The sequence below is a fragment of the Amblyomma maculatum genome, chromosome 1 (genome assembly GCF_055883805.1).
Source record: "Amblyomma maculatum isolate TAMU_Amacu chromosome 1, ASM5588380v1, whole genome shotgun sequence".
NCBI lineage: Eukaryota > Metazoa > Arthropoda > Arachnida > Ixodida > Ixodidae > Amblyomma > Amblyomma maculatum.
Genome location: NC_139344.1, coordinates 413,013,046 through 413,085,134, shown reverse-complemented (window position 1 = coordinate 413,085,134; position 72,089 = coordinate 413,013,046). Strand labels below are relative to the sequence as shown.

The 72,089-nt window shown below is 44.5% G+C and overlaps 1 protein-coding gene across 1 annotated transcript; it reads right to left on the bottom strand.

The window, feature by feature from the left end:
• Window positions 1-22,409: 22,409 nt before the first annotated feature.
• On the bottom strand, window positions 22,410-66,713 carry LOC146208960 (phosphate-regulating neutral endopeptidase PHEX-like). Its single transcript, XM_084579591.1, has 4 exons — window positions 66,599-66,713; window positions 31,052-31,427; window positions 28,066-28,240; window positions 22,410-23,663 (listed from the first exon to the last, which is right to left on the bottom strand). The coding sequence occupies exons 1-4, from the start codon at window positions 66,711-66,713 to the stop codon at window positions 22,410-22,412; spliced, it is 1,920 nt and encodes a 639-aa protein (XP_084435717.1).
• Between the last annotated feature and the right edge of the window lie 5,376 nt (window positions 66,714-72,089).

Genomic DNA, 72,089 nt, shown 5'->3' with positions numbered 1-72,089 from the left:
AGTTAAAGGTAGAATAACCGTCGCATGTTCCCGGTCCGCACTTTGGAAATACTGTGTGCATGGGATGGAAAATAGGTTTCGGGAGAAGGTTCAGAGATTGAAATCAGCTGCTTTTCCGGAAGAGGTAATCGTGCTTGCATGTAAAAAAATCTTGAAGAAACAAGTATTTTAAGAATTGCCTTCTCTCAATGCAGTCCGGTACGAAGAGGCATGCGGTTATCCATACGTTCATCAGTTGTGCCATAGATAATAGAAGGTGGGTACCAGATATGATATTCAAGTTTTCTGAGCACTCAAAAAATTCGGAAAAGTATGTGCCATAGTCGATGGAATAGCAGAGGCCAAAAAGCAAATACAACTGACAGGAGAGCCTGTAAGATAAATCACCACATTAGTTTTGCACCACGTGCTGAAAGCGTAGTGTATGGTGTTGAATTTCCTTTTGGGAAAAGATATTACGGGCAGACCGGTGATTGTGTAAATACCCGTTCACACAAGCATAACACATCCTTAAAAGGTGCAAAGTCTAGCCTTGTTTTGCATTATGAAGATTGTCCCTTAATAATAATCCTGATTCCTCTGATAATAAATTATGCATACCTGATTTCAAAGAAGTCAAAGTTAGTTGTAGGCATAAGGAAAAATAACTCGAGAACTTCGTGAGGCCTATATATATCCATGTGAAAAGCGTAAGCCTACCTGCAGTGCACCTTCATGATTGCACCTTCATATCTTCCATTAGAATTCAATAAGAATTGGTTGAGGGCGCACACGTTCTGGATATTGAAGAGTGTATTATTACCTGTGTTTTTCAATGAACATTCAGTTGTTAGTAAGCGGCTGTCCCTCTTCTCTCGTTCAGCAGTAACCACAGCGCAGTTTTTTTTTTAGGTAATCCACCCATTCAATTTCATCCTATGTAGTACGAAGTACTAAACACTAAGTACTATGTAGCCACGTAAATCATTGCCAAAATGGTATACCGTCAATCAGGTTCCAAGAGATAACCGCCCATTCAGTTGTGAGGAGCATTTTGGTTTTAACTGCGAGATGCTTCGTAGGTATTTTTCCCTACAGCAATAACCGAAGCCGATTATAGTTGTTGTCTTGGAAAAAAACAGCACCACAGTACCTATCGACAATCTTAAATGACAACAGACCTGCGCAGCGTGGTTTCTAATACCCTTTTACACAGGCAGAGTTAACCGCGGTTAGCGTAAGCGCGGTTGCGCGAAACCGTAGATAGCGCATGTTACACGGCGGACCAAACCGTTAACCGAGAAGATGGCGGCGTTCATGAATGGAGGCAGCGCGTCGGCAGCGTCCGCGCCCATGTTGCAAACTTTTCCAAGCAATAATTTTGCGACACAAAACATACTTTTCACAGAAATCTTGTTTTATAACAAATATCTTCTAAATAACGCACATATTTGCATACGGCATTTCGTTCCGCCGAAGTATTGCATCAGTTCGTCTTTTACGCCCAAGGAGGCGTTAGGTGCCATAACCGAGTAAGGCTTCCTGTAACAGGGCTGTGGAGTGCTGTGCAACAACGACGAACCGCGATTTGAGATAACCACAATTCAGTTCAAAAACCGCGGTTACGCTAACCGCGGTTAACTCTGTCCGTGTAACAAGGGTATAAGCAAACCACGTTTTAACCTATACTCAGCATCAGCCACGAAATTAGTGCTTTTTAGCAAAAAGGCAAACTAAAACGCTAACTGCCGCCGTGTTATATATTGGAGTGCATGATGTAACTTTTTCGAAGCTAACAAAGGTTGATATAACTGGACCTATACATATTACTATAAACGTCGTTGTGAGGTTTTTTTTTTTATTAACGTTGCCACAGGCATGCAAGAATATTTAAAAAAATAAACGGGGTATAAATGAAAGAAAAATAAGGTTCGAGAGAAAGATGATAAGACCCTTGCGTCCAGGCAATGTACAAAGATGAGTTGTTCGGTGAAAGGTCCACTGCCGCCAGGTGCCGAATTTTCCTTGGCTTCAGTTCCAGGCAAACCCTCAACTGGTGAATATCTGCCTCATTATATGGGGATTTGCAGACAGGACATCCTGGACGTTGATATAAATATCGGTATTGAGGACATTTTAGCGTTACCGCAGATGTGAGGGAAACTTCGACCCGAATCCTCCACAGCGCAATCTTCTCTGCACGGGTAAGACCGCTGGGGAGGGTTACGGCACACGGTGGGACAAGATCATGTGTGCGGCGCCGGACGTCCTGCTTTCTTTCGAGCAACAGGATGGCATCATCCATACTGAGGAAGCATGTCACTGATGAGGGTAGAGTCGCCTGGCAGGTTACAGAATTTCAGAGGTTTGCGAACTAGGCCACGAGGTACCGACTAAATTTTAACAGTTTGCGAGAAGCGAGCCGCCAGATGATGTATATTCTGGCAGATTTCTTGGCCGCGACTGGCTCATCGGAGCAGACATGTTGTTTGAAGCGCGCGTGTGTAGATGACAATTTTGGCTGAAAGTAGTAAAGTTATGACGGTTAGAGAGCGAAGCGGCGTCTTGGACGGCAACCAGCTCAGTTCAGAGAGAAGGTAGTTCTGCAAATTGATATTTGGACGTAATTTTAGACGGCGCATAAGAGGTAGATGTTTGATGAAGTTTAGTAGGTTTGTTTACAATTCTTGGAGGCACAACTAGCGATGGCGGCGCCAATGTGAGTGCAAAAGGGTCGCCCTATGGCTGCGAAAATCACGGCATTGCTGTAGCATTTTATCTAATGTGTTGAGCTGAACGTTCTCTTGTAGTGCTACGATCGGTGTGATGCGGGGGAGACAAATGATGGTCATGGTGGTTAGAAAATAGTGCAGGCACCTGGACAAGGACGTAGACACAACACGAGCGCTAACACCTGAATGTCTTCAAAGTCACCAATGATCAGGGACAAGCTTGCCCAGCAACACACTTTGATACAAATGATGGTTCTGGTAGCCTCTCTATTTTCTCCTTGCAGAAGATCCAATTGAAATCTTGTGCTGTGCCGGAACTCTGCTTGATATACGAGGCGTGGCGGCAAAACACCTGTCACCAAGACACCTGTCACCTGTCATTGGCGTGCGGCGTGGGAGCGCACGCCACCGGATTTCTTAGCAATACGTCTGATTTGTCCCAAAGTCTCATTGCCTGCTTTTTAGCGCGAGAAAGCCAGGCGATTCTCGTTCCCGACTGATGGATCGAAAATCCTAGAATTTTCAATGTCGGACTTTCGTCAGAAACGGATTGGCGTCGCAACGACTTTGCGGCCATCCCAGCAGTTGACGACCGACGTGAAAGCTCTCTGTGGAAAGCTCCTCGTGGAAAGCTCTAAGCCGACAGATTTAATATATTTCGCAATAATATCCAAGGCTGAGTGTAAGGCCGCCGCATGAGTCAACAGGTCATGGTGTGTACTCCACACGGTAATATCATCACAATTGAGCAAAACGTTTACTTCAGGGACAAGATGTAAGCGCCATGCAAAGCGAATGAAGGCAATGTTAAACAGCGTTGGCGACAGTACCGAGCCCTGGAGTGCACCGCGAACAGGGACACATGATCCGAAGGAATCGCCATTAATTAGGAAGGATTTCACGAAACTGCGTGCCCTTATAGGGAAATGCAGTGTCAATACAAGTGTCAATGCGCCTTTTCGACATCCATCGCGACAATGGTACGTATATTGCGGCTGTGGGTTGACGACAGAACTTGCGAGGCCGAAATAGCCAGCCCATCTTCAGCGTCTATAGGTGAACTGAAGCCAATTTGTGGAGAGTCGCAGGCACCGTGGTGCGGCAGCCATCATACAGTTGTGTGGCTAACATCTTTTTCTCTCAGCTTGCACAGTGTTGACGTTAGAAAAATAGGGCGAAAGTTGCCGAGGTCCATCGATGGCTTTCCTTGTTTCGGCATTGGACTCACAATGGCTGATTTCCAGGTCTCTGGTACAGAGCCGTTAGCCATGCTTGGTTAATCGTGTCCAGAAGTTAAGGGAGTACAGCGTTAGTCATGTTCTTGTACACTTTGTATGGAATTTCAACCGGACATGGTGATGACTTCTATTTAGCCTCATGTATAGCCGCAAACAGCTCAGGCATGGCGAAAGGACTGACATCCATACAACGTTAGAAATGGCAGTTGTGGAGGCAATACACCATGCTTTGAAAAAACATTCCGTGCCGCTTATCTGGCAAAATCGCACGGAGACAAGTTGGCTGCGAAGCATGCGGTAGTCGCTACGTCGGGGCAACGGCGACTGCCACACACGGCTTAGTAGGGTTGAAATCGCGGCACTCGGGAGTGCAACAGCGAAGTTCTACCGAATATATATATATATATATATATAATATTTTCCAATACACTATGAAATAACTGACAGTCATAGTGAACTTTATAACTTTCGCTCTCTAGTTTTGAGTGCAATTGAGAGTCCGAAGTTATGAGCGAGACATTGCCATCATATCAGTGTTTGAAACACATAAAAACACATTTTCTGGAGCTCTGCAGGGCAAAGAAATCGGGTGCTTTCTTGCGTACGGAACAGAGACATTGGGTAAGCGACGCGCATGAAACTCGGCACATACACGACGCCCTTAGATGAAGTGCACAATGGTCCTGGCACCAGATTCGACCTGCCTATCTGCTACAAGGTTTCATGCATTTTATTTCGCTGCGTCGCTGTCAAACATAACAACTACGCACTTGCAAATGACTCTTCCAGGAAGGTGCGAGGCCAAGCAATGTGCATTACGTGGTGCAACATAGGTTGCACTTCGTACTGAGGGCCGTAACAGCGGCAGATGTCATCACCAGACATTGCGCTAGTACCGCTTTTCCTGCGCGTCTGTTCTGTTCAGTCCCGGTTTCCTTCAGAAAAAGCGTCAGATTTAATCATGCTGCAGGAATTTGGAATATTAGTATTTCTTCGTTTCAATCAATTATATGACATCATTATTGTTCACCCCTAGGAAACCAGATTTTTATCTTTCACTGTTAACAGCGTGTACGAAGAGAGAGTGTAATTTTCTCTGGCGCTTTGCGTTTTTCTGAGGTGGGATGTTATTTCGCCTACCATTGCAGGTATCGTGTATCTTTGCTCTGGGGAGATTGGGTGCTTTAAAAGGAGCTGAGCGGTGCAGTAGCACCACGTAGCTCCTTCAGTGAGCAAAAGAACCGCTCACAGTTATTGACGGTATCTTTTTGTTTGAACGAGATAATGCACCTAAGTTAGAAACAGAAGGGAAGCGCGATAAGTGAGCTGAAAAGCCGGAAAGCTGCAGGTGATTGCAAACGCAGGCTTGAAGCTCATTTGCTTCTCACGCAAAAAATGCCTCATTAGTATTAATTAATAACTGGCACATAATCCACGGTTACCTGTGGAGCATCAGAGCAGAATAAATTGAAGGCAGTGAGCGCACAAGCTCATGTCCACTATTACGTTGAAGCTTCAAGATACAAATTTGAGACGATATTCACCGATCACATTGAGCTCTTCCTCCCACTTTTTATCATTTTAACATTGAAAGGCTTAAATGCCCAGAACGCCAGAAAAACCGAAGTTGTCGGAGAGTGAGTGGAAAACTGTGGGTGCATCTATGGCGGGTGGTACCTGGAAGGATAAATTGTCGTGTAGCAAGCGGTTGTTTGAGAAGCGGGGCGTTACAAGATCACATCGGTACATCATATTGGGTTGTCGAGAAGCGGGACGTTACGAGAATTAACCGAAGCTGTCAACGCGGCCTTCGCTAATGAGGTTGGAGGGTCGCACCCTAATCCCGCCCTCTAGTATCCTTTAATCCCATATTAGATACGCCGTCTCTAGGCTACGCAGGGAGGCAAATTAGTATGGCTGCGTTATACCGGTGCAATTTATCTAGGTCTAGTGGTCTTTCAAATAATCTTGTATCTTTCGAATGCATGTAAATTAGTATGCATGTGAGAATAGAGGACCAAATTAAAGATTGCTGATTCAAGATATAGCAATGTTCATTTTCTCGTCACATTAGTGTCAACACGAGCCAGTAAAAGCGAGCTTTCAAAGCTTTTTCTTCATACACTCTTAAGCCGCTGCTGATGTGATCCCCAAATAATTTTCCTAATGTCACATTTCTGGCCCAAGATGACTTCCATGGAAAAATATGTTTCAGACTTCTATTTCAGCCACGTGGAGACGAAGTCTGGTATGCATAACGTTTCGGCATTAAAGCGCAACACTATACGATTCAATGTGCAATATATAATCTTGAGTCGCAGAACGTAATAAATATTCCTATGATTAGCACTCTCCAGCAGACACGAAATGGTGTCAAAATGAGATCACTTTTTTAGTTTTATAGAGAGGAGTATTTGGAGGCGAGAAAATTGATTTTCTCTAGCTGTGTCACCCATACTGTTGTCTGCAGCAGCTGCGCGTTTGCATATTTTTACATATGCACTGCATTTCTAGTAGAAAGGTCAAAGGTATTTAAAAAAAATTGGGGCTCTTTTGCGGAGCTCAATAGAATCTGCATTTACAAATCGTAATGAAAAAGGTTAAGCGCAGCATTTCGTCTTTAAGGTCACTAATTTGACATTGTTCTTTGGATGTCAAAACGCTTGCCACACCGCTCGCCTGAGAGTCGGGGTGACATATATGACCTTCAGACTCTGACCGCTTTAGGCGGACAACGGCGACACCATAGCAGTACTGCTGTCTCTCAATGTAGTTTGAAACTTATTATAGATAAAAAACATTCATCGGCTTGCGCTTATAAATGAAGAGCCACACTAATACAGCAAGCATGTGACTCTACCGCTTCATGCAGGCGAGACACATGCAGAGGACAAAGAACGCTACAAGACTAGCACGTGTCTATTATAAGATGCGGGCATTGTGTTTCGTGGACGTGAAGTTCCTGATTTGTAGTGTGGTAAACCTTGAAACAAAGCCTTCCTAAATTTGGCTCTTGAGTGAAACGCCATGTGCATCGAGGATAAAATACTGGTTAGCTCAGGGAAAACAAAAACAAGTTGTAGATGCTGCACAGTCATTGTACCAAAAGATGTTGCAGGACTATGCGCGAAATCACTCATCAGTTCAGTTCAGTCGTTCAGTCGTGTCCGACTCTTCGTGACCCTATTGACCATGTCACGCCACGTTTTCCGGTCTCTCACTATCTTCCTAACATCACATAACTTCATCTGCAGTGCCTCGAGGATGCCATCTAACCATCGCGTTCGCTGCCTACCCCTTCTCCGGCAACCCTCAACCTTCCCCAACATCAAATCTTTCTCCAGCGACTCCTCTCTTCTCATCAGATGACCAAAGTAGCTGAGCTTTAACTTTAGAATTTGACCCTCCAATGAGCAGGAATCACTCATACCCGGCGGGTATAGGGGGCGCTTTCGGCCAGTACCTTGCGATGAGACGAAAGCCTTTGCTTGAAACGCTGCTGATGCCTTGTGTTCTGCGTCTGCTTCTGTTTGCTGAGGGGTGCGGCGTTGGAGGATGCGCCAAATTAAAAGCGCAAAACAGATGTCTGGGTCGGATGTGCGGTGGGGTCAGCTTCGCATGTGTGAATCGCCTGATGAGGTCATCGGTCATGACGATACATGACGTCATGACTAGATGTGGCGTTATGATGACGTCGCATCTAGTCATCGCCGATGACGTCACCAGATGAGGGCGTCACAACCTATTGGTATCCTCCGGAGTCTCGCGAAGTGGTGGGACACTTCTCGCGGGCGCACGCACGAATGGACACGCTTGCGAGTCATGAGTCATTAAAAGCTTCCGCCGTTAAAGAAACCTCCTGCCAAAAAACATATGTGCGGCACAAAACGTGCTACGGCAGACACAGACAATCAGGCCACTTCTACTTGGAAGAAGTAGAAGAAGAAGACAAAGAAGGAGAAGTAGAAAGATAAAAAGCAAAAACGCAGACGAAAAAGAAAAAGAATGCTTCGTAAGGCAACGTAGCAAGCACTGTGCATGCCCATATACTGATGCACGCAAAGACAGCTAGGAATGGGCGCCCACAAATGGTGGAGGAGCTCAATGAAGCCCACTTCTCTAATTAGAGAAGCCGGCTCAGTCGCACGGAACACGATCGAGTCTTCCTAGGCAAGTTAGGATGGCAGATTGAGCCAGTACACATAAAAGGGGGCCCTTGCGGAAGACTGGAAGACGACCATTCATACCGAACCCCTTCCTCGGGACGTGACGCCGGGAAAGGACGACGAGAGGTGAATTGCGCGGGCCAAAGCTATAGCCCGGAAGCTGGAAGAGAGCCTCATTGTCTTCTACGCGGATGCCTCGCTCCGAAAACACAGTTACCATGCACCAGTGGTGGTTACACCAAAAGAAAGACTGATCGTCAGCACGTCCATAAAGACTACAGACCGAAGAAGTGGCCGTGGCCTTCACACTCACACAGCCGAGCGTGGACAGCGTGGTAACCGACACATAGACAGCCTACAGACGCTCCCGCAGGGAGATAATCTGCTTCGCGACCCGAGCTATTCTATCCAAGTGCAAGCCTCCGGGAAGAGCCGTACAGCTCGTGTGGGTCCCGCCTCACTCGCAGGTAGCATGCAACACCATCGCTGACTACCATATCCGAGAAATGTCAATCCGGGGCGAGCACGAGCCGCAAGAGCTACCGCATCCGGTTACCAGCTTTCAGTACATCACCGGATGTACCGAAAGGAAAGATGCAGGCTGCCAGAAGGGCACCCCAGCTCACAAGGAAACAACAGACGATTCCGCGCCGAGTGTAGGCGGGTTCGCTTGCACATCCCGACCTGATGAACCGCATGTACCCTGCGGAACAAGATGTGCTCTCTCCTTTTTTGCAAAAAAAGAAAAGAGGTCACTGCCGCACCTTTTCGCAGAATGCACGAAGGTCAAGACCCCCTCCTCCCTTTCTCGCCAATATCCCCAATCCCCAACCCCGTGAGCGATGGGAGAGCTCGTTAGCCAGCGCCGCCCTATTTATTTAGTTCGCAATGACGGGTAGGGGCCAAGAGTTGCTGCGAACATATGGGTCCCACAACTAGGGAAGCACCCCGCCTCCTGGAGGATTGATGCTCGTTCATTCGCAGAGTGGATCGCTCTGGACGTAGAGCAGCATCGGTTCCGGACCGAGATGCGCATCCGATATGTAGGAGATGCGCATATGTCACCAAGTCGTTGATTGCGGAGAAATCGCGGCGGAGGCAGAAAGGCTGTGGATCCTTTCACAATAGAATGACCATTCTCTGCGCACCGAGAACCTTTTCACCACTGCGTCCACATCCGTTTTGACGGCTACCGCGCTGAATCATCCATTGCCAGAAAAATGCCGCGAGTTTCCTGCAGTTGGGCATTCCGGCCGGGACAATGACCTTTTCAGGGGGTGTGTAAAAGTGCCTCTCGACTGAGCTTCGTAGATAAAATCCTATAGCTGCACGCATTTAGATGACGCGATGAGGAAGCGACGCCCATTGCACCATGCTGGCGCCGCGGTGACCGCATTGTGCTCGGCAACTCAAGACACCCCGCGCATATGCGCTACTGAGAAGTCACAGGAGACGATTCCACATTGCTCTGCAGCATCAGCAAACCTCTGGCTGCTTTGCTCTTTGAGATTCCCCCCTCTCTCTCTCTGCGTCCGCGCTCTCCTGTCTGTCGTGAGCCTGCACGGTGAGCCTGCACGCGTCTCATTCTGTCAGGTCGAACACGGCCCGCGCTTCACGCTCTTACAATGCGAAGACAGTATATGCGTACGTTATGAGTGGATTGTGTAAACGCTGTAACATTCCCCCATACTGCTTGAACATGATATACTGCAATCACTGTCACTACTTTCTGCCCCGAAGTAAAAAAAGGGGGGAGCTTTCACTTTCTACCTGCGTTGGCGTGACCATTTCGTATGGTGTGCTTTCGCGTCGTCTGCTACACTGCCGTCCAATGTGTTTCTCGCCCGCTCCCGCATGATGGTGCCACATCCTCTGGCAAAAGGCGGATTTGAAAGAGCGTGTTCGGCGGTACTCAGAATATCAATTTACACACATGATGTCCCGCCAGATTTATGGAAAAAGGAAAATGCCGAAAGAAGCAGCCATTTATTGATACCAAATGTTTACTCAATGCCAAGACTAAAATATGCCCCACCGAGGGGTTGGCTACCAGTTAAAATTTTCAGGGTGGCTCGTGCAAGTTCGTTACTAACGAAAAGACTAGTGAAGGGTAAATCAAAGCACTTGTTACCTTTGTCTACTCTCAAACTGGTAATCTGAACAACCTTTGGTGGTGAGTGCTTTAAGCGGATATAAACGAGACCAGTAATATTTCTCATCAATTCTCTGAGTTCAATTCACGTGAAATCGGTGTTAATCCTGATAGTCGTTATAAACCCCTCGCAAGTTCGCCGAAGCAGCGACAAGGACAAAGGCAGTCTTAATGTTCTATGAGCACTGCGAGCAAAAGTTGAAATAGATTTCGTTTTCCTTTCAGATCGCGTGACACCTCTTTTTTCTTCCGCCTATAGTACTTGTGGGGCAGCTGTCTTGCCATCATCTCAACTGTGCCAACTGGCGTCTTTTTCAATGCTCTCACAGGTACTACAGTTATGTGAATGCAAAGGTTTTATGCCCTTTCTTGTTTAGCTTTCGCTTTAATTGCTCTCAATTCTATTTACTCGTATCAGTCACCACCCCACGTTGCTTTACAAAGTTACCCAGCTAAAAGAATCTTTTCGTACCCCCCCCCCCAACCCTAAAAAGCTTTTTCTCCTCACTGCCTGAACACCGCGAGGCCGCTCTGTACAGTATAAAGAACAAACCAAGTTGCATATTAAAATTTGTCACCGATGTTGCTTTCTGTATGTCTCCCGCATTCTCAATTATGAAAATAAATGCACCTTAAGAGGGCTCACCAGCTGCAAGGCAACTCAGATCCGAACGTTTTTTGTCGATAGATGGCAGCACTTAAGCACCATAAAATAGAGGAACGTTCTACACCCCGTTCAGTTTTATAAGTTGCACCCTAGTGCGTACAAAAAGTAGAGCCGAAAACTTTCAGGTTTCTGGCGCGAAAGTACGATGAGCTGTGGCAAGGGCAATCGAAAATACCTCCACCAAGGTGTTACGGGGCAGTTCAGCTTGGAGCAGAGGGCGAACACGGAAGACAAGGCTTTCAGATAGACGTTTTTTGCAGGCACCAGCCGACTCTGTTGAAGGTCGTCTTCTCTACACCTCACGAGAGTCTTCTTTTCTTATGCGTATGCACCGCCTAATGTGACAATATCAAACAAATTTTGCTTGCACATTTTCATGTTACTGAAGCGTCATATATTACAGTACAAAATTGTTCCATGGAAATGCCTATAAGCACAAAATATTTGTAACTGAATTGTTTTCTCTCGCATTTTACAGTTTCACTTTGAACTTTAGAGCGATGGATATGTAATCAAAGTTCCAAAACGTTCACGTGAGGGATAAAAAGTACTCGATAATTTATCGTTTCGATTCACTACGGCGCCAAAATAGCCCCCGACAAATAGCGCAAAATACGAGTGAAAATGAAGCACTATATAGCACCATTTTATCTATCCTGTCACTAATATGCAATTACTTCTTCATGCGCAAAACTGAAATATGTGAGAGAAGACATTGGATTATAAATTATTTAAAGCTGGTAAGCCAATTTTGCATGGAAATCCATGAATAGCAGTGTATTAAACGTAATTACAGAGAATAAAGCGTGCACCTGAAATTGAGTGTATGTACTCTTAAGGCAAAAATTTAATCTAGCATTGTCGGGCGGCGTACTAAAATTGAAAAAAAGCAGCTTCGAGACTTCGGTGCAGGCGACCGTAATTAAGAACCATATGCTGGTACTACTAACATACGGTGCCGAAAAAGAAAGCTAGAAAAAATTACGAACTTCATTGAAAAGACCGAGAATGTGTATGAATACAGAAAAGCTATTCAGTGTTCTCCCAATCGCACAGATGGCTGAGATAAAATCGCGTTCCGAGAATAACAAATTAATAATCGAGCCCCAGGAATAAGGGAGAAGGAAATGAATCGTTATGCGGTGAACGTATCACCAATGGCACACTAGGGTAATTGTGTGCATGCTGACAAAACCAGTATGATGTCAAGTGTGGTGATTTTTGAGGTGAAGACGTGTGACTGAATAACTTTCTAGGCCGCTCTGCCGACGGCTGGAACAACGGCACGAGATTAGCATGCGATGAGAAAAAAACTCAGCCACTTGAATTACGCTTGATCTAGCTATTTACGATGTTAATAGTTGTTTCAATACCAATCAAGTTCGAAAAAAGGACCTGCACCAAAAATTGCCGGTTTATGTGTCACTGTTTACGGTACCTCATGAGATTGGAAAAGTGTAGAAAGAAGCGTTTAGTAGGGAGCGAACAAAATGATGTGAAATTGATATACTCTCAGGAAAAAAATCGCCTAAAAGATCGACGTGTACAAATAATACGAGCAAAAGAAAAGACTCAAGACTACACAGCGAGGAGCTTACTCTTGGCTCCGCGGCCAGCGGCGAACAAGGTGTGCGATCCTTTTAAGTAAGAATAAAGCTATTAACATAGATGTACCTGTATCACTTACAAACACTTGCCTTGGTTTAGTTTCGTTTTAAAGGAGAATGTCTCAAAGCACCTTCATCTATGAGAGATGTCGTAGGGAGGTGTCCAGGAAAGTACACAGGCGTCTCGCTTAGAGTTAGTTGCCGTTATCTTAATGGAGCTTAACAAGTAGTAGAAATATAAGGTGACACAGACCTAAACGCTAACATCCATCCATCATTACCTGATAGTCAAAGGGTCATTTTGTGATAGCACAAAATCGGAAATGAGAATTAACAGAATACAGTGGCCTGATAGGCGTATTAAACGTCAAGGTAAGAAAAATGGTAGGCTGCAGACCAGGTAGGCGGTGGCCACTGCATAGATTCTAGGATAACGTTGCAGGGTGGCTTAATTAGCCCATCTGACAGGAAAACACATTTCAAGGATCATGAGATCTTCCATGACACTGAAATCAGAAATGGACGTGGAAACGCTACACCGGCGAGACTAAAAATTTGGAGCCCGTAGGCTTCAAAGTTAAGGATCACGCCTGTTTCTCACTTTGCAGATCATAGTTCGCGTACATGTCCTTTACTACGCAATCAGTAGTCGAATAATTTGTGCCTCTATTTTCTGAGGCAGCTTGGCATAATGTGTAAATTTCCGCATTACGGTAAAGGCCACTTGACAGGGATGAAAATATAGGTGGACACTAAAACTCCGCCGGTAATGGTGTGAGCCGATAGCATTTCGAACTCGGCTAATGTTTTTTTTTTCGTTTATAACTTCTGCTTTCATACCTAGCATTAGACAACATTGGTTTTTCATTTAAGGCAGCTGGACAGCTTTTGAAAGCATTTTACATTTTTTCCAATTATTTCAATAATTACTTGATCAAATCCGCAGTTTTCTTGGCATCATCAATCAGTGAATTCTCATCTGAGCAATCTGACAACTTTCGAAATCGTTTTCCAATGTATATTTCTTGAATTCTTCAAATAATCAATTTATTTGAATGAACTCAATAGCTCATTATCGTCTACCACACACTAATATATTTATCAATAACTAGAATCACAAAATACCATCAGACAACTTTCTTATGCAGCCCCCAATTGTTTCCGACACGCTGTACGAACTATTACACTGACGTCTTTTAAAACAAAAGAGCTGTATAAGCTACCACTTAAGTATAATTTAAAAGAGCAACACTTTTGTCGGCGTTGTCTAGACGTATAGTGACTGTATAGTGAATGTTATTCCCATTTCACCCTCCGAGCCGAAAGGAAATGCGCGAGTTAACAGTGCCTCCAGACTACGACATGTCATGTGATCTCGTGGCGGTATAAAACTTGCCGAACATTCAGCTCATTACCTGCCAGTTGCAACCTGGCAAAAGCGTGACCCTCATTTTTCACACTGCGCTAAGCGCGGCTTTTGTGCATGAAGAATCCTTTAAGGCTAACGGCTTAAAATGAAATACACACTATAGAGCGCGCTTTTCTAACGTCGTCCGGGACCTGGAGGCTGTTGATAGGTACCACTTATAAACGAAGAGGAACTAAAAGTAGAGAAACTAAGGTACTAGACAAAAAGGAGGCTATCAACTAGATAGCGGCAAGAATGAAAATAGAGGAACTCGTGATATCGCTTTGGAACACATATTCGGGATTGTCTTACGAGAATGACCTTAATGCGTAATCAATGAGCAGAAATCTCGAAGATTCTATTAAATCCCCAATGCTCTAAAACTGCGCAAGAAATCGATTCTCTCCGGCTCACATTTGTTAGAATGACGGAGTGCCGTGTCATGGCCACGTGCGAGGTGCGCCGAGGAAACGCAGGACAGCGGTCGCTTTTCACCCTCTTTACCAGCGGGCAACTTCGACGTTCGCTCGAGAGCGCTGCGCCACCCTTTACCCCAAACAAGTCGCAAGTGCGCACCGCCACGCGAAGATCGCGAGCCGAGGCAAGAGGCGGGCGTAGGTAAAACTTCACATTTCCTCTTTGTTGTCGCCATCATGACCTTGTCAGCTACGCGACCAATCCAAATGGCGAAATCGCGGCTCCTCCTGATCCTGCAGCCAGCCGCTTTGGGAAACTCCAATAAGCGTCTGGTAGCGGCTAATGCGTCCTACCATGTGTTGCGGGCCGTGAACGGTAGCACGCCGTGTGTGCTACCGGGAGGTCCGAGTCTATTTACACCTCAGGATAGGCTATCTAGTAAGAACCCCCATATGTTAAAAATATAAGAGCTCCGGCCTAAACCAAAGGAGCCCTTTTTACATGGTACTAAGTTAAATACGATTAAGATACGCTAGCTAGTTTTGTCTCTGCATGTTTACCTTTGCTTAGCTCATTTCAGCTATTGCGCCTCTTAGGGGTCCCCATTCGAATACTGGCAGTTTACAAGTCCCTCAATATGTGTCCCGGAATTAATATAGCCTTACCGTCCAGAAGCTATCAACGGTGGCAGTTACTTGGCCTTGCCATGGGATCTCGTGAAGTCATAGGACTACCAACCAAGCAGTGACCGGCCTTGTCTCCTGTGAGGAGCTCCAACACGACACAGTTTCTCTAGTGAGTCCCAATTAGCGCTACTGCGCTACATTGTAACGTGTTCGATCAAGATTGAGACAAGCGCGAGACAAATGCTATCTATTGCGTTCCCTCCTAATGACTGATGCGCTAGTTTCTTGGCCACCGCCAAGTCTACCCAGGTTGCCCTTGTGGCGCACAGCCTAGGGTAGCATTCAGATTATAATAACGAAGAAACAACAACAGCACTATCTCCTTTATTGGGGCATACGGCGCCCGATATTACCCTTTAGCGGCCAAAACAATAATTACTTGTGAAAAGGATAGACTTCAACTGAAACATTACGCCATATATACTTTTACCAGCAGAGCAGTAAATTCATACTGGAATAATCATGAAAGCAGGTATTGAAATGTAGCATTGCAAAATTCCACCAACTATGACATCCGCCATACTATTTCGGGCGTTTTGCATATACACATTCAAACATCATTGAAGTATGCGTAAAAATTCACGTCCATACAGCCAAGTGCGAAACAATAAAGGAAACAAGAAATTGTTCAGCACTCTAAGAGTTAAACCGCAGCAAACTGTTCGCTGTTGAGAAAAGAAGAGAATCAGTCCCAGCGTCCCGCCGCTAATACTGCAGGCCCTAAACTTAGTTCCTATAACCGCCAAGCACATTTAACTCATGCAGTGCTTTAAATATAGGTGCAAATAGTATCGGCTTTGTATGAGGGGCTCACTTAGGAGCAGAAGGCTTTACCTATATGTCTAGTAAAATGCTCATCTCAGTTTAAATATAAACATAAATAATTCACAGAACGTAAATAGTGTCTCCAGGGGGGTAGCAGAGAAAAGGCCGTGTACCTAATTCGCCCATAGGACGGTAACGCGAATGCCGCTAACGCAGGAGTAAAAACATTACGAAATGTTTTGGCATATTCACGGAAAAACATTTCACATAGAGAACTTTACAGGTGCTGTCGAAAATTATATCGACTGATAAAATAGGGTCAGTGCTGCGTGATGTGCGATTATTTAGCTTTCCAGGACACTGCTGTGGTGCTGGAGCTTTCTATGAATTCTTTCCATGTGAAGTTGGTGAAGAGTCGATGCTCTGGGCCACACTTGAAAGCACGCCGGAAGTGAAGCGATGAAGGTAGGGCTAGGTTGCACACGCTGGCCTGCAAAGAAACATTGCAGCAGACCGCTTTCGGCAAATCTGCGAAGCAAGCATCGCTGCAACAAAAAAAAAATATCGTCAAACTATTACGTCATCAAAAGCTAGGTAAGCTTCTTTCCGAGTCATGAAATCACAACAGATATAAGACTTTTTCTTCTTTCACGTGCCTACAGATTACCCGCAAGAGACCGATTTTGGTGCCATGCGGCAACGCCCGCCTTCCAGCCCCATTACGGCAGATGTGGAACATAAAGCAGTTTTGTGTGGGCAGGTAACGCAGAGCGGGTTATGAAGGCCGTGGGGGGGGGGGGGGAAGCGATGGGTCCTATGTAGGCGATGCAGGACAGCCCCAGGTGGGCTCAATATGGGTGCTGCAAAGGGAGTTGACGTAGGCCTGAAGAAGCTTTCGACAATCCCCGATGGGCCCCACTTGAGACCGATGCAGGCGGCCCTTGCTGGGCTACACGCATTTTTCCCTCATTGCCAAAAGTGCACATCAAGCCAACTCCCCCCGATTTTCCTACTTTGGGCAGATCAGGCAGCCGCTCTGGATAAACATTTGTTTTCTATTTTGGTCAGCCCCTCAGATAATGACATAGGACCAATCAGGGGTCTGTAGCGCAAGCTGAAATTGGGCTTACCTACATTATTTTCAGAGGGGCGGGTTGAGCAACGGAAGCCGGTCACCAGAGAAATGAGACGTGTGAAAGCGCAAGCCGGCACAAAAGAAAGACGTCTACTTTAAGGCTTCATCATTCGTGCTTGAAGCTAAGAGAAAAGGACGTTCATGCATGTTATCGATGGGACGCCTTGGAGCTCCGCGCAATAGCCTCTAAGAAAGGTTCACTACATAATAAGCCACCAACACCGCCCATCGTTTGATTGATATATATCTGATAAATGTACAGTTATTAAAAGGGTTACATGCAGGAGCAACGCGCCTACGATCGTTTACATCGAATAAATCAAACATTAGATATCGGTAGAATTCACTTCTATACCCGGAAGCATAGAGAAAAATATGGCCTTTTACAGCAGCAAAGCATGATAGGGCCGCAGATTGCCTGAAATACATGCTTCCCTGCGGATTAAGGAATATCAAATATTCCCAAGTAATACACAGTACGTGGCCCACCTGAGGCCTGTATGGGCAAGTTGTGTGCGGGCAACCACAATAACACCCATGAGCTGCCCTTTTAGGGATGAAGCGGGCAAGAGGCGGGGAAAGGGCTAACTGAGTACATGATTCCCCATCTGGCCCTCAAGAGTCCAGCTTGGGGAATTTCAGGGCCGATGCAAAGTAAAGTTTGGCTTTGTGTAGAAGAAGCCTGGGCTAATCTTTTTATTGGGGCTGCCCACTCAAAAGCCTAATAGGTCCCGCATGGGCCGCAGCGGGGCTAAATACGGGTATGCCCGCACATTGCCTATATGGGACAGTTTAGGGGTACTCGAGCGAAGGTAAGACGGAAAGGTGGGATTCATGGAAAAAATTCCTGTGCTGCCCCAATTGGGGCTGCCCATCAAAAACCTAGATAATATCCGCATGGCCTGTAACGGGCTGGAAAGTGCTCCTTCCCGCTTCTGCATGCGCCGGTCTCTTGCGTGGCACTTTAGGGCAGGTCCAATGCAAATGTGGGCCTAAAGTAAATTGAAGACGGGGTAGCCCGAATGGGGACGCACATTCAAAAGCCGAATAGGCCCCGCATGGTTTGCCGCCGGGCTGAAAGGTGGGCCTGGCCACATCCTGCCCACACGGGTATGTCAAGGGGTAAATGCAACATATATTCGTATTCCATTCGGTAAAAATGAGATCAGCGCAATTGGTGCTGCCCACGAAAGGCCGCAGCGGGCCCCAAATTGGCCGTAGGCCGGGCTTACAGCTCTGAAACGTCTCCACCCTATCTTTAAAGTACCATTTTCTTGATCTAATTCATATTATACGGGTCGCTAATTGCCTTTCCTGGAGGTTTCACAGTAGACCCTATGCATATCTATGCCATTAAGAAATACAATCTATTTTTACTCAAACAACTACGCTAATTATAGTATTGGAAGAAAATATACTGCAGTAACTGTTTTGCTTTAGGAGTGTGTACTAAACAACCTCCAAATTTTTTCTGCGCGATCATTATTCTACACACACCCCGAAATAAATATTCAGACAAATCTTTTGGGGGTGATATGGGTCAGTCCTGTTTATTATAGTGTTGGGAATAAACTTCTCTTATGTTGCTGGGTATCGAATACAAGGTAACAAAATAGTTCTCAATATTTCACACATGATAATTAATAGAACTTGGGAAGACCCGAAAATGCCAGATTCAACCAGTGAGGGCAGCACGCGGGCCAGCCCAAATCGGAATGGCCATCGCAAATCCCGCGCCGGTACAATTCGGGTATTGGAGGGATTATTCGAGATAAAAATTAAAACCTTGATCAATGAGGTAGCACTGCCTGTACAAACCTAGGCTGAATGAGGCTAGGGCTGAATGCGGGCAGCACTATTTGGGCTGCCCACACAAATACAGATTGAGACCGATCACGACAAAATTAAGCAGCCCAAGCGAGCCCCTCTGGGTAAATGTTCCATATCCCGCATGGGGCCCGTATGGGTTGCTTCTAAGGGCACAACACGGCACCCATGTCATGGCCCACTTTGTGCTTCTTGGGTCGGCAAGGATTTTACGAATTTTCATAGACCCTGCTTTTATTTCAGGCGCGTACGCTGTTAAGCCCGTAGCGGTAAGAATGACCAAGCATCGCGTTAACATTCTTCTTTCGTGCGAAAGATGGGTTTTCTTCAGTTAAAGCTGCGTTAAGTAAATAAAGATGCGGTACCGTTTTATTTATCATATAGGAAAGCATAGGCTGAATTTGTGTTAATGTTTTTAGAGCAGTGCAATTTTTATTAGCGTCTTCAATCATCTCATCATGGCGTGTCTCAGTTTTTGTTCCATCTGAAACCCGGTACACTCGCTGCGTTGTGTGCTGTTCTTAATGCGCAATTAGGGGGCACGATACAGACAAATACCTTCCATTGGAGGTATTGAAGTGAGGTCACGAGTTCTATGTTGTTGTGCAAAGCGCAGCTTTGGCAGTGCCAGCCCGATAAGTTAACGATGAGCCGATCAGATGGGCCCGCGACCTTTTACAGTGTCTAAAGTAAAATAACATGGCCGCCATTGCGAAGTAGGTGCACACTTCATGTAGTTTCACGACTCATTAGAAAAAAACGTCGTAATGCATAAACGCTAACCTGAACGTTTTTATAATCTAACAGCAGTCTTTAGCGTTGTATTCTGTGGACAGTAAGTTAAAATCAAAACATGCAAGCAACTGGTTTGTGCAACAACAGTTTCTCAACAGGAGTAATCTGGGGGCGCGGAATCTGGAAATGGAGGTGCGAGCACAGGCGCACATTACATAAAACAGACGCGCTAAATATACTCGTCATGAAGGGTGATGCAAGCATATACGCACTAATTACGCACCATCCTGAGACGCGTTCTTCCGGTTGTGCCACAGCGTGAGAAGCATGTCAGCAGGAAGAAAAGCTGCTCCGATGGGAAGCCTTGGAACGGATGGTACTCATTAGTACCTAGAGCCCCGTCAGATGAGGCTGGTCCGGAGTGCCAGTCCGTCATGTTCAGTAGGTAACTCGCGGTGTGAACCGAGATACCTACCGCGGACACTTGCAGCGCCTCCCTTAAGGTTGCATTAGGCAGAGCACCGCTATCCGAAACAACCTTAGAGAACTTCCTCACGTCTTTCAGCGCTGAGGCCGCGCCCTGATCGACGTCTCTGAGGTCGTGTACCTGGAGATGGCAGGTGCAGTCAACGTTAGAGAATATATATATTTCTTCAAAACAGCGACATCTGCGTGGATTCTCACTCCCCCCGAGGCCGAAGTAAAAGCAACTGTGGCTGCAGTGCGAGTATCTCGGGGATATCTTTACACGGTTAGGAGTTGAAACTTTCGGCAATCAAGTCCTCTCTGAATACAGACCACCTACTGCTGATGAGGGCGGTGCATATATTTTCCGACATACCAATCCCGAGAGGAGGCGGTAAATATATGACTGACACGCCACGCGATTTCACTATTAAATTAGCTAGTTGTGTAAACGTTATCTCCCAATGATCTCCCAACATTTATTTTTGTTAGCAAATGTAAGTCCCACAAGAATCTATGAAAGCTAGCACTTAACACCGTCATTTATTTCCACATACAAATGACAAAATATGGAAACCAGTTATACGCAACGTCAATCCGTTTTATTTATGCTTGCTAATGAAGGTTGTATGTAAAATGCCACTTCAACGACATGACGCTAGAGTAATACTGGCTGCCTTTACGCGCCCGTGTTCGCCTACAAGCACTTTGCTACACGCGTAATTGACGAAGAATTTATTTTGGTGCTTTTATTATCACGCCTATACCCATTAACACATCGCAATAAGCTCTCATATGATTTACATGACCACTGGCAAATGTAGGGAGTGTTTGATACAAATTAAGCCCCAGCATGATGGTGTAGTAGTTAGGGCGCTCCACTAAGGAAGACGCTTTTCGACGGAGGCAAGAAGCAAGGCGGCCGTGTGCTGTGCGACGTCAGTACGCGTTGAAAAGCCCCAGGTGGTCAAAATGTGCAGAGCTTTCCGCTAAGGCGTCCTTCATATTCTGAGTTTCTTTGGCTCGCTAACCCATTAGAACTCTCAAACATAACGAACAAAAAATTCAAACAAGGCAGCCCAATGAATCCTGGTGGAAACAGCAGGATATATTCCGCTCAATTATTTCCGCTACATTCCGCTCTTTAGCTAAATAACTCATCTAAATTCTTCAATATCTTTCTTATTCTATTTCAGGCTAAGCACGTTTCATGAAATCTGAATGGCGCTCGGAAACAACCGATCCAGTAGTTTCTAACAAAGTACCTACGACGTGGACTTTTTTTTCCGGTTTTTGAAGAAAGCCTGCGAAATATGAAAAAAAAAAATGTCACGAAAGATAATTATTTCATTGTTCTGTAGTAACCGCCTTGTTTCAGCGTCTGGCTGCGGTGCCGCAACACGAGCGAAACTGCAATGCGGAAGCCTCCATCTCCTGAAAGACTAATGTGGAATTACGCTGAAAAAAGAATAAAACGAACACAGGGAAAAACTAACCTGTTTCAGGCCTAATGAGCACGCCTATCTCTGACAAAACAATCTCAAGCTGGATGAGCACGCCTATCTCTGACGGCAACAGGCACTGCCTGACCTAGGCTGTTTAGGATGCGTTGCGCTTTTCACATTTCATTTGACACCACATCCACCTCCGTGAAAGAAGGTAGGCGTACGCTGGCAGCAAACCAAAAAATTGAAGCAGCAGCTGAAATGCGTACATTCTTAAAAACGAAACATTCGCTTTTTTTGTGTGTAAATTGATGTTGGGACCTATTACTATCGGCACTTATTTATGCAGTGAATGGTTATATCGTTCAATGTTGACAAAAAATGATTCCAAGAACGACGAAAATCTGATTCCGATGTAGAAGGTTTTTTGTGTCAGCCAGAAAAATTTATATTCACACGTTCAGTTTCAAGTTTAACTATTTCGTAACGTAGAGCTAATTGGAAATAATGGATGCACATTCACGTGTTCTGTTGTTTATCCTGAATAGAATTGCCCCATACAGAGCATCTACTCGTTCTGGTGTTGAGATAATGAAAAATGCCCGTCCTCCCCCCCCCCCCCCTCCCTGACATACAAGATGGAATAATTTCTGCGGCTAAGTTATTAAGACAGCAGTTTGCCTATGCGGCTGCCGTTGTGCAATATTTTATCTGCGCTGCTCCAGCTTTTAGCTATTTATCCTACCCGTTGCCATATTTACGGTCTTTAGCATTTCGCTTTAAACGCGCCTAAAGATTTATTTTCAAAAGCGAGAAAAGGTGTCGATTTTGCGTCATCAGAAGGCTTTCTGAGGGTTCCATTCTCTATGTGAGGTAATATGTGCTTTTGGTTAAAGAAAAGCTGCTACAGCACTAATGTTAAGTCTCGTGTCAAGTTCCCAAGACTTGCTATTAACGTATGTCTCCTCCATGCTTTATTGGAGGCCTAAGCAGTACTCACCTCGAAATGGCTGTCGTGATAAAAGCTGAACCAAAGCAGCTTGAACATTTGACCTACCAGCACAGTGCCAGCGATCGCTGCCGGGATGGCTTTTGGGTACCAGGGTTCGTAAAGCGGCCATGACGTCAGGTAGGGTTCGAGTATTATCTCCCGTGCCACGAGCAGCCGGTACAGTTTGATCATGCAGATTCCCGGCACATGATAAATGCTGTGATCTGGCCGATGCAAAGACTGCTTGAAGAAGAGCACAGTGGCTTTAGCGGCCTTCAAGTACGCGTTGAAAAATGAAGCCCCCGTTTTATTGGGCAGGTAACCAAACGCATTATTCAGCATCTCCCATGTGCTCGTCATGTTGAAGGCGCCAACACCTATTCCTGCTATATATGAATAGGCTTGCTTCTCAGTGGCTTCGCCGTAAGAGCGTGACCACGCACGCACCGCGCGTATTGCCATCCGCATCATGTCCCACACAACATCTTGATTGTCCTGTGCGTCAAGACTGAGCTGCCATTTCACCATCGGCATCACCGCCTCTAATGCCTCGCTGCACTTGGATAAACGGTAGTTTTCTTCGCTGCTTCCTCGGCCCATGTCTTCAAGCATGGCTCTGGTCAAGTACCGGGAGACAAGGGGAGACAACTTCCAAACTACATATGCGCCTAGGAACAGCTTGAACCCTTCCTGAAGGCCCTTTTGGCTCAGATGCGTTGCGTTCAACTGCGCGAAAAGTTCAGGCTGAAGGTTCACAATTTCGTCAGCGGGCCAGAGCTGCGACTCGTCAGGAAGGTATCCGTTCACTGCACGTCGGAGATCGGCATCGTTCAGGTTGACAAACTGAGGTATGTCGTTCTCACTCCACAGAGCGTGCACGAGGTCCGCAATGTCGAGGTGCGCGTCCAGGACATGACGGATCATCACTGAGTAGGACTGACCTTCTCCGCCTATAATCTCGGCGCAGCGCCTCAGGTAGTCTCCCACCCTGTTCCTTGCCATGAGAGTATCAATGTCGTGGATCCACTCAATAAAGCGTGGCTCCAGTGCCATGTAGATCGTGTTCTCTGATGGCTTCGAGGGGTGTCTGCCTACGTAAAACGCCCAGAACATAGGCGTGCCGAGCTTTAAAGACGCCCTCACCAAGATGTCCAGAAGTTGAGGTCGCGTCGCTTCTGACGCTGTTGGCCATGGAAGGTCCAACTCCTTGAGGAAGGATACCAGCTTTTCTTCACCATGACCGTCCGGCTGTGAGTGAACGCAACAAATATATTATGCGCACGCCACCGCTGAAGCGCTTGTGAAGCTCTCCCCAGATATTCATAGGCATTGCAAATTTTCCCAAGAGATCTGACAAGAATCCCTGAGCTCTCTTTTTCCAGATCCGATTTCACACAACTTGTTACAAAACCTTGCATTGGACAACAAGTGCAGGTGGTAGTTTCCGAAAGGCGGGTAACCCACAACCTGCTTTATTATTTTAATGCATGTGACGACTGCTGTGTGCGCCCAAGAATGCATGTACCATCTAAATAATTTCTATTTCTTGTCCACGCATCGGCTATAGCAAAGCCGTTTCTCAACATACACTCAAAGCTGCGGGCATCAGATGCACTTCTAACAGATGAAGGTTTGAATTAGGCTTTTGCTCAGTAGGGGAGCTCATTCGCAGGAGGGTCAAATTGCTCTGCGCAAACTCAGCTGCCATATTGCAAGTACTTCTTCCTAAATAAATTATTGCAGTACAGCCGACGCTCCAAACATGTGCAAGTGTTCGCTATGTTTTAATGCTCTACCATTAAGCATCACAAGCTAAGAAAAACAGCATCGGGCGTAGTTTTACACGCACATGTCATGGATTGTTGTAAAGACCGAGCAGGAGAATGTCTGAAGGCGGTCACATGAAACGAAGCTCGAAAGATTCTACAACAGAACAGACTTTGCGAAACAATAATTACAAATGATTCAGCCAAAGCAAAATGCCTATCAATAACTTCAAAACTAAACATCGCGCAGGAAATTTGCTCAGCAATTGTTTCAGCAGATCCGGAAAAGAGCCTTTAAAAGCAATTACTACAAACATCAGGCAATAATAGATGAGAGCAATAGGAAACGCAAATATGAGCAATGAGGTTTATTCTTAACGCATTCTCATCGCCTCACGGTGATTTGGCACCTCGCAACTTGTCGCTTGGCTTAAGCGTATACGTCTAGCGATGAAAAAGCCAGTGGAATTGCCGATTTGGTCTCCTTTTGAATTGCTGTCACTGTAAATGTGGTATAAACTTACGGAGACGCGCATGAGTACGCAAATGCGAAGGTATAGAAAGTTCCTACCAACTGCCGTAATGCGCTCGTTCTACGTATTCCGAGGCCCATAACTTTTTGTTAGACAAGCTTGTTCTTCGTACGTAGCTATAATGTCGTCAGCTTGTTGTCGACACTTTCTTGTCTGTTCGTATCACTTGACCAAAAAATGAAGTAAGGAATATAATTAGGTATCACTATCTTATTAGTAACTATCTATTAATCAGATGAAGTTGTATGATTTCCCTTAATGTGGAACCTAATTTCCCACTGAGTTACATTATTAGTCTTATCTACCTCAGCAGTCTTATAACACATTATAATAAGGGTCTATTACCTTAAAAACTGAGCGTCTGCTTTAGTATTTCATTTGGCCCCCAATATGAGTAATCGGGCTCGGATTTTAATAGACAACAACCTGCGCACTCGTAGTGTTGCATCTGTCGACTATACACGCAGCATGATTGCAGTACTATGACTAACATGTGGCCCCTAGGAGGGATTATCTGGCAGAGCAGAGACTTGCTGTACGTTGCGACACCACGAACCCCGAGCGTCCACGTTTTGCCGTGCGTAGCATCTACGTGATTATGATTGGTGATCAATTCCTAAATACCTAGCTGTCGTTAGCTATCGTCGTCATATTTGTCGTTATCTCTTGAACAGACCCGGAGATCACACATACTGTCTTCCCGAGGCGGTAGAGTGTTATGATGCCCAACTGCTGTGCCAGAGTTCCCGCATTCGATTCTGACCGTCCACAGCTGCCTTTCGATGGAGGCAAAACGGAGAGGCGTCCATGTACTGTGCGATTTCAGTGCACGTTAAAGATCCCCAGGTAGTCGAAATTACTATGTAACCTTCCACTACCGCCTCCTGTTTGTCGCTTTCTGCTTTTACTCCCACTTTCGAGCCTTCCTCTACTACACTGTCATGTGCCCACACAAAAATGTGTGGCAGAAACTGCACCTTTCACTTCCTGTGAACCAGTTTATTATTAATATATAGTCATCCAGCCCCAAGCCCAAAGAACCAATAACTCGACGCTAACGCTACATACAAAACGAATTAAAGCTGGCTATGAATAAATGAAAAGCACAGAATATAATTCGTTAATTTGTGCCTGTTACCTCGCAAAAACGTATTAGCATGCAGTAGTAAGCTGCCTCCTTAATTAGATACAAGTCGACATACATATAAATCCTCCCTTTAGTAAGCATTACGAACGGGCCTTAGAGTTTTTCGAACCAAAGGCAAACAAAAGTTCGATTACAATCCCAGAGGAGCCGTCCAGTTTGCCGCTATTGCCAACTCACTCATGTCGCATGGTGCCATGATGTCACACAACCCACTGTCCAATGGGTGCCTGCCCATGTCACCTGCCAAATATCACCCGCATCATCTTACCGCCTATGACGCAATTTTCTAATAGCGAGGGCATTGGCGGCCTCTGAGAATATTTCGACTACCTTGGTTCTCTCACCTCGCACACACAGATATTAAGCAGTCCACAAGAGCAGTTTTTTTTGTCGCCTCCGAGAAAAGCGCCCGTAAGACAGTAGTGAAGTCATATGCCATTGAACTCGGATGGTAAAGCCGCGTAGCCACTTCAGGCTAACGCTGGCAGGTCTTTAGGTGTATTAGTGATCATGAGTGTTGCATCTTTTTATTTTGCGCTTATTTTTGCGGCAATTACATTCACATGCGTAGCGGAGAGAACCGCGTAATATAGAACGTCCAACGTACGCAGCGAGTGAACAATCCATCGAATAGAGCGAGAACACCGTGATCTGCACGCATATATAATCGTCGAGGTTGCGGGATCATAGATTTATTTATGGGCCCGTCAATGGCGAGTACAGCTCCGCGGAAATGAATTTGGCACACTCAAAAGAAGAGGTCCAATTAGACTAAGCTCAAGTTAAAACTTCATAGCGGCTTGAGATATTATACAGCAGTACGCTTGGCTTGAATGAATAGAATGCTGGAATGTATTCATGTTAATCTGTGGGTACAGTTCTGAACAAGCTCGTAGAGTAGTTGATTTGTTGACGTGTTGGGGTTTCTGGCACATAAGCGAGTAAGGCTATCATGCACCAAAAAGAAAGTTGTTTGTCTTTACTTTTTAGATGTGACTAACCCATTTTTTGACTTTTTATAGCTTCTCATTACTTCTTTTAGGAACTCAAAAATGTAAGAAATTTCAACAATTGCATCTTCTTTCAAAAGCAGCCTGAATGAAGAGATGTGTTCGGTGTAAAACAGTGCAAAATATTTATGTCTTAATTTCTCCAGTTTAGTGCTTGAGAGTAGAATGTTATTGTCAGTTCACCTCCACACCCTTCACATAAGGTTTGCACATTTTTTTAAAGAATGAAGCCATGTGTTGCGTGCATGGGCCCGATGCGAAGCTGTCATAAAATGACTTCAGCAAAACGTTTTTGGTGGCTACACGAAGCCCATTCTTCGACTGGTTTAGCAAAGTGTAATTGATTGTTTACTTAATTATTCCATGAAACCTGTCATTTTGATCTCAGTTTTCTTTTTATGAGCTTCATAACATCTCTGTGTGGCATGCTGACTAGTTGTATTTCAACATTACAGGCTGCTGCGGCACATTTGTCAGCTCTCTCGTGGCCGCGGATTCCAACATGGCTTGGTAACTGGCAAAACTCAATTGATTGCCTCAGTGTTTTTTCAGCTTTTGCGTTATGTATTATGTCTCCGATTAAAGGTTCTTTAGCATTTATGTGATGCAGTGATGTGATTACACTCAAATAATCTGTACAAATGATGTCGTTTCCAATACTTTTCTGCAATATTTTTTCTACAGCCACAGAAATGGCATGACACTCATTTGTGAAAACCGATGAACACTCAGGCAAGTGCACTACTTTCTCCCATTTATCTTGCATTAGAGCGCTTAAAGTGTAATGCGCTGTCTTGGAACCATCTGTATAGAATTCTGTATAATATTTGTATTTTTGTTCAGTACCAAAAGCTTTTGTAATTTGTGTTCATGAGGTGCTTATTTCTTATGAAAGTGGGTTAATGTGCAGTTGCACACAGAGGGAAAATGGTACCAGGGGGTCAAGCTCATAAAATGTGAGCGTCAATTCTTTGAAAAGGTTGCGTTTGGAGCTCGGTAAACTTGCTCTAGCCCGTAATGCGGAGGTGGCCCTTCGATTGACCCTGCTCCTGTATGTAAACTGTTAGTCCCTTAGCTGTGCATAATAATTAACCACAAAGAGGTTGCTCTGTCATCAAAATGCCGTTTGTATTTACGAAACCCAAGGAGATTAGCTACCAGGTCGGTTGGAACATTATCAACCAAAAAGCTCACCCGGCTGAGGCAGCGAAATATGAACCCTGCTGCCTTATCCTTGGCTTTGCTGGAGTACCGTGGGATTTTTCCAAGCAGAATTCCCTTGATGCTTTTCCTGCTGAAGGCGATGCTGTACTTGTCCAAAGGGGCAAGGTAGCTGGATTTCTTGTTATCCCAGCCACTGCAGACATGCCTAGGGAAAGGAGGAGGCTTTAGAATGGCTGGCTGTTTGTGAGGGTAAACTTCCCAAAGCGACTTTAGCAAGGAGAGACACGGTAGTGGACGGCTGTGGAAGTTTCGAAGACCTGTGGTTCGCTAACGTGCGCTGATATAGAACAGCATACGGGCGCCTTGCTTTTAGCCTCCAACTAAAAGCCGGCGCCGTGGAAAGAATTCTATCCCACGTTCTTAGGTTCAGTAGTCAACAGCCGTAGCCGCTTCGCCACCCTGGCTGGGCGTTCTATTTCGTACTCTAAACACCAGTTGAGATGGTGAGATAATTTTTTCTTCTTGAGGTACATTTGTTCGTTACTTTGTCTGCGCACCATAGCAGTTGTTTAGAAGCCAGAGAGCTCGACTGCTAACAAAGGTGAATAGAAAAAGGCCATCTCTCGCGCGATTTCAATGTTTGTCAATGATACCAAGGTGGTCGAAATTTTCTAAGCCCTCCAAGGCGTTCCTGATAACCGATTTCGAAGCGTAAAAACTAAATTCAAACCAGTCTCCCACATGATGATTTCGGGCGCTTCGCGGGTCTTGTTTATTTCGTTCGTGATTCCGACGCACCTGTATTCACTTGACTTCACTGGTAAGAATGCACACTGAGTCTAATTTGCTTTTTGTTAGTGTGTGCTTCTGTGGGAGCCGTAGAGGATGGCAGGCTCTTGAAGTATTAGTATTCTAGAGCGCATGTATTAACTTTAGCGCCGGTCCTGTTCATGTGTTCTTCCTGTCCAATGCATCCGAATAAGCGCTATATGATTCACCTGACAAGACATAGAACGCATTGCACCATTTACAATACTGAAGAAAACAATTGTGAAGCACGCATATATCACCACTTAATTTTTGTTATGAATAAAGGTACATTTTTCACAAAGGACAGAATGCTTTTTTTTCGTGCCCTGATCTTATTTAACGCTTTCATAATTTATAGATTTTTTTCGTACGCATTGTCTCTGGTTTACTGCGCAAATGCAAATTCTCTCACAAGTTTCATAGTGCTGAGATATAAACCTACAAGAACCGATTGGCCAGGCTGATGAAAGCACATGATTCTTGAAAATCCAAAATGAAAAGCCGCACGTCTTGTGTGTCTATATTTTTCGGACCATCTCACGAACCTTTGCAGAAACCGATTTTACGGCTGTTAAGGCAACGTTATTAGATATGGTCGATAAGAGGGCCAGTCAACTTTTTTCTGTGCTACAAGAGCAGTATAGCACCCCAATATGGCGGCGCCCTTCACTCATTTGTAAAATTGTGTTGGATTTTACTGAGTTACTAAAATACCACTGGAGGAGAGGACCGCTTAAACGATCGCACAGAACTCAACAGTTGGGATGTTGCGCATTAATCGCGAGGTGCGGCAAATTAGGATTCTGAGTGTGCAAGAACGTTTAGGAGAACCCATTCCCAAGTATTGCGCAACATCCAGTACTGCTACGGATGCGTTTCACATTACTCTTGAAATTTTTGCAAAGATACAATCGATACGACCATTTCAAAGTTCTCAAGATGGCGAAGTTGATTGCACAAGCCAATTTTCGAAGTTAACTTTAACTGTGATGTCATTGCCGTTATTTCATGTAAAAATAAAAAATATAACGTCAAGTCGGCAAAGATTCTACGCCAGATAGCATATATTTACATAAAGAATATTTCAAGTATTGTCTCGTTTTCATGTCCGTTGTCTATCTGGAGATATTTAGCGCGACAGTATTATATGAGTAAATAGCAACGGAAAATGGAGGCGGCGCCGGTGTCCGCAAACTGTTCTAAAACATGATGGAACCATCCGGGCGGTCGTACAATACCTGTCGCCTGACACTTCCATATTCTAGCTTTCCATCCTAATTCAGCCCTTCATCTACCGATTAGCCCACATCAAAGTACCGGGAATTCATCCTAGGAATTCGCATTTACAGCACGCAAGATATCTCACGTACACTTCGTAAAACTTTTATCACTCCTCAACCGCGGCAGAGGCCAACGTCCTTTTCTACGATTAATATTTAGAAGGAGATTCTCCGCTCACTGCAGAACACCTTAGAATGTGATGAACGCATTCAGTTATCCAAAGAATACACTCCACCGAGAGCAATTACAGGATTTTCAGAACGTTGTCAGCCCGCCCACAAAGGTTATACTAAACAATATCTTTCTCTAAAAAAAATATTTTTTATCGCAAAACAAACTCAAGAAAACTTGAGTTAGAGACACAAACCACTAAATGTTTCAAGAGGACGACTTGTATTCTTTCGTGAACACCAATTAATTTTGCTGATATGTTACCTATTTTGCTTAAGCACTCCATTAAACCTTATTCATTTTGTTTTGTGTAATCGATACCCCATTTTTCTACCTCCTCTCGGATACATATTTGCCATGATGTGATGGCAACCCATATGTATAGCTTGATTTACTACGTAGACTCAATGTTCAAGGTATATGCAACAAAGAATGCAATACACAACGGCCGGCTATTTCTCGGGCCTTTAGCTGGGGAGCCCCACTTTCCCGGATTCTTCGAATACCATGCCAGGCTGAATAGCAGTGAAATGTTTCCCAGATTATTAAAAATGCCTCTCTCTCCCGCTCATGGCTTACTTTAAATTCGCTTTCGGGCACATGTATCTTGCGGTTGTGTAGATTAACCCCCTAATTGTGGCATCCCTGAATTTTTTTTAACACCAACACCGCATATTCTGGAAAAAGGGTCTTAAGCCTTATCGCTTCCAATTGAGCGAATGGGAGGGCTGAAAATGAATTACAGAAAGCCTACCCGTAAAAGTCGTCGCACGGGTGCACGCTCAAATTCATAGAGCGCCGCAGGTCTTCGTCTAGCGAAAAGCAGGCGCCCTGGCAGTAATTGCGCTGATGGAGCACAGCGACCGGAACGAAGAGCACCGCCGATGTGGCCAGGGCCAAGCCAACCACGAACGAGCCGTAGCGAAGACAGCTGCCCGCGTGCGATTCGTCCTCTGGGGGCGACAATTCCTGCGGCCAACCATCTGCTGGATCGGGCGATCGCATTGCCCGCTGCTTCGTCTGGTTCATTTCTCGTTGGCCCCGCTGCCATCTCGTCGCCGGTGACTGCCCACTCGAGACGATTGGAGAACTTGACAGCTCCACAGAATACATGAACAGTTCGGGGCTTCCTGCAAGAAGTCGAGGGGAAATCGTGAGAGTGAATTAGCGTTGCAGCTAACTGCCAAAGCGTCTTCTTCTTCTACGCGTTCCACGAGCTGGCGGCGGCACCTGCAACGCTTTCAGACGGTGTATGAAATATTTAAGCCGTACTTTTGTATTATCGAAAAAAATATGGAATGCAGTACGAACGTAATGCGATTAACATTATTCCAAAATCTTGGAAGCTGAAGCAGGTACAGGGGCTGGTAAACATCATTGCTTTCCTTTTGTAAAACAATAAATAACCACTACCACCACCACCACCACCACCACATTGCCTTGCTGTCTCGACTTTGCCGTCTCGGCCTGGCTTTCTTTCACAGTTTCTATTTTATACAATGCGTATGATTTCCTCTTGAAGTGTAGGCGTCAAAGATTAGATTTATTATATACTGAATTTAGTTATATTTTATCTGATAAAATATCCAAATCCTTCTCAATGCATTTAAAGTCATTTTTTTTTGTTGGACGAGTTTATGATAGCTTAAAACATAATAAATTCGCTACTTCTTGTAATTTAATGGCAGAATGAAAGTGGCGGTAGAACTTCTTCTCTATCCTGATTTGTTCCGCGGTGCAGTGGTATTCAATCCAATCCCCAATTTGTTGCTCCATTTCTCGGTTATGTTAAAAATTAACACTTCTAAATTTTTGCACACGATTTTTCTAAAGTGCATCTGAATACAATCTTCAGCAAAGCGTTATACAGCGTGATAGTTATGGCGGAATTTTATATTTTTATTGCAGTAGCACTAATCAGCCACGATTATGAGTATTCTTGTCGACAGAGCCATGTAGACCAGACAAAACGCAAGCCAACACGGTGCGAACGCACCTAACGACAAACTGCAGGGTACGTTTGGCAGGTTAGGTTGACGGCGGCTTTCCTCCGTTTTGGCTCGTGCCCTCCACTACGGCGGCACCTCCATTTCCCTGTTCTTCTTTCACTCCCACCTCTCTCCCTTCCTTTTGCCCCGCCGGGGTGGTGCAGTGGTAAGACGCCCGACTACTGTGCCGGAGTACCCGGGTTTGAACCCGACCTCGGCGGCTGCGTTTCGATGGAGGCGAAACGAAGAGGCGTCCGTGTGCTGTGCGATGTCAGCGCACGTTAAAGATCCCCAGGTGGTCGAAATTACTCCGTAGCCCTCCACTACGGCACCTCTTTCTCTCTTTCCACTTTCACTCCCATCTTCCTCCCTTCCCTTACGTTTTAGAATAACAGCGCGAAGGACGAGGACGAAGATAGAAGGACACAAACACAGCGCTGTTATTCCAAAATGTATTACCAACTAGCCGGCACGTCAACGCTTCCCTTACGGCGTGGTTGCGGTGTCCACAGAAAAACAAGTGAGACAGTTACCGCGCTTTTCCCTTCCTATAAATAAATCTCCCTTCCTTTACAACGTGGTACATGCAGTACCGTCGCAACAACATAATAATATAATTGTATAATTGGTTCATAGGAAAGAAATGGCGCAGAACTGTCAGACTAATTGTTTCTGTGGACACCTGAACCACGCCTTAAGGGAATTGTGGAAGGTAGGAGTGCAAGGGTATAGAGAGAAAGAGGAGCCGTAGTGGAGAGCTACGGAGAAATTTCGACCACCTGGGGATCTTTAACGTGCCCTGACATCGCACAGCACACGTACGCCTCTTCGTTTCACCTCCATCGAAATGCAGCCGCCGTGGTCGGTTTCGAACCAGGGTACTCCGACACAGTAGTCGGGCGTCTTACCACTGCACCACTCCGGCGGGAAACCTACCTGTCCCAGCCTCAACAGGGAAGTCTACACAAGTAGACTCCCCTGTTGAGGGTGGGAGGGGTAGGTCTCCGTCGCTTGCGGCGAGGGCTTGCCTGCCACCGAATTTTGTTCTGTGGTAGGCCATAATTGCACCCGCCACCGCTTCGGTGGAGGACGATGGCTGTTGTTGCGGCGCGCGTCTTTGTCTCCCTCTTCCTTTTCTTTCTTCTCTATTTTCTCGTAATTTCGACCACCTGGGGGTCTTTAAATGTTCGATGTCAGCGCAGGTTAAAGATCCCCAGGCACTCTGTAACCGTCCACTACGGTTCCTCTTTTTCTCTTTCCACTTTCACTCCCACCTTCCTCCCTTCCCTTACGGTGTGGTTGAGGTGTCCACAGGAAACAAGTTAGACAGTTACCGCGCCTTTCCCTTTTTATAAATCATTCAATCTTCTGTCTGCACGAGACTGCGAAGGTGGCTCAGCTACAGAGCTAGCAGCAGGCCCGTGCATTTTCTTTTCCTTCTTCCTACAGCCACACAAACAACAACAAGCTCAACAAAACTACAAAACAACTGATTTATTTATAGGAAGGGAAAGGCGCGGTAACTGTCTCACTTGTTTTCTGTGGACACCGCAACCGCGCCGTAAGGGAAGGGAGGAAGGTGGGAGTGAAAGTGGAAAGAGAGAAAGGAGCCGTTGTGGAGGGCTACGGAGTAATTTCGACCACCTGGAGATCTTTAACGTGCGCTGACATCGCACAGCACACGGACGCCTCTTCGTTTCAGCTTGTGTCGGCGGAGAATTGTTATAGAGAAGGAGAGGTGCGCCTGCTCCTAGGTCTAAGGGGCTGGGACTGGTAGGAAGGCTTGTTCCCAGGCAGTATGCTGAGAAGATTCTTCATGCTTTTCGGAATATTATCAAAACATATTGGGGCCAGACCGAGGATATTTCAATCTAGAAATTCCGTTCGTTAGCTCTAACAGATAAAAAACACGTACGTTCATTCTTGCAGTGTTAGACGGGCGGCTATTTGCGACGCAGCGGCGCCAGCATCCGCCGTGGCAGCGTACGCCTTCTTCGTTGCCACGCCTCAGCAGCGTGCAATGAACATCGCTGGAGTTCGAACTTGCGGTGCCATGAGAAACCATACAGACAGCGCTGCCGCGCTCGCACGACTGGCGCCGGCACGCTCCCTCTTCGCTCTTCCATCTAGCAGCGCAGATGCGCGCCTCGCGGCTTGTCTGCTGCAGCTCCGCTCGCACTCGGAGAATGAACTCTAGAACCACGACATGCATTGTCCTGTCTCGCGTATCTTAGAACAGTCTGCAACTCAGTGTGAGTACCACTGACCCTTTATTTAAAGATATATATTTGTAACGGAGTAGATTTTGTGGAGCATTTGTTGCTTTATTTGCCTGCCACGTTTCTACACTTCCCTGCAGTAGTAATAATTCAGAATCACTAGGACGGGCCTTTGCGTGCCAATATCGTCTTCGGCTGCTTTGGTTGATGCTGTATGCAAGGCTGTCCTGGACGACCACTAAGATAGCTATTTTTGGTAGGGTGACAAGTAATTACTGGAAATTAATCATTTTGTCAGTCATTGGCACCTGATAAGAATAGCAGTGTGGGGTTATCTGCGCTTTAAGCACGCCGAAAGTAAGAAAAGCTTTTGTTTCAACTGTATTGTACCAAACAGAAAATATATGCCTGTCATGATTTCCAATTACAGCGCACTGTCTTGGAGACACAAATCTTTTGCAGTAGTCACATTTACTGCTCATGAACAGTTTGGCCAACTTGTACTAAAAAAACAATTCTGCATATTATTGTCTGTTATTTTTGTCTTCGCTTGCAGATGTTTTGTACGAAAGGAAAGATGGTGACACGCAAGCTGCTCGAACATACATCGGCAAGGGCTGCTGAAAGCTGCTGTCATATAACCGAGAGCAAAAGGCGCATTCTAGAGATGCTAGCCTGGCAGACACCTGAAGTTGCCATTAATTAGCGGTCTTTCCACAACCTGGGATCTGCCGTCACCTTGTCAATGGACCCAACCGGAGGTGAAGTCCTGAAAGTCTGAAAGAATTCTGCCTGTATTTTTTTGTTTATCCTGCGAACGTAATAAATATTTATGAATCGAACAATTTGGCTTTTTTGTGTGCATGTATACTTTCAGGGTGCTGTGTATGTAATATTAGGTCCATCTAAAATACCTGCACACAACAAACTCACCCCTGTGTTTGCCGCATGATGGCCTTAGCTGCCTCTGCGCCGTAAGACCCATCAAATAAAAAATAGCCCAGAAAAAACATTCAACAATAATGGGATTACGTGGATGCTATCATTCAAAGCCAGTGGACAAAGTTGGGTGGGCTATGTTGGGCAGCCGATGAGTCTAGCTGGATAGCATGTAAAATAACTGCCCAAAAGCGAAATCAACCCTATGATTAGCGCATGATGACCTTAGCTGCCTCTGAGCCATAACACCAAAAATAAAAAATAGCCACAAAAAAACAACAACAACAATAACGGGATTGCCTGGATACGAATGATGCAAAGTCAGTGGGCAATCTTGGGTGGGCTATGCTGTGCAGCCGATGATCAAAGCTGGATAGCAGTTCCTAAAAGCCAGTGAGTAAGCTTGGTTGCAAGTATTGTATAACCGGTGAATGTGGCTGGATGTACGTTGTATAGGAGTAAGTAGGTATGATTGGGTGGAAGATATAGGGTAGCCGTTGAGTGAGGCTGCATGCCAATAAATAACGTAGTCTGCCATTGGTGGCCATTGTAGTAAGGCCCAAGGCGCCGGCCGGTAGTCAGCTGTATACAATGCAGGCGGTGGTGGAACAACCTCGGAGAAAAAAAAAGGGAGGGAGGGGGGTGGTTGCTGTGCTGCAGAATGGTGAAATAATTTGTGGTTCTCTTTAAAAGATGTGAGCGCCAAGAGTGAAGGAGGTTTTTGGGAGAAGTGCCCCACTATGAATGATGAGCGCGCTGACTTGGAGATATTTTTCCCTTTGTCTGTTATCCTCCTCTTCCTTGTCCGTGCCCGCTGGCCCAACTTGAAAAAAAAATGGGGGGCGGGGGACATTGCTGGTTAGAAGCACTTGTTAGTGGCGAGTGAGGACTGAGCCTGCTTAGAGAAAGAAGAGTGGGGGTTGGTAGAATGGTGAAATTCTTTGCGGTTTTCGCTAAAGATGTGAGCGCCAAGCGTGAAAGAGGTATTTGCGAGGAGTGGCCTATGCAGGACTTCAAAAAAGCGAGGAAAAAAAAGGAAGAAAGAAAACAGAACCGGAAGGAGACGAGGGAAACTGTTAAGGGACAACGATTGATACATGCGCTGTTCCATGGTCGGTTAGCATTCAACTTGCAGGGCTCATATAGAAGACATTGATCCAATGTTTTAGTTTATCCCAATAATAATCGTCCTCAACTTATAAAGTATAACTCATGCTGCTCCCGTTCCCGGGTAATATTGAATCCCCCCTGACGAGCTGTTAGTTTGACTGAGTCGAATGAGTGCTCTTTCTGGTTGATTTGTTTGGAGCCAACAGCCTTCCTCAGAAAATTCAAATTTTTTAAAGTTAAGGAAAATTGTAGATAAACTATTTAGACCTGAATTTCATATCCGTAGCCTTGAGACTTATCTCCATTCCAAAATCACACCATAGGGTTTGCAGGTATCACTGCCACCCTCAATTAATAACCTGTGTGACGTGGACAAAGAGAACTGGAACCATATATTGAAATCTGCATTTTTAGATCGCCTTAAAGTCGCCATTTCTCATTGTGAGAGGGTGTTGGTATCCCTGCGAACAGAGGAGAGTCATGCTCGTAGAAAAATCGCCCTATCCACGCTTCAGGCCACAGAACTCATGCTATTTGAGGAAAAAAGAGAGACCGAGATAGCCGAAATCAAACGAAAAAAATTTGCCCGTGACGGTGTTCCCCACATTATGATCACAAACCTAACAGTACCGGAAGCAAAGAGGTCCCCCGGACAGTTTATACTTCGGGACCTCCTTCTGTAATACCGAAAAAAAAAAAGAAGCATTTACGCACGATTACCATGTAGGCTCAGGCTTTGATCCCGAGGACAGTATTATAAACCTTTCATCCGCTCCCCTTATGGCAGGGGAACGATCTGTAATCTCACGAGGACTCACATTTTGCCCTACTACTGAAAAATCTAACAAATTTTCGGTATTGAAGGACCTTGACAACTTTGCACGAGCAGAGATTTCGACCGTGAAAACTACCACTGGACTACGAACACGGGGAGAGACAAACATTTGGACATGTACATTAGTGCCGTCCAGACTGACGTAATCAGGGGTTATAAGAAGCACAGACCAGGGAAGCAGAACCTTTCCAAAACGGAACGTGCCGCATTAAAGGCGTTCAGTAGATGCAAAGGTGTAGTCATCAAACCGGCAGATAAAGGAGGCGGCATAGTGGTCACGTACAAGGACAAGTATATTGAGGAAGGCATTAGACAACTCTCCAATACTAAATTCTAGAAACACCTACAAGCATCAAAATTTCATTGCAGGGACTCTAAATGGGCTCGCAGAAGGTGGGCACGTCTCCCTGCGATTATGCAAAACCCTGACCGCCTCACACCCATCCCCAGGATGATTCTACATGTTTCCGAAAATTCATAAAAGGGGTAACCCTAGCCGCCCTATAGTATCCGGCATTGGCACATTGACACATTAAATGGACACATGCCTGAATGAAACACACCCCTCCCATGTACGTGACACAAACCATTTCCTTCGCGAAATAGCAGGTCTAAATCCTCCTCAGGGGGCCTTTCTTGTAACCCTAGATGTAGTCTCCCTATATACAAATATCCCTCATTCCGAGGGAATCAAAGTTCTGATTGAGGCCTATTAACAGAATAGGAAGGAAGGATCCTCCACTCCAGAAGTCTTAGAGGTTTTGACGAAACTAGTACTAGAATAGAACTTTGATTTTGACAATGAACACTACTCACAAATTAACAGCACCGCCATGGGTAGGTACACAAATGGCCCCTACTTATGCTAAGATCTTCATGCATAGCATTGAATCTGAATTTTTACTTACTTCCCCTATTACGCCCACCCTATAAAAACGCTATTTGGATGCTATTTTCTTAATTTGGGCTGACACAGAACAACCACTCCTGCATTTATTTCAAAACTTCAATCTCCTCCATCCTAGCATACCCTTCACGCGCACATATTCCTCACACAAAATTACTTTCTGGACGTCGAAATATCGGTCCATGAAAGTTCGCTTACCACCAGCGTATACAGAAAACCCACGGACCGACAACAATACTTACATTTTCAAAGCTGTAATCCTCATTCCTCAAAAACAAGCATCCCATATTCTCAGGCTCATCGATTCAAAAGAATCTGTGAATCTGTTCTCAAGATCAGCATTTCGCACGAAACGTTAAACGTATGCGGGAAGTCCTCACTAAACAACGATACCCGCCAGATATTGTTGACGACGCCATAAAAAAGGCTTCTGAACTCAACCGAGAGGAACTATTGAAGGGACGTCGACGAAAGGAAAAATAGACCGTCGAACAAGACTGGTACTCACATTCACGAGGGGTAACCCCCCCCCCCCCCCCCCCCCAAATTGAAGAAAATCCTAAACAAACATTTCAACATTCTAGAACCGAGCGACCGTCCCTTCAATATTTTCATGACTCCTCCAGGTTGTCTACAGACGACCAAAAAACATCCGCAACGTTCTAGTCAACTCAAAAATAAGTAACAGCCCGCGAATGGGGTGCCGGCCAGGTGTGCAAGCACATGAGACATCAAGCTGTGAAACAAATACAGCTTCAAGTTTTAAGTGCAGAATAGATGGTAATTTTGATTGCGATGCCTCGAACGCTATATATCTCCTAGAATGCTGTGCATGCCACATGCAGTACATTGGCCAGACGGCTACCCCTCTACGAATGCGGTTTAATAATCACCGTTCTCATATCCGCTCTCTGCCCAACCTTCCTTTCTCAAAATATATAAACCAGAAAGAGCACTCACTCGACTCAGTCAAACTAACATTTCTTCAGGGGGGATTCAATAATACCCGGAAACGGGAGCAGTGTGAGTCATACCAAAGTCCTTGAAGGACTCTGCTATTACATACAAGTTTCACGACGTCGCAGTCACACCGTACCTTTCTGGTGAAGAATAGACCAATCCCACGGACCGATCTGCCCATGCGCCGGTTTTTCGGAAGTTGCAGCGCTGCCACGTTAGTTATAGTTGGCTGGTCAGGGGACGTACATGCAAATGCACAACTGCATTCTCTACTCTACACGAACTCACCGCACATTTTTCGTAATTCACCGTCGTGAAAAACATGATGTCATTATTTGAAAATATTTCGCTCGCTGTTACATGGAAAACAAACGTCGTATGAGTCCCTCTGTTCTTTTAAGCAATGGCTTCTACCACTCGTCCGGTCGAAAAGCCGTCAGCGCAGTCGACGAGCTCAAGAGATCCTTATATTTAATTGATTAGTTGATCAAATAAACGAACGAAAATTGAAAACAATTAGAAGGAGGGCTTCAAGTCTTTCTAAATGCTTACAATAGACAGCTAATTCTTGATGATACTTATTAGGGACGATATAGCGTGTACTTGATACAATCATTAAGCGAAAAATTAGAAAAATATAATTAGAAAAGATGATTGCAAGGTGTCAGAATTCTCAGAATGAAATAACAACGCTTGATACTAATCAATAAAATTTACAGTGTGAATAATTACGGATTGAAGAATAACATTAGAAGAGTGAATATAAAAGGTGTAAAAATGCCCAGGAATAAATTCCAATGCTTGGAGATTCCAATCAAGAAATCATGATAATTGATCAATTAAATATTCGAAGAAAATAATAGATGCCTTTGGTGTGAAACTGCACACAATGGCAGGCCTGTTGGCCGATGCTATAGTATCGGTGAATAAAAATAAAAATGAGATAACAACAATAAAAGTGATTAGAAAAATGAAAATTAGAACCAGCTGAAAGCTGAAGAACATTTGCCTTGCGTGGGAAACACTTACGTGTCGTACCCTTATTGCGGAGTTTATAACTGTCCCCTATTTTTTTATTTTTGTGGTTAACAACTTATGCTCTGTGAGTATCGTATCATTTGAACCACGTGGGAATATACTTCGGCGAAAAATATTTTTTTTTAGTTTGCTCTTACAGTCCGAGTGCTTTGTGGTGCATGTACCGTTAAGTAGACATAATGAAGGAGTTCAGGGATATAATTAGGTTGGCGAAAGTTTTTATTATTGCGGCGCCTATTCGTTCGTGTCGTAATAGTACTTGCATAGATTTCGCACACACCAGTATTTGAGAACAGACCTTCGCAGTTGGTTATCTACTCATTAGTCGTTACAATAGGTTACGTCTATATTGTATTTACAGTTCATTGCAAAACGAGTGATATTTCAGAAATACCCTAACTCCGACGTTGATTCGAGAAAGTTTATGTGACCTTGAAGAGCAAGGCCTGGCTTAGCTATTGCGAATAGTCTCGTGAAACACGATATGTCGATACAAATTATTAACGTATCGATGTAATATCGAGAAAAAAATGTGAAAAATGCGCGGAGTGCACAATGTTATGTGGGCGTTCATTTTCACATGCGATTATCCAGCTTGTAAAATAGGGGCAGTAGAGTCGTTCACGACGCAATCATAGTCGACTCTAGCATCATTTTATTAGATAAAAATGCTATGATGATGGTAATAAATGGGAACGATGTGCGCCATCGAAAAGACACCTGTCGAAGCATTCTACGGCGCTCGACTACTGCTCCCAAGGACGCGGGATCGAATCCCAGCCTCGGCAGCCGCTTTTCGGTGGAGGCGAAAAGCAAGGCGCCCCGATGCTGTGCAATGTCAGTGCACGTTAATGAACCTCAGGTGGTCTAAATTTTCGGAATCATCCACTACGGTGTCTGTCATATCCTGAGTCGCTTTGGGAAGTTAAACCACACTAACCAACCAGCTTTTTTATTATCAGGCCGCACTTACGTTCCGTCGCTGCGTGTAAGCCCAATAGCGTTTCACACACCTGGATGTGTTTTTTTTCACTTATTTATTTTGTATTTCTTGTTCATGCTTTTCACACACCGATACGTATTAGCAAACACGCTTGGAATTTTGAGCAGTTTGAAACATTTAAATGCATTTTCATCTTTTAATGCATTCAGATAATTATTTGATCGATCACACACTCTAAAACTTTTTCACGAACATCATCAAACATTGCCTTTTGATTTCTTGCATTCCGACACCTTTCAAAACTTTTATTCCAAATGTTCTTTTTTGCATTATTTAAAATCATTAGCTGATCAATTATGCAAAGTTTATTCCCAAGCAGCACACTATCATTAGAGGGACGATTGCCTTATGGAGAAAAACAGATGTACCAATATTGGGAACACATCGGATCTCGAAGTTACTGCATTCCTCATTGTTGCATATCGTTCGCGACAATATTGGTCCATCGTAAAACCAGTTTGATACTGCGAGTATGGCTCTAGTGTTGCCTTTTTCTTTGATAGCCCATGTAGGACAATGGCGCTAGTCCAATGGCATATTTCAGGTTAGCGAACCAGTGGCTTTCCGTGCATGGTCCTATCAGAGGCTTTTCCATTCAGGCTTCATTGTAAACCTGCGCCTTTGATAGGCATCGTCGAGATTTGCATCAGGTTATTCTGTATGGTTATGCGACTTGATTTCCCTGTTTTAAACTGTAAAAAGCAATGCAACAAAAACATTTCTGTGTCAAACGGTTATATTAACTTTTTTGCTTGTAAACTACTATAGTGTACTCATATTAAAGCGGCAAAAGGATTCAATAAATATTTATTTGACTCTTAGATGCATTGCTTCAGTGCCTGGTGGCAGAATAATCAAGGGAATGAAGTGTTCAGCTACTGGCTATTCCATCCGGAGGAGACAGCCTATCAGTATTCAGTGTATAATCATTTAAAGGATATACCCATCTTGTGCTGCTTATTCAGCTGGTTGCGTTTTAAAGTAGCCTAATACAAATAAGAAAGTCTTGAATATGTATGAAATGAACAGAGGAACTGTTATTTCGAGGTAGCTTGGGTTTGCGAGTAGCTAGGGCTACGCTGCTATGATGTATCTAGGTGTTCAGAGGTTGTGCTGGGATGGGAATAGTGTCTGGCTGGAGAGGGGCACTGACATCCTCGACTGTTCCTGCCGCCCTCTCGATGTAACCAATCCGTCACCTATTTGCGGGTGAAATGTTGGGAATCAAAACCTGGCATTTGTGCTTTCACGCACGCATCTGAAAAAAAAACAAAAAACAGATACAAAGTCAAAACGCAGGCATTACTTCACTAAGTAAAAATCATGTTGATTGTTTAAAACGATAAGCATAGAAAGCAAAAATAGAGATCATAGGTATATAATTCCGCATAATCCTGTACCGCAGGCATCATACAGTATTCAAATTTGAATTGTAACTGATAACAAAGATCACCTAGTAAGAAACTGCGTTGGGTCTGGCTGGGGAAGAGGGCCGGTGCATTAGCTCAGCAAATGGCATGTTCCTGCTGCCCTTTCGATGAAAGCCAGTCAACCATTAGCGGATAAAATTCTGGGAATAGAAAACCACCATATCTGCTTACACGCATGGTATCAGTAAAAAAAAAGCATTAAAATAAAATTATTCGCGGGCCTTACTGCACGAAGTAGAAATCAGGTTGATTGTTTAAATAGACAAGCATAGAAAGCTAAAATAGACAGCATAGGTATAAGTGTCATTGCGCATAATCTTGTACTGCAGGCATCGTACAGTAGCAAAATATAAACTTTAAAGGATGACCGAGATCACCTTATGAGAAACTGCGTTGAGCCTCGCTGCAGAGGGTATACTAGATTAGCGAAAGGCACGTTCCTGCCGCCCTCATTTTGTAACGAACCTACTGTTTGCAACCATTTGCAGTTGAAATTCTAGGAATGAAAAACGGTCAGAAAAACATATGGCAACAATACATGTGAAACGCTTAAAATGCGAACACTTCTTGGTAGTTTTGGAATTCAAAGTTATGGCAGTTAAAAACGATATACTTTTTTATTGGACCTAATCACTCTGCTTTCAAAACCCAATGAGCCGTGTGACAGGCTCAAATTAACATACTCAAAATCAAATCTCATATTTACGCCTCTCTACATTATGACAGTTTTTTACCACGCATAGGCATGACATTTTGTAGCCTTGAACAATTTTTTATCAATTCCATGCAAATACTCCAGCACAGGTTTCTAGATATGCTGAACGCATGAATTGGAGAGGAGTTTTCTTTTCGATAGCTTGAATCCAGTAAATAGTATATTACTGTTCCTCCGCATCCTACACAATGGGACAGTATAAATGGGAGAAGGCTGTAAGAAAACATCGGCAGAATTATCGAGAACCAAATATTGCGCCTCTGAAGAAATTTATGTGCGCCAAACATTTGGCATGTAAAAAAGGAACGACGTGAAAGCATTAAACACTTCCTCAATTCTATTTCACTTGCAAGTGAACACGCTCGCCATTTCTGCCGCTACGTTGTAAAAAAAAGTATTCCGATTGTTGCAGCGACTCAAGCTGGAAGAACGAAGAGGTTCCAACAAGTTTGCAATATTTTGATGCATCGGTGCCGGTTGCAGCGAAATATGCTCGATTTGCGGTGTTGAAATATAAAGCACTTGTTATTTTTCTCGTAAACAAACGGTAGATCATCAACGTGCGCAACAGATGGTGGACTACATAGTAAGTGTGGTCAAGGTTTCGACGATTAATATAACCAAAGAAGACTGATGAAATTCTTACCACATGTTCAGCGCTGTTTTGCGCATCACGTCAAGAAAGAAAATTCGTAACAAGAGTTTGTTATTAAAACGTTTTCCAGCTTTTTGTGTCATGCTTTATTTGTGCCAAATAAAAACCAACGGGCATATAGAGTACAACATTAATTTTCGACATAGGACGGCGAACAACCCCGGAGCAGGGCACAGTTGGGCGAGAGTGGAAACAGGCTCCGCCTCACACAGTGAAAGCTAGAACTCTTACGGACATGGAGACCGGAAAGAAAGATGGGGGAAGAGATGGGATTGTTTCGTTAGAGGCAAAGCGTACGTGGCGGCTTCTTTTCCCCATCCCCGCTGCCTGTGCTGGAATCTTGATGGCGGCGGCGGAAAACCCGCCCTCTTGTTTTCTACTCACAATGATCAGCGGTGCAATAAAATTGCAGGCGGTGGTCGCGCTTGTGTACAGACCTTGTTATTGTTAATTTTAACCAACCTATACCTTCTCCACTCCCTATCACTCCTCCACTTTATTTCGTCTTACTATCCTTTCGTTAATTCTTACTGCCAGCCGCGGATGTCGTGCTTGAGGCCGCTTCTCGCACATTTTCTTTCATTCCTCATTGTCTTATTTTTAAATATATAACCACGTGCTGCAACTAATTTTCGGCGAAAAATATGCAGCTAAGATAACTGTTTCTTCAAAAAAGCTTCAAACACTCGCTTATATGTCCGGCGGTGTGCTATGGCCAGTTCGTTCACGATACAATAAAAAGGCTACCCAGAGATAACAAACGATAAAACAATGACTAAAGTAGTAATTCAGATGCAGCCTCTTTGATAAACTATGGCGTCACAGACTGAAAAAAATATTATATATCTATTCATTTTCTTACAGCTCGAAGAAATTCTACCCTTCTTCACACAAACATTTTGGCGGTTCGGCGGAGTTTATGATTATGTGGTCCGTCCATTGGCGGTCTAGGCTAGCTAGGCTGTACAAGGCGTTGATTGTAAACGTGCTGCAACACCAAGCCCAAGTAAGAGAAACAAACTCAATTGACCAAATATTTAACTGATAACTACTTCACATTCTCTATTCAATAATTACATCATTACAAGCCAAGAATTTCACAAAAAGATAAAATACACATGCAATGACATCCTGGGCCACATGTTTACCGATATGTTTCCAAAATTGGGCCATTGCCTTGTGCTTTATGGGTTAGTTTTTCATCATCAAGAATTGTCCTTTCATTTCTTTTCTATTATGAGCATTTTGAAACACATCAAGCCCCCTTTTGTCCCATTTTTACTTTTTCAATTATTCTATGTAAGCAATTGATCAATTACACACTCTAAATATTCTTTTATAGCATTACCAAGCAGTGCCTTCTGAGTCTGAGCATTTTGACACCTTTCAATACCTTTTTCCAAGTTTCTTTTCTTCAAAATGTTTAAAATATATACCGATCAATTACTTGATCTTTTCTTAATTAACATCACTAGTCACTTTTTATTACAAGCGTTTCGACACCTTTGAACCATCTTTAGGCAGTTTTTATTCTCTGAATAAATAATCTTTCATTAATCAACAACCTTTTCATAGAATAGGTAACGCCTACCACACACCTGTCCTTAATCAGTCACTAGAACCTCAAATTACTACCATGTCAAGTTTTACGCAGCCCCTGATAATTTCCAAACGGGGTGTCGGCAGCTTATACCACTAACACGACGCCGTTGCCTTTTCGACTGAAGGAGCAGTATAACCTCTCTCCGTTCAAAAAACCTGTCATTGGACTCTTGTGGGGTTGTACCATCCATGAACTTACCAGGTGATTTTCCCAATCCACTCTGGTCTAGACACAGGGTAAAATCATTGGCAAAAGCGTCGCGTAGGCACTTCAGGCGGCCGGAGGCCGGATGGCTAAGTGCACCAGCATGCACCGCGATCGCGGGGGCATCTTGAAACCGACCGGTGGGATCTGCCTATTGAAAACATGGCGATGATTAGTCACATTGAAGAAGCGATGCCAGACGGGACTTGTTCTGCAACAAGGTATCCCTTATGACAATTGTTACTACAAATATGCAGCCTCTACCTGGAGCACAATGTGGACAGGACATAGGGACATGCGGCAGATTAAGCAATTAGTGGGGCTCACTCATAGAGGCGAGTTAGGTCGTGCTTATAGAAAAAAAAAATTAAGGACAGTATGACCAGACGACCGGGTTGATGAAAAAAAAACATTTATTATAATGTAAGAGAAAATTGTTATTTTGTTTGGGAGGTGCCTTGTTCTTTCCAGGACTAGAATTGCCTTGGCCACCCACCGAATTATCTGGGCAACGGAAAGTCTGTCACGCGAGGAAAAGAAGACAACTACGAAGACAGGAAAGATGCTGGGTAAGCGCAGTGCGGACTGCCAAATGTCCTACACAAACTAAATTAGTGTATTAAAGTAATTGACAACTAATCAAAAACATAAAATTTAAGATCACAAAAGTAATTGAGAAAAAAATATGATGCAAAAATTTTGAATTTTGTAAACTTGGAGTACAGTTAGCAAGGGAATCTGTGAGTAGCTGTGATGGAGTTATGTAAGTACTGACAAATTCGAGGCAACGCAAATCCTTTCGCACTCGCACCGAAGGAGACTAGAAGTGGGACCGACTACGTAAATCCCAAACGTGCAATTGGAGTTTCTAAATGCACCCTCCTCTGATGTGAAAACCTTCGGCAAGCGAGAAAGACGTGATCAATAATTTCAATTTCACCGCAAGTGCAAAAAGAGGCTCTCCGGGATAGAAGTGCTGCGCGATCCCTGCCAGCGTCGGACGCCCTTTGCTCCTTGACGATCGGCTAAGTATTGGGTTGCTAGTCCCGGTTTTGTCTTTCTCCTGTGCTTCTTTTGTTCTCTGTTGACTAACGCACGCGGTGACATTGTCAATTTAAGGTAATGTCGACGCAGTCCCCCGGCCAAGGGCGCTCCCCTTGGTCGGCTTCCCTCCTGACCGATGATCTGCCCTTGGAAGCTTTTCAGAGCTCCGGTGTCCGTAACATCCCTGTGGCACTCGTACCTAAGGATGGGGGCACCATTAAAATGAACAACCCAGGAGCTGTTCGAGCTGCCCTGCAGGAAATCACTTCCTTCTACGAAGGAATAGCCGAGGTGCGCCAATTTGGTCGCGGCGGGATTCTTTGCCGTTCGCAAGAACTATCATGCATAAAGGACCTGCTAAAATGCTCCTCTTTCGCCTCTCATCAGGTAAGCAGTTTTATCCCTTCACACCTGGCTTGCACAAGAGGTTTAGTCCGAGGTGTAGATTCCTCATTAAGTCCACAAGAAACCCTTGACCTTCTTTCCGCGGCAGGCGTTGTTGCGGTCTATCGCTGTAGCCGGGAGCTAAATAATGTTCGTGTGCCGACAGAATCGGTTATTGCTACATTTGCAGGCACAGTCTGTCCATCGGAGATTAAAGCGTGGCCTTTAATATTCAGAGTTGATCACCTACCATCAAAGCCTCTGCAGTGCAACAACTGTTGGCGTTATGGCCATACTGCAGGCGGTTGCAAATCCACTTTGCGGTGTTGCAAATGCGGTGAAGCACATAAAACACACTTATGCTCAGATCAAATTCTCAAATGTTGTCTTTGCGGCGAACTTCACTCAGCAAATTCTTTGGAATGTCCCTCTAGAGCGCATGAAATGAAAATTCTGGAGATTATTGACCGTAAACGTTGCTCGAGGCGTGAGGCAATTCAGGAAATTAAAGACAGAGCTCATGGGTATGCAGGTGTGTCGGCCCGTTCAGGAGCTCCATTAGATTCCACGATGTCTAAAACCATAATAACTGCTATGGAAGCAACCATGACCAAAATGGTGGATAGGATTGTGACAATAGTCACAGAATGCATATCCAATGTTCTAGCAGCTAATAATACTCAGACTGTGCAACCTGCTATGGTTTCTTCTACGGCACCTGGACATTCACTATCAGTGCAGCACTCATTAGCTGCAATGTCTTGTTCGCAAAATGAGTCTCTTTCCGCATTACCTATGCTTAATTCCAACAAGTCGGACGAGGCTCACGATGCAGATATGGATGAGACAGATACGCGAATTCTAAAACGCAGTGGATCCCCGTTGTCCAACCCGTCATCACCTCGCCCACAAGCAAAATCAAAAAAGCAACAGCTAGGATCTAAACCAAAGGAAAACATTTTGGGGCAGGCTGTTGCTGCTGCCCGGATTACATAAACATAGGAAAGTTAAAAGTTCTTCAGTGGAATTGTAGATCTCTTCTTTCAGCTACTACAGATTTAGTTTATCTTTCTTTAAAACATAATCCAGAAATAATTGTTTTACAAGAAACTTGGCTTACAACTGAAAAACATTTTCACTTACAAAATTATCTATCATTTCGACAAGATCGACAGTCAAGAGGTGGTGGGTTACTAATTCTAGTTTCTTCAAAATTTTGTCATAGGGCTAAGATTTCCTTTCAATATTCTAGTTTAGATTCAGAATTATTGGCTCTAGATTTTGAAATTCCAGGGTTCAGTCCGTTTACATTAGCGAATATTTATTTCCCTCATGGTGTTCACGACACCAGATCTCTAGACCACCTACTAGTTAATTGTCAAAATTCGGTTATTTTGGCTGGAGATTTTAATTCGCACCATGTATCGTGGGGTTACAAGACGGATCCCTGCGGCAAGCGTCTGTGGGATTGGCTTTCAGACAATAACCTTCACTGCATGAATTCTGGCTTACCAACTTTTGTACGTGCTCACAGTCAATCTGTGATAGATTTAACTTTTTCAAACACTAGTGTTTCTATACTAAATTGGTCGACAATTGATGGTGGCACCTCTAGCGACCATATACCTATTGTTTTTGAGGTTAACTGCCGCTTAACTCTGCCGACATCTCAGTTGAGATCATACGTAAATTATAACCAGTTTCACTCATTTTTGATTTCGTCTCTTGAGTCTGTGGTTGAGTCTACGGAAGAGTTAAAATCGCAAACATTATGCCAGGCTATTGCATCCTGTCGTAAGAAGTGTGAATTTTTAGTACGTACATCTAAAGGCAATGCATCACCAAAATGGTGGAATGCAGATTGTTCGCGCGATTATAGAAGAAGAAAGGCTGCATGGAAGAAGCTCCTTCACAACCAGTGCCCCAAAAATTGGCATGATTATAAATTTTTTGCAGCTGCATTTAAACGCACAGTCGCACAAGCGAAAGATAATTATGATAATGAGTATTTCAATTACCTTTCACAATCTAATAACAGACGTGCACTTTTCAGGTTTTTAAAATCGCGGAAAAAGATTCCTGTCTCAGAAAATTTACCCTCATGTGTTTCGACTCCTCAAGAAGCTCTTAGAACAGTAGAAAACATCGCTAAAGGTTTAGAAAAGCGTTTTTTGTCAACACTTCCCAAATAACCTACGTTAGTAGGCCCAGTATATACGGTTAAGGATGTTCCTAAAATTACTTTTTCTCAGCTTTCTTCGATTATAATGACGTTGCCAACTGCTGCGCCTGGTCCTGACGGAGTAACGTCAAAAATGTTAAAAATCCTCTTTGAAGTGTCTCCAAATTCCTTGTTAGAATTGGTAAATTATTCAATTATTCATTCTTGGATACCTGGTGACTGGAAACTAGCCAAAGTGATTCCTTTACGGAAACACAATGGCGGTGGCTATTCTTTGGAAAATATCAGACCAATATCTTTAACATCAAACTTGGTAAAATTAATTGAAAGGGTCGTACTCAAACGTGTTACCGAGTTTGTCGAACAAAAACATATTCTTAGTCCCTGTCAAATCGGATTTCGAGCAAAATTTTCAATATGGAATGCACATACCGACCTTGAGAGTCGAATTCTTCTTGCGCGGCGCAAAAAAATGCATGCTGCATTGGTGACTCTAGATATAGAGAAGGCTTATGATAGTGTAGAGCCCCGAATTTTATTGCACAGATTAGAATCGCTATGCTTTCCACAATACTTAATTGATTGGATATCTACATTCCTACAAAACAGACAATTTTACTGTTCATTGAATGGAGTTCATTCTAGCAAATATCAACAAACCAGAGGTGTCCCTCAAGGGGCAGTTCTCTCGCCCGTGCTCTTTAACATTTTAATGAGTTCAATTCCCACTCATCAGGAGATCCGCACGTATGTCTATGCGGATGACATCGCATTCTTTACGGCTGCACCTGACATTCAATCCCTCAACAGGCGCCTGCAATCGTACCTAAGCTTCCTTCAAAATTGGTTAGATGACTTAAAATTTAAATTAAATGTTAAAAAGTGCGCGTTCCTTGTTTTCCAAATTCAGGATCCGGTAACTCTTGCTCTAACATTTAAGCAGGAAATGATTCCTCAAGTTAAGTCTTTGAAATATCTAGGGGTGATTTACGATGACCATCTGGCATGGAGGGATCACATTGAACATGTTGCAGCGAAGGGGGCACGTGCTGTGGGTATGTTGCGCAGGTTAAGCAGTCCAAGGTCTGGGATGCGGCGAGACGCACTATTAATGATTTATGTTATGTATGTCCGCCCAATTATAGAATTTGGATCTGTGTTATTTTCTGGTTCACCTGCTTACAAAATTCGTCCGCTTGTTCTTTTAGAGCGGGAAGCGCTTAGATTATGCCTTGGGCTCCCCAAATTCGTGGCTAATAATGTACTATACCTTGAAGCCCGAATGCCACCGTTAATAACTAGATTACAATTCTTGACTGTCCAGACGTATCTGAAAATATATGAATCACAATTCCACCGCTCCATATCAATTTTTTGTTGCGAGCCAAACTCCTTTTTTGGAGTCGTATGGCCTCGGTTTCATACCCCGCAGGTAATTCTAGTGCAAAATCTGTTACAACCTTTGCACGTAGTCCTTTCTAACATCTTTCCAACAAAAGTAAGTGCATCGTCGGTTCAAATTATCTTTGATGACATTTTCCCAAATAATGCGAAACACTTAGCACCACACATTTTAAATGGATTATTAGAAGATCATTTACAAAGTCTTCCAGTTAGCATAACAATAGCAACGGATGCTTCTCAATTTAATGAAAAAGCCGGCGTTGGAATATACTGTCCGCTTTTAGACTGGGCTTTTTCAGTCCGTCTTCCGGATTTTACTCCAATTTTCCAGGCGGAGTTGCTGGCGGTGGTGCTTGCTCTGCGCAAACTAGACACAACATACTCAACAGTGGCTGTAATTACAGACTCTTATTCTTTGTGCTTGTCGCTTTCTTCGAATATGGATTCGCAAATTTTAAACACCTTTCTTTCATTGCTCCCCTCACATTTGAGGCTCATACATATAGTGTGGGTACCAGGACACAGCAATGTGACAGCCAATGAGATTGCAGACAGACTAGCCAAAGATTCTCTGAACGGCCCTGTATTGCCCATCCTCCCGGCAACAGCGTACATAACAGCAGCAAGATTTCGGCGGCGTGCCTTATTAAGCACGCAGTCTGGATCTATTTTATCCTCGGATGACTACCTGCACCTCAAGTATTCGTGGAATAGGAAATCATGTCAATCAAGGCAGACTGAGGTCTCTCTAACAAGGCTACGCTGTCGTATTCCGCCCCTAAATTTCTATATGCACAGGTCTGGTTTGGCGCTTTCTCCTGTCTGCGCATTCTGCGGGGAACCGGAAACAATAGACCATTTCTTGATATTTTGCCGCCGTTTTACCATGATGAGAAAACGGTACTTAGAGAAGCCGTTACAACAGCTGGGTCTTAATTTGAGCAGCCAAATTTTATTATCGTTCGGTGCCACCATGCTTGGGTACAGCCACAGGTATGTTTTCAACGCCATTCAAAACTTCTTAATAGAAACAAAACGTCTACCTGACTAATATGCTTTGAAGTTTTATTCTGTACATATAAATCTTACTATTCTCTTACTGCGTGCGTTAGTATTTACTATTATATATTTTGGTTTATCATATCTACATTTCCTTTTCTATTCCCTAGCATTTATTATTATTTTTTTTTCCGATGTAGTTATACATCTCAAAATCTAATATCTCTGCACCCCAATTCTTGGCCGATCCCCCTATGTGGGTATGTGCCATCACATTAGAGGAGAACAACAACAACAACAACAGCAAGCCTCACAAAGGTTTGTGGGGCTGATCCCGCATCTACATAAATAAAGATTTAGGCGAGGAATACTGCATCTCAGGAGAGTCATCGTGGCCTCACGCTGCCATTATTTACATGAACGAGCTTTCCATGAGTATCTGAGATGCTGGTATTCGGCTGTAGATAGCAAAGGATCATTGCATGAAACGGCTAGGTATTGATATCGCTGGAAACGGGACATTCCAAAAATGGTGATATCAGGGATGGTACATGAAACAGATGCACCAAGAGCTGATTTAGCCAGGAAATCTGCCGCTTCGTTCTGGAAACCCTGGCCAATCCCTCTTCGTGGGTATGTGCCAAATATCAAGGAAGAAGAACAAGAAGAAGTAAGCGCAGTGTAATAGTAAGTCCAGCCCCGACTCGGACGACATCAAGTTACTTTGCAAAGGATAAGGGCCACGGCCAGGCTCTCTTTTTTGTTTTCATCCTGGCTGGCGTAGCTGCCGGCGCTGCCGCAGCCATTATAACTGCCATATACATTGGGATCCCCAAGAAAGACAAGGACGTAACGCCATTCTGCTGCCCTGGGCTAGCGCGGGTATTAGCCTGGTACATCAACGACAGCATCGATGCATGCCGAAATTTCTTCCCATACGTCTGCGCTAAAGTAATTCGGGATGGCCAGAGGGAGCAAGGCGACGTGTTTGCTCAGCTGCTTCAGTCTTCCATCACCAGAGCTTCGTCTAAAGCTAAGACATCTAGTGCTGCCGGACGCTTCCTCACGTCTTTCTACAGGTCTTGTGTAGAAACCCTTCCCTGCCCCAAAAGCTCCTTCCATTCCCTCGCTAGCGCTCTTATTCATGACGTGTGGGAAAAACAAGCGGTGGACAGTAAGAAAGCCATTCTCTACATCTTCGCTGCGTCCATAATGTATAATCTGCCATCAGCCATATTTGCTTCTATCAGTAGGGATAAATCGAAGGTGTTCATGGAGAGCCTGGTCAAATTCGGCAAAGGAATTTATCAAGACGCCATGAACGCAGTGGTAGGCACCCTGAACGAACGCGCCAATGCAACGATTCTGTCGACAGTTGCAGCTCTTCGTTTCCGAGGCAAATTATGTGAAGCACTTTTATCGTATCGAAAATATAGAAGACAGTATGCCATAGGCAAAGATAAACACAAAATTCAACAACAACTGTGAAACATGAACGACCTGGAAGCCGCCCTCTACGCGTATAGTTCCTCACTGCAGAGCGCAAATTTAGTCACTGCTGTGGGCGTTCGCCAAATTCGATTGATTCACGACCAGTTTGTCTCGCAGGAGGAAGACAATGCCACTGCGATAACGAAGATGACATTTCTCATGTAGCATAGCGTCGTGAATGGAATAGCGGAAGTATACATGAGTGAGTACTCCATGTCAGAAATATTCAAGGTTTGTCAGAACCAAGCGTTGCTGATGCACGAAGTCTGGAACACTTTCACAGCCGAAATGCCCACAAGTCCGGACAAAGACACAGTTGCCCAAGAGGTATTCGCTACAGTGAAACGCTCCGTGCACACGGACATTAGGGCGAGCTAACTTTTCGATGCTGATGATTCCCAGCAACTAGACAACTTCTTCGAGAGTCTTATTTTCGTCTCACCCATTGAGGCAAGTCAGACTTCAATAACTATTCCAAATTCTACTAAAAACTACGGCGAGAACTTCCTAAAAGGGCACTTTTATAGCTTTTTAGTAGAAAGACAGCGCAAGATGAATTTGATAGATGTACCCGAGGTCTACTATAACGAAGTACTAATTCTGGGTGAAAGACAGCTGATCCTACCTCCCAAAATTTAAAGGCACATTAGCCCTGGCTCGACCAAATATGAGCTGCCCAACAATGCTCGACTTGGCCGATTGTTTGCGGAGGTGATTTGGCCCATGACACTCGCCGAGATCAAGTGGACGTCGAAGCCTCTAGCTAATATCGAACGCTTTAAAAAGTGCTTCATTGAGAACTACCTAGGTGATGACAAAAGAGAAGCGACACAGCCTTTTCCACAGTATTTTTGGTCTGCTATAAATCGTGAAAGCAGTCAGTAAGTCTGGCTGGCATACGATCAAACCTGCATGGAGTATTTGGCGTATATCAAACGCACAGTTCTTTTTCATGTGGAGCACATACTATAGGTGCCCATGGCACTGGTGGTCGAAGAGTACGCGCTTGGACAACGTGTCGATGTTGTACAACGAAGATTTTGCCACAGCATTCCAGTGTCCTTTCAGTGCACCTATGAACAAGACCCGCCAGTGTTTTGTGTATGGTTCGCGAGTTTTGATGCAACCGCTAGCGACTATAGAGCTGCTGCAGTGAAATGAACATGCTCCTTCTATTGCGGGCTGAATATCTTCAACTTTGTCGTTCAAGCTACCGTTGTTTTGAATTCATTTAATTTTTAACATATGAACAGTACATCGGAGGCAGTTCATGCTTTGAATTTCCACAAATATGTGTTTCAACTAGGCTGAAATGTGTGCAAGAGGCAAATAACTGATTGTATTTGAGATGTTCCTAGATCAATCTCATGCGTCACGAATTATGTTCAAGTTACATTTGATACAGTATTACCTGCCGGAAAACTCGCAATTTTTGTCTTTAATAAATCGTACTTCCAGACTGGAATGGCTATTGAGATTGAATTTGTATGCTTCGTAGAACCAATAAATGAATCGAGATCGGCACTCATTGTAGAGTATAAATGATTTATCTGGTTTTGGTGCTGGCGATTGGCTCGCTTTAGGTTTCTCATCACATCACACCATTCGAAAATGTGACAGGTGCCGCAACTATTGAATTGAACCAGTCTTAGTGGCAACACAAACGTTTTTTGTACCTGAGAAAACTCTAATAATAATAATAATAATAATAATAATAATAATAATAATAATAATAATAATAATAATAATAATAATAATAATAATAATAATAATAATAATAATTGGTTCAAAAGAAGGGAAAGGCGCACAGTATCTGCTACACTTGTTTCTGTGGACACCTGACCGCCCCGGAAGGGAAAGAAAGAAGGCGGGACTGAAAGTAGCTACAAACCCGCTCCTTCTCTCGCCCCAAAGTACATTCATATATATTCAAAGAGCAGGTTGACCCTAAATGCAAGGTGTGACGTCGACGCCACTTTAGACCACATTAAATGGGTATGGGCGGTCTATCTGCGGCTCCCCTGATGGGGCTGGGATAGGTAGGTCAGCACCGCATGCGGCGGGGGCTAGCCTGCCACAGACTTTTTATCTTTTGTAGGTCGTCATTGCACCCGCCACCGTTTCGGTGGCGGACGACGATTGTTGTTGAGGTGCGCGTCTTTCTCTTCCTCTTCCTTGCCTTTCTTCTCTATTTTTTCTTCTGTCTGCACGAGGCAGCGGAAGTGGCTCAGCTACAGAGCCAGTAGCACGCCCGTGCATTTTCTTTTCCTTCTTCCTACGGCCACAACAATAACAACTATCCGCCACCCGTTGATTTGCTGCCAGCTCCATCTTTGGAGGAGTGGGGGGCCGTGCTGGCTGGTTGGTTGGTTCACAGGAAAGGAAAGGGACACTATCTGTCACATTTGCTCTGTGGACACCTGAACCGCGCCGTAAGGGAAGGGAGGAAGGTGGGAGTGAAAGTGGAAAGAGAGAAAGGGGAGCCGTAGTGGAGGGCTGCGGAGTAATTTCGACCACCTGGGGATCTTTAACGTGCGCTGACAATGCACAGCACACGGACGCCAGTTCGTTTCGCCTCCATCGAAACGCAGCCGCCGTGGTCGGGTTCGAACCCAGGAACTCCGGCACAGTAGTCGGGCGTCTTACCACTGCGCCACCCCGGCGGGGCGAGGCCGTGCTGCGCTGCTCGAACCCGGCCATCTGTGCTCGGGTCACAGAGTGGCAGAAGATCGCCGACAGCACGCAACTGGCGGCCATCTGGCGCGGCCAACAATCGAACTGAACCCTCACCTACAAAAACTATCGCTCAATTTCGCACAATTCAAAGACCATTATTTTATACTTTTTCCTAAAGTTAGGAAAACCTGTGAATCAATCCTGACAGTCGAAGAAATAAATGTTTTCCCATCCATCCATACATGGATAGATAGAAATAGGCGCTGTAGTGGAGGGCGGCGGAGTAATATCGGCCACCTGGGGATCTTTATTGTGTACTAACATCGCACAGCACACGGACGCTCGTCTTCATGAAAACATAGCCGCCGCGGTCTGGATCAAACCCGGGTACTCCGGCACAGTAATCGGGCGTCTTACCACAGCGCCACCGCTGCGGGACCAAGAAAACTAGAACATCAATAATTGTCATTGGAACGTAGCACGCATAGCCCTTTCGCATGCATTTCAGAGTTCCGAGGAGGCTAGCGGTATACCTTTCTCAGCAAACAGGTCGTCGGTATGCTTTCACAGGCTCGGGATAATTTTTCCTGGGGCCAGTATTGAAATATTAAACGTGCCGACTCAAGCTATCGTTAAGGTCATATTGGTGGACACCGAATAACTACCTACATTGGGCTTTGCTAGCATCCACTTATATCAGACTGTACGCGGCCGCTCTGCAGTTCGACCCAATGCGCCAGTTGAACATAATACCACTGATTACTGTTGTTAAGTAGCACTACTACTTAGCCCTTCTACTTCGTACTTCAACTTGGAGCCAATCTAGAACCAATTTTAAGGTGAATACCTTTATTGCCTCATCGTTGTCGACAGCAGGTTGTCAGCTGAGGTGTCACGTTTTCGAGAGTGACAGAATAAATTATTAACCTTGTTTCTAACGGGAATCAAACCTCCATCCTAGAATCCCCAGCCCAACAATTTACCAACTGCACCACGCCCCTGATCGGGAAACACTCTTCCTAATTCCTCTTGTCTACCGTGAGGAAGATAGAGCAAATTCGCGAGTGACAGATACTGCGTTTTTCCTTTCCTCTAAGCGAATTATAGAACGCCGGTGAACCTTGATGTGTGCGATGAAATGCTGGTTGTGTTCAATAGGGGCGCGCGATGTACTGTCGCGACAGGTCATGACGTTACCAGGCGATTCATGCATGCGTTCGAGGTGACTGACGCGGAACTAATAACTAAAATCGTAGACACATATGTCAGCGATACAACATCCCTCCCTCTTAGGCAATACGCGGGCCCACCGAACGAGGCCCTCGACAGGCCCATCTCAGAAGCGGAAGTTAGAGCCGAAATCCTGAGCATAAAGACACGATCAGCTAACGGCCCCGATGGAATAACAAATAAAATGCTACGAAACCTAGACGACGCTTCCATAACGGCACTCACCAACTACATGCAAGAAGTATGGAGTAGTGGTCGTCTTCCCCAGCTGTAGAAAACTGCAAACGTTGTGCTAATTCCAACACCTGGCAAGCCCCCCAAATTGGAAAACCTCAGACCTATTTCTCTAACCTCATGCATTGGAAAGCTTATGGAACGCGTAATCCAAACAAGGCCAACTAATTTCATGGAGAAAAACGATCTGTGGACGCACGAGATGGTCGCGTTCCGACTGGGCCTGTGCACACAGGACGTAATGCTCCGATTACAACATGACATAATTGACTCGAAATCCAGAGACGCGAAGATAATTCTAGCACTAGATCTATCAAAAGCATTTGACAACTTAAAACACCAGGCAATTCTCGCGGGACTGCAGAAATTAGGAGTCGGCGAGAGGACATATAATTACGTAATAGATTTCCTCACAAACAGGACGTTGAAACTAAAGTTTCAGGACCTAGAATCCCCCACTGTCCACCTGGGACGCAAAAGAACGCCACAAGGCTCGGTGCTCTCCCCCTTCCTTTTTAACGTGGTGATGAGAGACCTTCCTGCCGCTCTTAAAGTCATAAAAGACCTGAAGTTCAGCATTTACGCAGACGACGTTAATCTCTGGATAAACATGGCATTGATGGCAGCATAGAGGAACACCTACAGGCGGCGGACACCATTGTGTCCTACGCGGCCGAAAGGGGTCTTTCGTGCTCTCCGCAAAAATCCGAACTTTTCATATATAATCCAAAATCAATGAGGCGCAAGGGCGACTTTAACGTAGAAGTTAGGGTCGACGACAAAACCGTACCAAAAGTCCAGCAAATCAGAATCCTCAACTTTTTATTCAAGAGGACGGGTATAACGACGGAATGATAAAAAAACTCACTACCTACGCGACGCAAGTAACAGGGATATTTAGGAGGATTGCATTCAAAGGCAGAGGCCTCAAAGAGAGAAGCCTCTTGAGACTGATGCAGGCGTACATAATAAGTCGAATATTCTATGCCACACCGTTCCTCAACATCAGGACCAATGAAAGAGAAAGATCCCGAACCCTGTCTGGTTGTTTCGCACCAAGATAGATAAGAGAAAATATGATACATGTAAAGCCTGCGAAGCGAGGGGGACCCTCGACCATATACTTTGGGAATGCCCTAAGTCTCCGGGCGCTAGGGACAACATTAAAAGTAGATAAGCCTGGGTAACCCTGCTGCGAAGCGACGTCCCCGCTGACCAGCAGAAAGCCGTCCGCCTGGCGGCTGAGGCCGCGAATAACCAATGTATATTCGCCAGTCCTTAGTCGCGGAGGTTCCAGCCTCCGTTCCTCAGGCCTGCGTGCCAGGTGCGGGGAGTAGGGGGCCTCCTAAATCGGTGGAAATTAAAGCTTTAATCAATCAATCAATCAATCATGCATAGACGAAGCTGACCCCACCGTGCTTCCGATCCAGGTATCCATGCGGTGCCTTACATTTGTCGCTTCCTCGAAAGCCGCTCCGCACAGCAAACAGAAGCAGACCCATATATGTCTAGGAGCCGGTAGTACAGCAGGCACCAGCACCATGTGAAATTGATTTACCGAATAGAAAAGGCACAGTATTTGTCACAATTTTGTTGTTGTGGCTGTAGGAAGAAAGAAAAGAAGATGCACGGGCCTGCTACTGGCTCTTTAGCTGAGCCACCTCCGCTGCCTGATTGATTGATTTAGAGGAAGGGAAAAGGCGCGGTAACTGTCTCACTTCTTTTCTGTGGACACCTCAACCCTGCCTTAAGCGAATGGTGGAAAGTGGGAGTGAAAGTGGGAAGAGAGAAAGAGGAGCCGTAGTGGAGGGCTACAGACTAATTTCGACCACCTGGGGATCTTTAGCGTGCGCTGACATCGCACAGCACACGGACGCCTCTTCGTTTTGCCTCCATCGAAACGCAGCCGCCGAGGTCGGGTTCGAATCCGGGTACTCCAGCACAGTAGTCGGGCGTCTTACCACTGCACTAACCCGGCTGGGCATAAAAAAAAACTAATTTATTTATAGGAAGGGAAAGGCACGGTAACTGTCTCACTTGTTTTCTGTGGACACCGGAACCGCGCTGTAAGGGAAGGGAGGAAGGTGGGAGTGAAAGTGGAAAGAGAAAGAAAGAGGACCATGCCATAAAAGAAGGAAGGAATGAGGAAGGAAAGAAAAGAGGGAGAGAGGTGCCGTACTGGACGTCAACGATCCACCGCGCTATAATGGCTTTTACTTCAACGCACTCTATTGGTCCAATGTGCCCTCTAGAATGTTTCTGAGATGTGATCAGGAAATTGATGTTAAAGTAGATTGATTTGTTTTTCTCGGTGTACCATTTTTAGCCCGTTTGTAATACGCGGTACAGCTATGAAAAAGCTAATAATTATTTCTGCGCTGATTTCTGATCCTCCCGATTTCGTTACGGATACGCTGAGCCATTTCGTATATAATTAGACAAATGAACTTTAGTTTTTGTGCTGTTTTCCCTTTCTATCAAGGCGCCATTTCTTGAATGCGCTCCAACGGCGCTTTGCCGTCCAAGTCGAGAAGTTTATTGCAGGAACAGGAAGGCATAGTTTATGTCGCATGTTTCGGGGGACACCGACACAGCTCTATATGGGAGGAGACGGTGGTGGGAATGAAAGAAGAAAGTGATAAATTGATATCGTAGAGGGCTTTGAAATAACTTCCACAGCACATAAAGCAGCAGTGTAAAGCATGTAGTGATTTACACTAAAAAAACAACAAATTCCGCAAGGATCACTGAAAATTCATAAAACATCACACGTAATCATGGAAGGCTTCTTTGTATTACCAGTTTGTGCAATCAGGCACCCGCTATTATTAAAACTAGATTTTTGGTGCATTGGTCTTTATTGATCAATCGCCTATTACGGTGCAGTTGTGCGTTCTCAGTGTTACGAATCTTTTATCCCGCACCAATGCTTGCAGGTAGATTCTTTAGGATACCCCTTCCCGTAGCAGTTGCTCGTTTGAACAGAGTAACATCCACTGCCGTCTTGTTTGGCAAACCACCACATAAAGTCAAGCTGATTGTTGGCCTTAGCGCATCCACCTGTTGGCTCGCTGCATTTTGAGTTGGTTTTCCACTTCTGGATAGGTTCCTTAGGAGCAGAGCACGAAGTGACGTAAGCTGTCAGAGAAAACAAAGTATCAAATTGAAATTTGCTATCAGAAATCAACCACCATCTCGTATAGCCTGAAGACGTATCGATGACGTCTAAAGTTCAGGGATCAGCTGATGTATGGATCAGCATAAGCGGAATTGTGCGATACAGTAGCCGCTCATGCGTTACATGACTGAGTTTATGTGATATCGCGAAGCATTTTAAGCTGATGCAGTGCTATAGATAGCAATTTATTAAAAAAAATGTACTTCTCATTATGCAGGTAAGCCTACCTGCACAAATCTAACTTGATTATACAGATTGTCTCGAAGGCTCCTAGTCGAAAATAAACTACAGAACCGTGTCAAAAATTTGGGAAAATATTGTGTAGTTCTGTCGCAAAAGTCAGATTTTAATGTAGTTCTTTAGCACTTTTCTACATTTCTGTAGTTTTTCTGTAACGGATTTCTGTTATCTAGAGTTCTGTAGTACCTTCCTGTGTTAAAAACGTTTGATGCTCCTACACAGAGCTCTGTTTCCACAACAGGTTTCCTGCAAAAACCGCAACAATATTCTGTATAACAGAAAGTTTCCTTATTTTTTCCGACTAGGCTGTGTCGAGAAGATTCAAAGTATACCGTGGAAACAATCAGAATCATAGCACATATAGAGAAAAATTAAGAAAGCGAGGAGCATTTTCAAACTAGAAGCAATCCACGAAGAAAAGAAATATTCGAATACATACGCGACATATGTTAATCTCAGACAGTCAAGATATTGATGTAGATGCAGACTGAGATCGAGATTACAGGGACCCTCATATTAACTCAGATAAAAATGAATAAAGATGAGAAAAAATACATAGGCATACTGAGGATTACTAAGTGACAAAAAAAGCTCCCCTAATACAGGAAAAAAAGGAAAATGAGCAATCGCACAAAGTAATTATAAAACACATTGAACCAAGAAAAGATGTGACGTGTTGCTATATTGATAGGTCTGTTTTTGAAACTTGTGATCCTTACCTGGTGCTTTAGGTCAACACCTAGTGGCGAGGAGTGAAACTAACGAGAAAATAGACACTTGTCATCAGCAACAAGGCGCCTCAAGTTTGAAATAATAAAACTTAACATAGTGCACGCAAACACGTAAAGCACAACTCATAAAGTAACGCCCTGGATGCATAAGCGACGAATGTAAGAGCAGTCAAAGTGTGAGCTACGGTGAAACAGTGGTGACAGTTACGATGAACCATGTGCCAGAATTCTTAATGAATATCAGCATGGCAACCATTTTGTGATCACCGAGGTGCGAAATGCATATGCGCCTCATCAGCTGAAGTTCCACATGGGTTTTCTCTCTTCAGCCATATATTGCCTTTGGATTTCTTTAAATAAATAAAGTAACGCAAATACTTATAAATACACTTTCCGTTTCATATCCTCGTCAGCTGCATCCGCCATATCATTGATAATCAGATATTTTCGAATTGTAGTGGGGCTGAGGTCTTGATCATTCGCCTGGCATGTGGGAGAACGTGGTTGTGCATCAATGCCAGGTATACTTTCATATAATGTGTTAGTTTGCCATAGTGTGATAATAATTATGCGAGACGTAAACGAGGCTTATGATTAACATTATGTAAGTGGAGGAATTTTACGTCTTTCAAACAAGTTCCGCTTTTCCACTTATAAGCGGAACGTATGTGGACCCAGATTAGGAGTGTGGAAGGAATACTGGATTATATATACGTAAAGTGCACGAGAGGGAGGAGGAAATTTGCCAACTACGAGATTTAAAATGGCTGTCATATACAGAGTCCTGTTACTGGTGATAGAAGCAAAACTCTTGGGCCGTAAATATTTGACAAATACTACCTTCTAGCAACAGGCAACGGGCCTGTATTGTAAAGCCACACAATTAGGAGGACACCACTCGTCTACGGGTGGATATTCTCCGTGCAATTTATCTTCAATTGAGACAATAAGTGAAAGTTTTAATTTTACGAAGCAAGAAAATGTTCTTCAGAGAATGGAAAAAAACAGAAGCAGTCAATAAAACCCAAATGAGGAGTCTAGATAATACATTTATTTTACATCTTTCTCTAACCATTACATTGCGAAAATGTGGAGATCGTTCCTTCAACCCACGACTGTGCCTCCTTTGATCAATTTGGGTCTCAAGTTGGAAGTAAAAAAAGTCAGAAAGCCATATGCATGTCAATGTTTTATTGATATGAGGCGAAACAGAGGCATTCAGGATCTCTCTGGTGAATATAGTTTCGGCATTAACAAAGGAAGAAGAGCTTAGGGAACTGGAAAAGAACAATGCTTTCCGCGATGTGAATAATGAGTGCGCAGTAAAAGTCGTTAGGATAGTTTGACAAGAAGTCGGTAAAACCCATAGGGAGATAAAATATCTGATTATTAAAGGGCAAAACATAAAAATTTCCAACCAAACACAATAGACCTCGCAGTGCCAAGGTAATCAAAAGCCGAGGTGTCCCACATAACGACCTGTATTATAGAGAGAATGAGCATGGTCTTAGGAATGGAGGTAGCCTGAAAGCAATAAAGACGAAGCAAGATACAGAGCGATGTAAGATAAATGGGGTACAAAACAAAGAGGTCAATGACAATATACCGACATATATTACGAGAAAAAAAGACAACCTCTAAATTACCTATATAGTGCAGTTTATGTTATCAGGACGAAAAGTAGTGTGTAGTAATATGGGGAGATCAGATTTTTCTATGCAAACCAAGCAAGAAGTCAACAAATCAGTATGAGCGATGAAAAGGCGAAAGAATGTTCGGTGAAATGATGTAACTGCAGATTTGTTTAGGGGCATTGGAGACATCGTCTTAAAACAACTGGGGTTCCTCTATGCGAAGTGCTCCATGTTTTCGAAAGTATCGAAAATTTGGAAATCTAAAGTCGTCTCCATCAGTAAGAAAGGTTACGTGATTGAAGTGAAAAACTACAGCATTATCTGTTATATAGAAGGCATTCACTTAGTTAATTGCTAGCACAATCATGCCAATCGGGGACTACAACCATCCAAAAGACCTGGAAGGCTTTTTCAACAGATAAAGTTCTCTAGAATAGAAAAATGTCCACACAGCTAAACAGGCGATTGTAATATGAACAGAATGTTTCTAATCTCTTTACATAATATATATATATTAAAACAAATCATTTGATCAAATTAAACCGCGCTTGTCTTCTGAAGTGTCTTCTACTTAGGCTAGCCATAAGTAGAAAAAATTAAATATGTCGAATTGGCTACATGGCAACCATAGATTTCCATAAAGAACTAATAGATAACCATTAGAAACTTTTCAGGCAAGCCTGGTATTCTATTCTTTGATTGCATTTTTTTGATTATGTCCCACATGGACGATGCCAAATAATGAATCGCGATCTAGAAAATCAAACCAGAACGGTACGGCTGAAAAGTTCATGCAAAACACTCAAGTAACGTTAAACCGACATGGAAAAGTACAACAGATGAAGCAAATGGCGAAGCTTTTAAGTGTTAGGGCGGGTTGCACCATAGATCCGGGTTATGAGGATGAAATGCCGACGATAGGAATCGTATAGGGCATATCTGGCAGGCGTTCGCAGATAATTAAAGGCTGTTTCCGAGTATGCCCAAGTAAAAAGTGCATAACAGCTGTGTTTTACCGTTACTGACCTAAATGGCCGAAATAATTAGTCTAATGAAAATGAAACCAAGGGGATGGGTGTAACTCTGTGAGACAGTAAGCGATAGAGTGGGAGAGAGGAAAAGCGAGGTGACGAAATTGTAGTGGCTATTATGTAGGAGAAGAAATGGCCAAGAGCGGGACTTTTATTTTGAATCCACGATAGCCGATGGTTGCAAAGTATAACTGTTTTCGTTCGCAGCGAAGGCCAAAGTATCAGCGGCTTCAGAACGTGAGGGGACGGATTAGATTAGGAAGTTTGCGGTCATTAGCTGAGTGCAGGTGTGTGAGCACCGAGTTGACTGGAGGGATGTGCGAGAAGCCTCTGCCCTGTGATGGGAGTAACCAGGCTGATGCTGAGAAATTTACCGGTCCTGATGTGCGTAAAATCGAAGTATGTTTTAAAGCATTTGTGTTGTCAAAATTAAACGTGCCAGGATATTTAATTCTAAGCTTGTGCTCAGCTCACCGCATGACCCAAAATTATATTGTTCGAATTGCAGTTAATAAGCATAGCTTATTTTTTGAACTTGAGAAAGATGTCAAGGAGATAAATTTTATTCTAATTTGCAGTGTTTAACTAATATTCACTTTTCCTTTATTCGTGGATTTTGATAGTTTTAATTGCTTCATTGAAAAGGAAAGGCGCAGTATCTGTCGCACTGGCTTTGTGGACACCTGAAGCGCGCCGTGGAAAGGGAGAAAGGTTTATTTTACAACTGAGCGAAAGAGGCTTTCTTGTAGGGAGGAGGTGAGAAGGACGTGGCGAGCCACTCCGCAACAGCTGCGTATCTGCTGGTTTAGCTTCGTCTAAACCTAATGTAAGATTTTAATTCAGCAGAAGGGTTTTCTTCGGTTATGGCTCGATATTGATGCCAGCACGCTCGATATTGATGCCAGGTATCATGTGTCTCGCTACGCAGGTTGCGCACGCGTAATGCTACTTCCCATATCAGTTGACATTTGACCTTGACCTTTGGTAGGAACATAGCTAACCAAAGTGCTTGCGGCTTAGCTTCCAACTTCACCTCGAAGATGTTTGAGGATCATTGGAAACACACGGTGACATTGTATTTATTTCACTTAATTAAGCTATCGCTTAAAAATTGTGGGCATTTGAGCGAGGCTCGAACCTATTGATAGAGCGAAAGCTGCGATTGTTACAGCGATCACCTCTGTGACATCACAGTTTCAATCCGCGGTCTTTCCATAATTTTTCTTCTAATTGGTTGACAGGAAAACAATGGCACAGGATTTGTCACACTTTTCCCTGTACACATGAACCGCCATTTCACGACAACTGCTTAAGTTTTAGACCTCTAAAATTTTTCAAGGTCACATTCTAATTGGTTATGGAACCTTTTTGTCACGTTCAAAGTTTTTCAAGGTTAAATTACAATTGGTTCGTGTTTGACCGAGTGTAGTGTAATTTCTTCATAGGAAGCCGCACGGTCCCTCGTTGTTCCATCGCCCGGCTGACGAGTCGTCGGGCGAAATTGCGGGCAGCCTCATTGTCCGGTAAGGAGGAATGTGCTGGTGTCAAGTCTAGCTGTATTGAATAGTGAGTCATTTGAGAGGCAAGCAGATATTTGAGTTCTATAGAGGATATCCTGCCTTTTGCTGTAATTTCGTATTGCGGTTCGCAAGTCGCTAATCGTATGAAGGGCTGAGGTTGAGCTTATTGCGAGGGCGATCGTAGGCTCCTCCACTTCCTTCTGGTCGTTGGTAATCACTGAACCGGCCGTGATCTTTTGACCCTGGCAATTTACAGTCATAAAGGTGAAGGCATTACGGTCCGCGTGTTTGGCTGCTTCGACATAGACTGTGTCTTGTTTAAACTGGTACTGCATGTGTACTTCTTTCGCTCTTTCTACTGGCCTGTCTGAATGAAATTCAGTGTGAATCTTCTTCGGAAGAAATAGTATTATCAAATGAGTTCGCAATCTCATTAGACGGTACATTTTGTCCTGCATTGTTGCGGGGTAACCAATATGGAGGGCGTCAAGGGTAAAGCGTCCTGTCGGTGTACGGGTTAACCGTTTTTATTAAGACCCCATCCTCTCCGGGACACACATCTCTAACAAAGACACAGGAGGTCGCCTGGCAAAAATTACAGATAGATTCCTGTCAAATCCAGTCATCTGCGCATATGCATATCCTGCAATATACACCCCTAATGTAACCTATGCCACATGAGGACCAACTTACACCCTATAATATGGGCATGCCCACGAGAACCCCCTCCGCGGAATCTGCAGCTCGCCACTAGCGAGCTGTGGGAGGCCTCTCGGACCCGCTGGTCCAACTGCGAGCCATTGAGCGTGCAACCGAGGTCGTCCGAGCTCATGGGCTCCTGGCCACCTAGCGCGGAAGCTTCGGGTTACCAGACTTCCTCAGTAAATAAATGTTCATCATTCCCCTCCTAATATTGGCTCACACTCCGGCGGGGTGGTGCAGTGGTTACGGCTCTCGACTACTGTGCCCAAGGACGCGGGATAGAATCCCGGCCTAGGTGGCCGCTTTCCGATGGAGGCGAAAAGCAAGGTGCCCGTGTGCTGTGCGATGTCAGTGCACGTTAAAGTACCCCAGGTGATCAAAATTTCCGGAGTCCTCCACTATGGCGTCTCTCATAGCCTGAGTCGCTTTGGGACGTTAAACCTCACAAACCAACCAACCATTATTAGCTCACAGGAAAGGAAAGGCGCAGTATCTATCACACTTCTGTGGACACCGAGACCTGCATTGGATGGAACTGCTTAAGTTTTTGACCTTTAAAGTTTTTCAAGGTCAAACTTTCTTCTATTTTAACATCTTGAAAACTCGACGTGGGGAAGCTTTTGCTTCAAAAGTAGTATATCCTAACGATGGATGATTACAGTGCATGTTAGTGAGTGCCTAGACTGGTTCGTAAAATTTGAGGCACAGAAAGATTTTCTGGCGTGTAGACTGCGGGCTTTTTGTTGTCAGCCTTGAAGTAGCAAAGTAGAACGGCCATTCGAACAGCCTATTGTGACTGTAGGAAGAAGGATTAGAAAAGGCACGGGCCTGCCACCGGCTCTGTAGCTCAGCCACCGCTGATTGATTTATAGTAAGGGTAAAGCGCGGTAACTCTCTCACTTTAGTGGACACCACAACCATGCCGCAAGGGATTTAGGTGGGAATGAAAGTGGAAAGAGAGAAAGAGGAGCTGTAGTGGAGGGCTACGGAGTAAGTTCGACCACCTGGGGATCTTTAACGTGCGCTGACATCGCACAGCACACGGACGCCGCTTCGTTTCGCCTCCATCGAAACGAAGCCGCCGAGGTCGGGTTCGAACCCGGGTACTACGGCACAGTAGTCGGGCGTCTTACCACTGCGCCTCCTCTGCCTCGTATAAACAGAGCAGAAAGTAAGGAAAAGAAGGCGGAGAGGAAAATGGGGCGTCGCAACAGCTGTCCTTGCCACCGAAGCGGCGGCGGGTGCAATGAAGGCCTACAACAGGTACAGAAGGTGGAGGCGTGCTAGCCCCCGCCGCGAAAGACGGGGGCGTACCTTTCCTAGCTCTGTAGGGCCGTAACGGCCAGAAGCAGCCGCCCTCGTTCCCCTCTCCAACTGCTTCACATCATTCTCACACATTCATTATCGGAAAGAAGGATTAGTTAGTTTGAAACGAAGAGGCGTCCGTGTGCTGTGCGATGTCAGCGCACGTTAAAGATCCCCAGGTGGTCGAAATTACTCCGTAGCCCTCTACTACGGCTCCTCTTTCTCGCTTTCTACTTTAACTCCCACCCCGCCGGGGTGGCGCAGTGGTTACGGCGCTCGACTACTGTTCCCAAGGATGCGGGATCGAATCCCGGCCTCGGCGGCAGCTTTTCGATGGAGGCGAAAAGCAAGGCGCCCGTGTGCTGTGCGATGTCAGCGCACGTTAAAGAACCCCAGGTGGTCGAAATTTCCGGAGTCCTCCACTACGGCTTCTCTCATAGCCTGAGTTGCTTTGGGACGTTAAACCCAACTAAACTAACCAACCAACCAACCAACTTTAACTCCCACCTTCCTCCCTTCCCTCACGGCGCGGTTCAGGTGTCCACAGAAAACGAGTGAGAGAGTTACCGCGCCTTTCCCTTCCAGTGAACCAATTATTAGTTATAGGAACGAAGTCTATGCTGCCGGTGTTCATAGGTGGCATTGCGATGCTGTTTCGTCCCACCGGTGTCAGCGAATCTTGGGAATGGAACTGTTGCATGTTATTAGACGGTAGCAATGGCGCTATGCACTAGAAGGTGAAGAGCGTCGGAAATAATTTAAAAATATATATGTTGTTAAGCCACACATACCACCGACAGACTCACTATCCATTGGGTGTTTCTACGAATTGCTCAGGCTTGCCTTGTAGAGTGATTTGCAGCCACATGTACTAAATTTGATTGCTAATAACAGTAGTTCAAGGTGTGCAGCCTAGGGAAAACTGCATTTGATAAAACTCAGAGGGTCCTTTAGATACCTCTGCAGTATAGAATGGAGAAAACTGGCACTTACTCTCCTATCGTTTGCCTTTTATAGGCATTCGTTGCAGTGCTACATAGAATTATAATTGGCTTACAGGAAAGGAAAGGCCACAATTTCTCCCGCAAGTGTGTTTGGACGACCCACCATCACTCCTGTCGCGTGGCGTTCCTTGGCGCGCTGTAAAGTGCGGGATTGGAGTTGGCAGGAACGCTAAACAAGAAGAGCGCATCTCGCGAGACCTCGCGCACAGAGGCCTATGCCTGCTATTGAGAGGCGTTGACCGATCTCTCGCAGATATCCCACGCACAACTCTCGCACATTACTGACGCGCACGGATTTTCTTTCAATAAACTTAGGAAGGCTTTCGAGTTAATAAGTGCAATGAAGCAAGCTCTCCCCACAGTTAGACAAAGCTAGGAGTTGGGTTCAATTTTTCTAACCCAACAAGACTTAAAGTTGAGCTTAAGCAGATTGGTCAACCTTATGCTATCTATTGAGAAGCTTAATGCAAGAAATGTGCGGAATGTTTTGGATGTGAAGCTCGTAGCGTGGTATGTGTCCTAGGGGCTTCACAATCATACTTTAATGAGCAATAAAAAAATTCAGAACCATCAACTTAAAACCATTGCCTAGGAATTATGACTGATTTTTTTCGTTTTGTTCATACACCCACCGGCCATTTTCTTTGCCTCCTCCTTTCGCGAGAGGCTCAGCGAAGCCCCTATACCTGCTTATCTATTTTTTCCTTACTTATTGATGAAGAGGGCATAAAGTCAGTTGTTATTGACTTTAGGGTTGTTTATAATAATTTAGTGCCAAACGATAAGGCATTCCTCATATTGCTAGTTTGTCTCTAGAAAATTGTTCATGGCTCTAATACTATCCCTATATTAACTATATTGCGATCACTATATTAACTAACTTCACCGTATAGAGGAGATAGTAGTAAAAGCTCCCTATAGTTGTAAATATGGCACATATTCGATGTATATGCTGCACTATTGCGGAACATTGCTTTAAACACTTGTTAAAATGAAGCGGAATGCTGGCAGGAGCTCGCAAGGGTGAAGGAACGGGCCAGTTGGTAAATTATCTTGGACAGAAAAACAGCGCACTTCAAAACACAGAAACAGAAAGGGAACAACAACACAGCGCTCTTCGACTGGTTTTTTATTGTGTTACTTGATTTAAGGCTATCCAGGGCAGTGGACCACCTGTGCTGGTGGTACCAGCCGAAAGGGGGCAAGTCCCTGTTGCCCTACAGTTCGGCCTATTCTAAGATTGTTGAGAGGGGCATTGTGAACCTTTCTTTCACCAATGCCCTAATGAAGTCCTGTGTGCACTCTATGGTCAAAGCCTCGAAGAGCAAACTCAGCGGCTGATAAATGCTGGCTACCCTGAGCATTTGCTGACCTCAGTAGCAGGCACCCTTTTGCAGAAGCTTAAAGGAGGTCAAGAGAGAGCTTCCCATGAGCATCAACACAAGGTTGCTGTGGTGCCTTACCTACATACTATTTCCCACAGGCTGAAACGAATTGGGCAAAAGGCAGGCGTCCGTGTTGCGCTCTCGGCGCCTGACAAGCTTTAAAGCTTTCCAAGCTTTGTCGCAGAGCCAGTGCCGCGGCTGTGCGAAAGCCAACCTGGCCTGTTAGGGACCAGGCACCTTTCGTTCTCTGCCAAGTGGGTGTCGTCTATAAGATTGCCTTGAGCTGTGGCAAGGCCTACGTGGGGCAAACTGGGCGTTGCCTAAACGAACGCCTTATGGAACACTCAAACAGTGTTTACAATACTGCAAAAAAAGTTAGGTGTTCACTGCCTAAAATGTCCCTCTCGGTCCTGTGAGCCATCCCTTCATAAATGCACTGTCATTGCGAGAAATGCACATCAGGTCACACGCAATTTAAAGTTAGGTCAAATTTGTGTTAGCACACCCTCAATAGCCCTGAACAAACGCGAGTTAAAATATTTGAACCAGGCGCACAGTAGTTTTAATGTTTAGATTCCGGTGTACGCTCTTCAGCCTTTAGCGGCCTGGCCTGGCTTGTTTTCGATATTCTGTTTTTTCTTGTAATGCTCTTAATTGCCCTTTTGGCTCTTTTATCGCTCTTAATGCCCATTTGTCTCCTTTATCGCTCTTATTGCCCTTGTGGCTCTTTTATCGCTCCTAATGCCCCCTTTTGGCTCTTTTTTCGATTTTAGCCTTCGTATCTTAGGATCGTGTCATCTGTAACTGTTTTTACCTATTGGCCTTTTCCTTTTCTGCTTCTTCATAGGTTTACCGTTCTGCATTGTTTTGACCTTTATTGTTACCGTGCGCCTTTTAACTTTGCATTCGTTGTCTTTCCGCCACGTGCAAGCTCAGCAGCTGTTATCAATTCTTTCCCGCCCACTTTTCGTACATATGTATTGTGTCGCTCTCTAATAAACAACTAGTTGGCAGCGCTGTGTTGTTGTTCCCTTACTGTGTCTGTGTTTTGAAGTGTACTGTTTTGCTGTCCAAGATGAGCTCGTAAGACATCTACTGGTCAATACTCACTAAATAGAAACAAACAATAGACAAGCGATTCTGGAGATATTACATGAATGTTTTTCCATTTAATTAGCAATTATTTGAAGCAAGAAACGTATATGACCGCATTTTCCGAATGCAAGTTATGCTTTCCTAAATGGTAGCTAATCCACAATAAGGTAGTAAGACGGCATGAGGAACAAGATTTCGTCTGGAGTGCAAACATTGCTTTGTTGAATTCCAGATGACACTATATTATTGGGAAGGCTAGCTGGCATGTTTTCCACTACTCAACTCGAATACTGACTATTCACGATACTAAGAGGCGACAGTGAGTACGACGTAAATTTCACGATCAATAATGATCGAGCATGGTAATAAGTGTAGCATTTGTTTCAGATTGTGAGACAGTAAAACATTCTGCTTTCTAAGAGGCCAGTGTAAAGCAGGACATAGTGCGAAACGTAAACGTATATTCATCGCTAAATAAGGGTGAGAAATTGTATTCCAGGTAAATGACAATAATAGCAGTGGGCGTAAGAAAGTTAGATGGCGGAAGGGATTAAGCAGGTGTCTAGTCGATGCTGCTAGCACAAAACCGGGTTAACTAGAGGAATATGGGTAAGGTCAACTTAAGTATGAGCGATATTCGAGCGCCTATGGTGTCGTCTTACTTCTCCCGGTTTCGTGTATGCAGTAAAGTTTCAGTGATGGGAGAGGTCTTCGCTA

Excerpts from the sequence above, each read along its gene's own strand:
- LOC146208960 (XM_084579591.1), bottom strand. The coding sequence starts at position 66,713 with ATGAGCTCGGACGACCTCGGTTGCACGCTCAATGGCTCGCAGTTGGAC. Across the intron at positions 31,428-66,598 it reads ATTCCGCGGAGGGGGTTCTC|GAAGCCCCGAACTGTTCATG; the intron begins GTGGGCATGCCC and ends GACTTCTTGCAG. Across the intron at positions 23,664-28,065 it reads TATTTCGCTGCCTCAGCCGG|CCGGACGGTCATGGTGAAGA; the intron begins GTGAGCTTTTTG and ends GTTCACTCACAG.